At 37.0% G+C, this 72,089-nt stretch overlaps 4 protein-coding genes across 6 annotated transcripts; 1 reads left to right on the forward strand and 3 right to left on the reverse strand.

The window, feature by feature from the left end:
• Nucleotides 1-15,831: 15,831 nt before the first annotated feature.
• LOC126701392 (uncharacterized) lies at nucleotides 15,832-25,573 on the reverse strand. 2 transcript variants are annotated; one of them, XM_050399470.1, is made up of 5 exons: nucleotides 25,237-25,567; nucleotides 22,996-24,794; nucleotides 22,609-22,801; nucleotides 16,268-16,632; nucleotides 15,832-16,174 (listed from the first exon to the last, which is right to left on the reverse strand). In XM_050399470.1, exons 2-4 carry the CDS (start codon nucleotides 24,606-24,608, stop codon nucleotides 16,411-16,413), a joined length of 2,028 nt encoding a protein of 675 aa, XP_050255427.1. In that variant the 5' UTR covers nucleotides 24,609-24,794; nucleotides 25,237-25,567; the 3' UTR covers nucleotides 15,832-16,174; nucleotides 16,268-16,410. The 2 variants fall into 2 exon arrangements, with proteins under 2 accessions (XP_050255427.1, XP_050255428.1); XM_050399471.1 differs by lacking the exons at nucleotides 15,832-16,174; nucleotides 16,268-16,632 and having other exon boundaries at nucleotides 22,678-22,823; nucleotides 25,237-25,573.
• Nucleotides 25,574-28,781: 3,208 nt separating this feature from the next.
• On the reverse strand, nucleotides 28,782-33,324 carry LOC126701715 (pentatricopeptide repeat-containing protein At4g32450, mitochondrial-like). 2 transcript variants are annotated; one of them, XM_050400042.1, is made up of 4 exons: nucleotides 33,164-33,323; nucleotides 32,797-32,869; nucleotides 29,938-32,235; nucleotides 28,782-29,268 (listed from the first exon to the last, which is right to left on the reverse strand). In XM_050400042.1, exons 2-3 carry the CDS (start codon nucleotides 32,802-32,804, stop codon nucleotides 29,955-29,957), a joined length of 2,289 nt encoding a protein of 762 aa, XP_050255999.1. In that variant the 5' UTR covers nucleotides 32,805-32,869; nucleotides 33,164-33,323; the 3' UTR covers nucleotides 28,782-29,268; nucleotides 29,938-29,954. The 2 variants fall into 2 exon arrangements, with proteins under 2 accessions (XP_050255999.1, XP_050256000.1); XM_050400043.1 differs by lacking the exon at nucleotides 32,797-32,869 and having other exon boundaries at nucleotides 33,164-33,324.
• Nucleotides 33,325-36,459: 3,135 nt separating this feature from the next.
• Nucleotides 36,460-43,709, reverse strand: LOC126701768 (proline--tRNA ligase, cytoplasmic-like). Its single transcript, XM_050400126.1, has 12 exons — nucleotides 43,452-43,709; nucleotides 43,177-43,262; nucleotides 42,974-43,066; nucleotides 42,165-42,281; nucleotides 41,501-41,688; nucleotides 40,841-40,907; nucleotides 39,799-39,921; nucleotides 39,556-39,708; nucleotides 39,044-39,328; nucleotides 38,678-38,896; nucleotides 37,580-37,673; nucleotides 36,460-36,867 (listed from the first exon to the last, which is right to left on the reverse strand). Exons 1-12 carry the CDS (start codon nucleotides 43,549-43,551, stop codon nucleotides 36,803-36,805), a joined length of 1,590 nt encoding a protein of 529 aa, XP_050256083.1. The 5' UTR covers nucleotides 43,552-43,709; the 3' UTR covers nucleotides 36,460-36,802.
• Nucleotides 43,710-53,386: 9,677 nt separating this feature from the next.
• On the forward strand, nucleotides 53,387-54,473 carry LOC126704093 (protein CANDIDATE G-PROTEIN COUPLED RECEPTOR 7-like). Its single transcript, XM_050403126.1, has 2 exons — nucleotides 53,387-53,986; nucleotides 54,387-54,473. The coding sequence occupies exons 1-2, from the start codon at nucleotides 53,387-53,389 to the stop codon at nucleotides 54,471-54,473; spliced, it is 687 nt and encodes a 228-aa protein (XP_050259083.1).
• The last annotated feature ends 17,616 nt before the right edge of the window (nucleotides 54,474-72,089 follow it).

A 72,089-nucleotide genomic window follows, 5' to 3' on the forward strand; every position in this document is an offset into this window, starting at 1 on the left:
TTCCCAAGGACGATGTAATTTTCAATATCCAAAAGAGTAAAGACAAACAGAAAATGAGAGTCAAGGACGATGCGATAATAAAGCAGTTACAAATCATGACTACATCTACTTTGTAAAAATATAATTAATTAGGTAGTTTTTATATAATTTTTAAAAAAATATTTTGGTAATTAAATGACAATTCTTCAAGTCCCAAACTAAAGTAGACCATTTAACATACATGGAGCTATGCAATATCATCACAAAGTTAGTTCAAATATTTCATTTCACAAGTATATGCTTGATTTGTATTCCACTTATCATTGTTGTGTACATTTTAAAGTGTCTATTAATAACACAAAGAAACACATTTTGTATCATATGTTCATGGCAAATGCTGCTGGAAAGCAATTAGAATATGGAACAAAATACATTGCTTCGCCATAGCCTGCATAATTTTAATAAGATGACATATTTCATGTTTCTAATGTAGTGAATTATTTTACAATTTTACATATATAAATATTTGAAGTTTTTATATTGATCCATCAACTTCTTCATAATAGCTTTTGGAAATTTTTTCACCTGTAATTTGTAAATAGTTTTATAGTTACAATTTCGTTATGCATTTTCAATTTATGTAAATTTAAAAGATTTCTCAAAGAATCTTTTTTTTCCTCCCCCCAAAGATTAATACTGAATTATAGCATCATCTTTCAATCATTAAAACATTGATTACTGCAAATGTTTAAAAGTAAGATAGAGATAGTGTCATAATTTTTAGGATCTTTCTCTACGTGATTTTTTTTTTTTTAATTAGTTATTTGTACGTGAACTAGTGAATGGATGAAACAATCTAAAATTTTGAATTAAAATAAAAAGTGGTAATACAAAAGAGAAATGTTGTGTCCACAACATTTTCACAACAAATATTAAGTAGTAGGTTGTTATAGGTTGTTATTTGTGGGGCAAAAATATAATTTCAGTGATAAGTTCAAATTATAACCAATAACAATTAACCAACTATGATTAATTGTGAAAGTTTTGAGAATATGTTGTAGACGTAACACTTATTAATTCAAAATGGAGAAGAGAAAGGAAAATGACAAAAGCTTTGAAACATTTAAAAAAAGTGTAAATTACTCTTTTAACATTTTTTTTTTCATTAAAATTATTTAACTAAAAAATAGGGGTATTTTAGAGAGTTTAAGAATTTTTATGAGGATATTATAGTACGCAAAATAATAAAATCCAAACATAATATTCAATGTTTATGTTTATATTTATATTTATGTTAATGTGTATGCTTATGTTATATTTTGCGTGGATTCTAGTTAACTCAAGTGGTAAATCTTTGATGGTTGAATAAGAGATCTAGAATTCAATTCCTGACTACACCAAAAACTGATTGGTATCATGGTCTGATAATAAAGACAATCATCAGGAGTGAATGCTATAAATTGGAACTCTAAAAAAAAATGTTTATATTTTGCAGCCTTGTTAATTATGAAATCCACATCAATATATATATATATATATATATAAGTGGAGATCTCATGCGAGAGTGCATTAGGTCCTGCCAAGTGGTGCTCTAATTTTGCATTTAGCCTTTTTTTTACCTCTTTTTTAAAGTTTTTTTTACTGTTACCCAAAAGTTTACATTAACTTATTTTACTGTTATCTCATTAATATCTCATTTATTGCCTAAACTTACACCACATCTTTCTCTATTCTCCGTGTCTTTTAGCATACCTACTGTTTTAGTATTTATACTAAAACAAAAAACAAAATAAAATAAGTAAGGACTAATAGTAATAACTAGTCAGATAAGGCTCTGAAGAGAGATAGAGAGACACAAAAATGTTGTGGATTGTTAAATAAAACGCATTATTTCACCATATATTACCAAAATAAATTACTTGAGACTAAAAAAACATTTGAAAGAGAGTAAAAGAGAAATTTGAGAGGTCACCACCTCTGTTATATTGGCCTCCCACCACCATCAAGATGGCGAAACCCCTACGGGTAATTTTTTCTTTCTTTTTTCCTTTTAAATTAGGAGCTTAAATATGATTTAGGTTTAGATAATTTGGTTGGATAGTTTTTTTTTTTTTTTTTTTGGTATATAAGTAGAGAGAATATTTGGTGCACAATGTAAAGCCATATTCTACCATGGTTTAATTTTAAATTATCTATAAGACACATACATACACACTTGCCCACATGCACCATGTCTTAATGTCGCATTATTGATGAGTGGAAGACGATCAGGGAGTTGTGCATACTTTTATTTCATGGTATGAAATATGCGATCACGACACAAATTAGTTGATTTTCATGGTCCCGTTACTCTTTTGCATTTATTTTTGGTTTCATGATTTAAAAATAAATAAATAAATAATCTTACTTTAAGAAGGCTACAAATATGCAGTGAAGCTACTAAACTAATTTTTATTATCTTAAAATGTATATGTTTCTTTACTCTAATTTGGTTTACTTTTTCTTTATAATATATGTACAATATTATCCAAAACTATCTTACATAAAATATCACAAATTATCTGTGCATCGCAGGGGCAACTTACTAGTATGTATAATTTGTGGCTGGATATGTTAATTATCCAAACAAAATTTGTTTGTTTTTTTCCTTTACATATTTTGATTATTTGTATTAGAACTTTAAGATTTTTGAAAAAATTTATAAGGTGACTAAAAAAATTATGTTATAAGGTTCAACTTGTATTTATTTATTTGTGCATAAAAATTATAGGAAATTTTCTTTTCTTTCTATACTTTTAATATATTATTTATTAAATACCTTTTTAATTATTTAAATCAGATTATTAAAACTACGTAAAACCTACAAAATCACTCCTTTTTTTTCATATGTTTTTCCAAAAATTTATAAAAAGAAAAAGAAAAATGAACTCCTTACCTCCAAGGAGTCATAAGGCAAAGCACCTAAAAGGTTGAGACTTGCAAAGAAGATGATAAATAATTTTTTTTTTCTATTAGTAATTATAGACATTCCCTATATATTAATTATGTGCATAATCACAACTGTTCCTACAAATGGCAATATAATGTCCATTAAAATTATCTTACATGTCTATTATTACGCATCCTCGCTTAATTTAGCGAGATAGGATATCATGTTTAAGCTAGCAAAATTTTGGGTAATTTGAACGATTATATTCACTCAAAATGCTCTGTTAACTTTAGTTAGTTAGTTTCTCCAAAAAAAAAAAAAAAAACACTTAGTTGTTTAAAATGCAATCCTAACGGTTTCTAAAAAGAGTACATGTGTTATTAATTGATTTAGCTACAACAACAGGTTAATAAAATGTCTCGCAAGGCTCCTACAACTTTCCCCAACTAGCCTAAACTAAAGAAATAAGAAATAAATATATGTACGCTAATTTTATACTTAATATTGCCATAAAATAAAAATCATGAATATAATAATAATAATAATAATTGTGGGGGCCGTTCGATCAATAGGCCCATTAAGGTCAGGATTGTTGGGCTTGTGGCCCATCCGAGGATGCATATCCGTCCAAAGAAGCCAAGTCCAGTCATAAGGTAATTACTGAAGGGGGTGGTAGTCAATATCACGAGGGTGAGGTGCTATATTCGTCCGAGGACGCCATACTCCTTGGCACTGTGCGTCCGAGGACGAACAGGACGCGGTCTTGTGGCAGTCAGGCCTCAGAATTATGTCACCAATGCAGACAGGATCACAGACCAAGGGTAAAAGGGAAAAGATAAACAAATATCTATAGCCACAGCTGCTTTCGCATTAATGACTTCTCAACCAACTCTCTGGCCGCATTAATGTGGAGGTGATACCTGAACAGTAAGGAGGCAGCCTTACAGCTGCCCATAGAAAGGTCCAGGAGGTGCTGGATGGGACAGAAAGAAATACTCCGAACCCAATCTACACGTGTGCGGTGAGGATGGAAGGCAAAGGGTGGTATATAAACTGAAAGAAGAACATACAAGAAGGGGGATCGAAACAGAAAAAGAAAAAAAGAAAGAAAAACACAGACTAAAGAAGAAGAGCAAAAAGAGAGAAAAAGAACTGTACCGATTACCAAAGGGAACGATCGTTGTACCAACTTAAGACTTTCAATATACGTGGGAGTAAATCTTTTCATTATACAAAAGTTAACCTAGTTCTTTACACCCACGCTCTACAAATCATATTATTTGGGCCTTTTTACGTGCGAACCCAACACTGTTACGGGTCGTTACAAATCGCGTCCTTACAATAATAATAATAATAATAATAATAATAATAATAATAATAATAATAATAATAATGCGTGTTTTAGCTTTCAAAAATATCAATCTTTGGTTTTAAACATATATCATAAAAATAAAATAAAAAAGGAAAAACTAAATCAAGATATTGATATGACTCTACTTATATTGACCATCTCCATCATAAGTAAGATATTCTTCAATCCAAATTTGTGCTTCATTACTAGTTTTAGTAACACCATATTTAAGGATGATAATCATAAACAGTTTCTTTTTCTTTTTTCTCCCAAATTTTTGAAAAAGTATTTAAAAAAATAGTAAATCGATTTTGGTTTAAGGCTTTATGCAATTTTAATAATGTTATTTAATATATTCACAAAACGTTATTTGATAAATAGCAAATAAAAATATAGAAAGACAAAGCGTAAAAAAAAATTGAACCTTATAAAAAAAAAATTATAGTCACCTTATAAATTTTTACGAAAGGCTCAAAGTTCCAATACAAAAAATTAAAACCCATAGAAGAGAAAAAAAAAAAAAAATATATATATATATATATATATATAATTATTAACATAGTCATAAAATATATGTATGTTTTGTTTTTGAGAAAAAAAAAATATATGTATGTCAATTTCATAATTAAGAAGGCCACAAATATAAACATGAGTATAAACATAAACATAAATGTAACAAAAATAATTTCATTAAAAAAAAACATAAAAAAATATTTTGATTTTTAACTTTTGGTTTTAAACATATGTAATACAAATAAAACAAAAAGGGGAAAAACTAAATAAAGATATTGATATCACGACCAAATTTGTGGCTCATTACTAGTTTTATTTGCACCATATTTACGGATGATAATCATAGACAGAGCTATCTTTGAAATTGGCTTTAGATTATCATTCGTTTCAATTCAACTATATATATTAAAATGATTGCAAACTAAAATCTGGGGGACATTGAGTAGTATAATTGGAATCGTTTTCACATTAAGGCAATTACTCTTTTATCACTATATTCAAAGTTTTAGTAAGGTCAATATTTTGTTTTTCTTTAATTTAATTCTATTATTCATATACTATTATTTCAATTCAATTTATTTAAACACCACCCTATTAATTCTAAAACAAAACAAGAAAAACTTATTAAAACCGCAATAGAATTGCACCAGCTATTTGTAGGGATAAGTGCTCAAGTAAGATCAGTCACCCTAAACTGAGACACAATTCAATAAAATTTAAAAAACATTGAGGTAAAATCATTAATCCTTGTTATTGTTCTCTTTGCAAGTCTTAGGTGATTAGAGGTGGCCATCTTTGCAAATAAGGAGTTTGTTTGTCATTTTTCTTTCAATGTTTTGGAAAAAAAAAATATTTTAAAAAATTAATAAATGGATTCTGATTTTGTAGGCTTTATGCCAATTTAATAATTTTATTTAATAGATTCTCAAAAAAATGTATATTATTTAATAAATAGTAAATTAAAAATATAGAAAGACAATGTAGTTTTCCTATAATTTTTATGCGCCCAAAAAAAAAAATTGAACCTTATAACATATTTTTATAGTCACCTTATAAATTTTTGTAGAAAGCTTAAAATTCTAGTGCAAACAATTGAAACATGTGATTTTTAGCTTTCTAAAATATCACCTTTTGGTTTTAAACATATGTAATACAAATAAAATAAAAAGGGGAAAACTAAATCAAAGTATTGATATCGGTGTGAATAGATCTACTAATCAACCTGAATAACTTCACCATAGCAACAACTTGATTCTTGTCATTTAACTTTGATGTAGATTCACTTGGAAACCTCTTAAATTGTCAATATGGGGCCAAAGATGACCATTGGCGCACACAAGTCATCACAAAATCTCCTTCTATTCTTTCTAAACTCACATGCTCAATAGGTGGAGGTTTTGTCTTCTCCCTAAAACAAGTTAAAGTTAGGGTTTCTACCTCTACAACCTTATTTAAAGTAGGACTTAGTAGGCCTTTAATTAGTCTCTTTATTCGAGTTACAAAATCGCATACTTACAAGTGTCTTAAAGTATAAAAATTTCAGCCAAAAACAGAATCCATGAGTCTCGATCGATCGAATGATATTGTGAGAGTGCCTTTTTCGTGACACTCAGGCCCAAGGATCCCGGGCCTAAATGAAAAGGAGGATTTGGTGGACCGGGCCTTAACTCACCGCAGCTAACGAGCTGTTTAAGAATCAAGTAGATGCAGAGAATACTCCTGACAATATAAAGAAAATGACAAACAAGGATATCGAAGAGTGCCAAAAATTAACAAGGTAAATTCAGAAGGAAAGAAACAGGATTAGCAAAGCGATAAAAATTAGTGTTGTGGGGATCATGGGAAATATGAAGCAATGTTTCATTAATACATTATCTGTTTGATTACAGAAAGCTCACTAGGACGTGATACAAGGTTCAATCAAGCTCAAAAATTGCAGTTTTGAATGACTATTTCAGCTTTCAAAACTTGCAAAGTTTGATTCTCGTTGAATCCGAGTATGTGCAATAGTGGCTTTTACAGGATACCGGGAAGCAATACTTGTTTTTCCCTTAGTATTTTCCTTTCTGCACAAATTTTCTGATAGTTTTTTCCTGGAGAATTTCTTCTTTCTTGTGTTTCTTTCTTTTTTTTTCGCTGCTCCTTCTTCACAACCCATCCCCTCCTTTTATAATGGAGTTTTTTGGTCTTCCCGGGGAACCGTTGGTTCCCCTGTTTTGCTCTTTTGCAAACAGAGCATATCCTATTCCCATCGTCTCGGTAAGTCCCTTTTCCGTTTTTTCTCATTCTTTCCTTCTTTCAGCTCTGATTCTTTTGAAAGTTCCTGATTGGCCATCTTCTTTGGGACGTGCTGAGGTATGCCCTTCTCGGCATCCCCATTTCTGGCGTCTTCCACTTTTCCCCTTTTTTCCTATTTGGGCGGAATCCTGTTCTGCCATTTTTGAAAGTCGTTTGTTATCATTTTTCTTCCCTGTCCTGGTTCCCCGAGGCCTTTTCTGTCTGTGCCATGAGAGGTCGCTCGCGTTTTTGCTTTTATTTCTTGTTTTCTTCTTCTGTCTTCTTTCTATCGATCTGTCCCATTCTTCCTTTTTCTTTGTGCCTGAAGGGATCCGTGCTTATTGATGGTTCCTGAGGATCCTTGCTTCTTATACTTTGCCGTGGTCCTCTTTTTTTTGGATGCTTCTTTTTTTTTTTCTGGGCTTCAGGATCCTCTGGGCCTTTCTTTTATTCCCTCATGGGTCTCTCGTATCTATTACTTTGGGCTTAGCTTGAATTTTCCTTTTGGGCTTGACTTGTTCTTTTTTTTTTGGGCTTATTTCACTATGACCCTTTTTTAGACCTCAACAGATATCAAGGCAATATCTAGATTTAATGAAGCTCAATTGATTAACCTGCAATCAAGACTTGTGTTGAGGTAGGAAATTTAGAAACTCTTGTGCAAATTTTTAGCAAAATCTTATGTCTTCCAATATCATCTTCAAACACACTCCTAGACACCAAAAACTTACAACTCAAAAATAAAATTAAACAAGATTCTGGATATTGGTTGTTAAGTGTCAACACCTAATAATTTTGGACCTAACAATTACAATGCTTTGTTTTCTTATGTTATGTTATTCATTCTGTTTGCAATTGAAAATTAAACTTATATATATATATATATATATATATATCACCATAGGTTAAATTATCATAATCAATAAAATCATTTTTACCCATTAACTCTTGTTTTACCTTATGAGCAAAGGTAGGAGGCAGACCATCAATAAACTTTTCTTTCCAATAAGTCTTATGACAATCTTTCCGGAGCATCACTCTGGAAGTAAAAACATCTTGATACCATCTGTAATCAGACATAGTAGGACAACTCAAATTATTCAAATAATCAGAAACACGAGATGAAATATTGGATGGAGTACCAACAAAATGTTTGAGAATAGTATAGATCAAGGTATTAACACCATCAGGAATACCACGACCAATACTTTCATCAAAAATAGGCAAACCTTCATCATTTTTTTTAATAGCATGTTTAATAAATTCTCTGGATTCTTCAGTGATGTATGAATCCCACCATCCACGAAGAGTACCAAAAAAATCAGTAACAAGTAGATTAACAATTTCAGGTTAATCAAGATCATGATTATTTTGATAAGCAATACCAACCATAGACATGTGACTCATTTTATTGATGATTTCTTGTTTAGACAAACCATCAATATTCCATTCATAAAGCTTATCAGCAAAAACAGAAAACTGTGTTTGAAAAGATCTCTCTTCAAACTGCATATCAGGAGGAGTGGGTTTTGAATACCAGTTTTTAGTAAAAGACATGGGTTTGGAGTTTCCAACAAATCTTTTAATTTCTGGGAAATCATCATCAAATATTCTTTTTGCAGGAACAGAAGAAACAGTATCAGAATCTGTATTTTCTTCAGAAACAATTTCTTTTTTGGAAATAGTTCGAGCAGCTGAAGTAGAAGTACTCTCAGTTTTAACCTTCAAATCAGAAAGCATTTTTTCAACAATTTCAAGAGTCTTGGACTGAGAAGTTTTAAACATAACTTTTTCTCTTTGACTGGGTAAATCAATCAAAGGTTTCTCAGTTGTAACAGAAACAGATTTTTCATAAACAGGTTTTTCAGAAACAGGTTTTTCAACAATTTTTTCTTCAATACAGTCAAGCTGTTGACCAATAATATGCAAAGATTGATTAGTAAAATTGTTTTGTTCAATAAGACTAACAATGGAAGTTTGATCTTCAGCAATTTTGAAAGGGGAGGCCTTCACTTCCTCTTTCGTCACTTCATCTTTCTTAGTAGTTATCAAAATTGAGTCAAGAGGAGGATGACTAGACCTAATAATGGTTTTATCTATTTTAACAAAATTTGATTTCTTTATCACATTTAAATGTTGTTTTGAAACCTCATCTTTTGAAACATAGTGGTTTTCAAGAAAATCAAAAAACAAAATATGTTTTTTCAATTGATTCATCATTTCCAACCATTTTCTTTTAATGCGGTCTTTTTCAGACTGAGCAAAATTATTTTGGAAATATTTTCTTTTGGTTCTGTTTTTTGCAAGCATAAATTCATCATACAAAGAAACCAAATCAACTTCAAAGTGTTCATCCAAAATAGTCAAAACTCGTAATTGATTTTGGTAAACAGGAGGATTTTCAATAGGAGGAGAATCAAAATAAGATGGAGTAACAGAAACAGAGTCTTCTTCATCATTAACAGTAACATTGTCATAAGGAGAGGAAGATTCAGCTTTGGTAGAATAGAAAGGAGTGCTAACTTGTGAATTACTACTGGAAACTCCTTTTAGTTTTAAATCAGAGGATTTTTCTAAATTTTTTTTCAAAAATTCATTGATCTCTCGATCTCTTTTTGAAATACTTTCAGATCCAGCAAATGAATGTCTTCCTTCATTGATCCTCAAGGGTGGATTGTTTTGAAAACTTATTTTAACAGTACCATCAAGATATTGTTGAATATGGGTGAGATCAAGTTCATCAAAAACAGGTTTAGCAGAAGGGGTTTCTTGTTCCAACAACCAATCATTAGGAAGTTTAACATCTTGCCATTGAATCATTTTTGGAACTTGAATTTTAGTATCAGGAGTTGAACATTGAATTAACATGGTTTTACCTGAAGGTTCTTTAGGAATCTTAGCACAAGGATTCATTTGAGTTTCCATTAGTCTATAATAAATGCGATAAATCAAAGCAAAAGGCTTACTTCCTTCTTCCATGTGATAACCAGATGAAGCAATATTCAATGTCAAAGCTTTAACAATATTAGGATCATCCAAAGCAAGAGTAAGATCAGGATAATAGTTAAAATAAACAGGACCATCATACATAGAAGCAGTAATCATACCAAGAATACTATCCTTAAAAATCTTAAATCTAGCATCTCTTAAACACATGAGAACAGAAGCATTAATACCCTTTCAGGTAAGTGGTTTAATAGCAACTTGAACCATGCCAATATGCAAATAACTGAATTTTTTAGCAGCAAGGAAGTCATTAATATTCCTTTTAGTGAACAAACATCATTTTTCATGAACTCTCGAAATAGAGAAAATTTGTTCAACAGTTCTAGCTTTGTAAGCAGAATGAAAAGTACTTTCAACAAAACTAGTTTTATAAATAGTTTTAGTATCAACTTTAGGAATAGTCCAATTACGAAAATCAGGGATCAACTCATTATCATCAATAGTGTGATCTTCTTCATTTACAATATCAGGAGGACAACTAGTCCTAGAGCTGATAGAGGAGTTGGATCTCCACAACCTATCCATACTATCCTAGGTTCAACACTCAGTTATCATGTTTTTCTCACAACCATTGCATTTCGTAACACATACCCTAACCAACCTTATACCTCTCATGCCCTACACGCCCTCTCTTGGCTCAAACGGGCCTTACAGTTGTGTATATATATATATATATATATATATATATTGTTGATGAGGAGAAGGAGAATTGATCTTTTTGAAAGAAAGAATAGTGATTTAATTGTGACATTCCAATAATGTAAAGTCTGCTCCTCTTTCATTTGCAAATAGGTGAAAATGAAGAAAGGAGTGCACTATTAGTTGATATCCTTTGTCATTAAGAAAGGAAGATTGATGCATGTTATGATCAAAACAAAAAAAGTCTACCACTTCAGGGTGAAACGCCATATGGCCTAAGTGTAGGGCAGATTACCAAGTTTAATCTGTCCTTACAAAGAAAAAGGGATTGTTAAGTTTTGCATTTTAATTAGGATTTTAATCCTACAAAAGCTTCATATAAAATTTTAGGTTAATTATTGATACACTGCACATTGCTGGTTACACACAACCTGTAAAATAGTGTTTTGAATGCGATTTTAGCCTATGTATATGTATACACTGTATATAATTATTACTCAAAACCTTATATTTATTCCATTCATTTTTCTACTGTTAAACATATCTTTTTGAAAAATTAGGAAATGCGGTAGATTTATACCAAATACAAGCCTAATGTTTATGTGATTCATTCATAATGATGGGCTCTTCTACAAAACTCTCGTTATTGATAGTTGCTTTCTTATTTTAACGCTCTGTTTGTTTCAACATTAATGTTTTCTAGAAAATGATTCATTTTCCAAAGAGCATTTTCTAGAAAACTATCTCATTTTCCAGTGTTTGCTAACGATCTTGAAAATGAATTTGAGAATGTTTTCTAGTGTTTGGTATGCAATTTTTTAAAAATATTTCTTGTATAATTTAAAACATGTATATTATATAAATCAACTAATGTAATCATTATAAATAAAAAAACCAAGAATGAATTTGGTTTTCATACTAAAATTTTGACAATAGATACAATCAAAATTAATTAGTTGTCAAATTTATATGATCTCTACCACTCATTTTGCTCATATATATGGACAATAACGTACGTATGCACGTACACACACATATACATCAACCATTTGTCTATAAATATATATATATATATATATATTTTTGACAGGGGAATACATTTTCAACAAGTATAGATAATAATAACTTTTAATTGTCTACTCTTTTTGTTGGTATACTAGTTGTCTATTATGGTCAACCACAAGTCTTCAATATTAATTTAAATTATGTATTTACATAATATACTGCATAATATATCATCATTATATAGTATCTGCATAAAGTATCTTCCAACAAAAAAAGTATTTGCCAACAAATGCAATTCCCCTAAACAATTATCATTCATTATATAACAATATTATTAGTCCAAGGTAAATATTGTCCCATGTAAAAGCAATTTAGAGCAATATAGGTACTATGTTTAAAATTTTCATCTTTTACTTTATTCATTCTTTATTCTTCTTCTTCTTTTTTATTTATTTTTTTTTTTTTTGCACTTTATGTACGAAAAAGAAGTAACTTCTGGCTGGAATCCATCAAACAGAAAATTTCTTAGAGAAAAAAGAAAATCAAGATTGAAGTTCAAGGCAAAGAATTGGGATTTTGGTAGAGAGGAATGAAATAATTACCATTGCAAATTTGTTTTCCTTTGCAAGTCTAAGCTATTGACTGATTAGTGAAGGAAAAAAAAAATATATAAATATATATATATATATATATATAACCAAAGAATTGTGTTACAGAGGGGAAAAGAAACATGGAGAAAAGAGAGAAGAGAGAAAGATTTATGGGAAGAGGAGACAACAAAGTTAGTGATAGTGAGGGTGTGAGGAGAGAAAAAGTAAAGGGAAGAGAGAAAAAGTGAGAAATCTTACCATGAGAGAGGGAAGGCGCCAAAAAATTATGTTTATCATGGCTACAAACAAAGATAATATTTATAGGAGATGCAACGTGTGAGAGAGAGATTGTTTTCCAAAATTTTTTTTTGGAAAACAACCTATAGAAAATAAGCCTTATTTTTATTAGGGTTTTCTGTTGACCAAAGATAGTTTTCCATTGACTATTTTTTTTTTGTGCTACCAAACACTGGAAAATGTGGAAAACTATTTTTACAGAAATTTTTCCACCAAAACAAACAGAGCGTAAAATTGCCTTTATTTTCTTTCAATCTTTCATAATTTGATAATAAAGGCAATTAAAAGTTACTATGATTTTTGAGTGGAATTATGGTATGCCTTTGTGTTAGAACATCTTTCCTTCTCCCTTATACGTGTGTGTTTCTCAAAAAAAAAAAAAAATAATAATAATAATAATAATAATAACTTTACATTTTATTACATTTTTTTTTTCAAAAAAAGTAAAATTTCCTAAAAATAATTTTTAAAATAAAATACTTCAAAATTTTACCTTACCATCTCCAAACTATGCCTAATTGAAAATTTCCCAATATTTCACAAAGTTGAGGATTAAAACCTAGATGTGGCAAACAAGCGGGTTGGTTCGGGTCAGTCAATCAAGTTGCGGGTCAAAACGGGTTATTTTAAGCAAGTTAGGAAACAGGACGGGTCAATCAAGTTGTGGGTTGGGTCGGGTTAGCTCGTATTTTTTTTAATGAAAACAACATATATTTGTCATTTAGAAAGTCATATAGAAAATTACTTGATGTAAAATGCATTACTTTAAATTCACTACTCATATCAAGAACAAGCTCAGTTAAACAAATTAATACTTGTTCAATAATTTTAAAATTATACAAATCCCAGCATTGCTAACCAAAACAAAATAGCACAAAAGATAAGTAAAACAAATACACAAGTTTCATTTCTACACAATATCAACATCCCAAAACATAAAACAAAATTACAAATACCTTATTGGATAACTAATTTGATAAAAAATAAAAACGTATAAGAAATTTACAATCTTGAAAACTAATTTTATAATCTATTATTAATTGTGGTTGGCACTCTATTTCAATTTGAGAATATACATTAAATTTTGATTGTTTACTTATTTATTTTATACATTGTCTCTTTTATGAATATCATGTCATTGTTAAACAACACACAATCCATGAAATATCATAATTTATTTTGAAAAACCGTTTATTTTGGACATGAATTGTTAAAAATAGGCCTAAGCATTCATAACTTGTGCTAATTTCATTGATACTTTGGCTTCACTCTTTTCACACCTATAAATGTTTCTCATACATGTCTATAATTTTAAATATATGTTTTTAACTATACTATAACCAGATTATTTTGGCATATACTTTGTTATTTGATATTTAAAAATCTTTACTCATTGCAAAATCCCTCAACCTTTCATCTTTCAATTCATTTACATGCAGTTATATAAAGATCTCAATTGTTTCCTTAAAGCTCATAGCAACCAATTAAACTAATATTGTCCTAATTTTATTATTATTTTATCAAAAAAAAAAGTTTTAAAAAATGGTTCGGGTCACAGGTCAACCCATTTCTGCTTTTAAAAAATAAATAAATAAACTAAACTAAACTTTCGAGTTCTTAATTACATGTGAGCACAATCAGACCATCCAACAGTTTCGATTGTGATTAACTTTTCTCATTGATTCAATGAGAAAAAAATAATCTTGTTACAGTTGACATTTCAATAGTTTTTATGATGTTTGTGGTTTTAAGAATCTGGCATTGACGTTCATCAATCTAACCCAGTAATTGCAATATCAATAGAGTAATAGTTCAAACCATTGCATCAATTTCCTCATAACAACATTGTGTAATGTGTACCTATTGTTTTCGCTAGTTTGCAATATCAATTCATTTGTTAGTGGAGAAAGAAAGACTTGAGGACATGACGCATGATTTTAGAATAAAACAAACTTATAAGATATTTAAAGATTAAGATTAGAAAAAAGCAAAGAATGTCAGCTTCAGCCATCAATTTTTCTCTTTGGCGGAATTTGAAATTTTTACGGTAGAGATGAGATGAGATGGCTATGTGGTCCTGTTTTGGAACTTGAATCCATTCCTTTATAGGGATGGAATCCTAGTAAAATGAACTAAACAGCCTTTGTCATGCCCCCAACATAATTAGTATGATTTATATAAAATCTTGTACTGATTTAACTTTTTGATTCTTGCATTGAGAAACCCCACCACTAGTCTGATTTTTTTTTTTTTTTTTTTTATTCTTCTAAATTTGTTAATCTGGTTGAATTTCAATGACATGTTATATGTATCAACTGTCTTTGAATCAACGACCTAAATGGCTAAATCATTCGTGATTGGTATTGACGTGTAATCATGCAAAGATCAATTCAAAGAAAATCATCACAACTTAAAGTACACGCAAACCTTGTTTACATATAAAACATGTTCATGATTCGTTGACCCAATGTTTAAAAAAACCAAAACTGGTAGGTGAATTGAATCGAACAATTCAAGAGCTGAAAATGAAAGTTAAATTGAGCAATTGGGTCCAGTTTTAAAGCATTCCTCATAACCTAGTGATACTTCCTTCACCCAATTTAGGGAGAGAGAGCCTAACCATTATGGGTACAGGCCCATGTAAATAGCATAACAGTTTATCAAAGTTCCAAAAAGAAACAGCAGAATAGGGAAGGAATCAGTGGTGGGGTTCTGAAACTTTTAAGAGGATTTCTACTAATTGATTGGGTTCTTGACAAATAGCACTCAAATGAACCAAGTTTCTAAAGTCAGCTCAATTCCCTTCTCTGGTGGTAAACTTGAAGATGCTTCAAGCAAGAATAAATTTGAGAGTCCGTTTGGATACCGCTTATTTTGCTGAAAATTAAAAACTAAAAACAATTTAAAAAAATTTTAAAAAATTACTGTTCATGCGTTTGGTAATGAATAGTGCCAGACGCGCGTCCAAAAAAAAAAAAAAAAAAAAAAAACACGCAATACCCAAACACTACCTGAATAGCCTCCAAAATAAATTATGCGTTTGCCTAACGGACGGAAGTACATATACTTTGGGGTTCCTTTTTAAATTTTCCCTATTACATCTTGGCAAGAAAAGGGTTTTTTTTTTTTCAAGGTAGGAATAAGTGGATCTTCTTGCCAAAATCTTTTGAGGAAAATAATCCAATATTTGTACTAATGCACAACTTGCTTTCTGTCTCTATGTACTCTGTTTGCCTAAACACTACTTGCAAAAAACACTTCATTTTGCAGAAACTGTTTAGTGCTAACAATCGCATTACATAGCTCGATCCTTGATATTCATGAAAGATACGCCCCACCGTATAGATTGAAAACATTTTTGAGATTATAAAAACTACAAGTGAGTGCTCTTCCGTGAGTTACTCTACACGCTTCTAGCCTACAGTTGATCCCACAAATGAAAGCAACATAAATCTTCAACTTCCATTAAAAAGGCAAACACCAATCCCCACAAATTTTGAAATATCGAATTTGTTTGTAGGGTTCCAATTATTTCAAGTGTGCTTGGGGCACAGGTGATTCAGTAGCAGTTTTGAAATTCTTGTTCACCTGTTTGTTCAAAGGATACAAAGTCAAAATAACAGTATTATATTGATAGCATGATTTTAAGGAATTGAGATTTTGTATAGATATCAATCTTACCTCATAATCAGTTGTGCCCTAAGTCAGAGAACTCCCAGTCTGATAACAGAGGAAGCTGAAAAATAATCAACATTTGCTGTCCTTCAGCAAAATGAGAACACCTTCTGTACCATACACAATATGTTTCCTAGCCAGGCTATTTATTATCTGGGCAATGTGGAAGACACAACCCCAACTTGTACTGATGGGTGCCCAGGAAGTTTTGTCGTTTCGGGACTTCCTTGAAGAAGAGATGCTCTTTTTGGGTTTAATAGAAGAAGCTGCTGCATGTCCTTAGGAAGCACATTGAAAACTGCCTGCAGGTCTCCCTTCAGTTTCTGACGAGTTAATACAGACTCTGCACTAGCACTTCCTGATTCCTGCAGCTGAAGATTGCATTTGATGGAAATGTAAATATATTGCCATAGTATCTTCATTATAGAAATATGAATTCATGCAAGTTATATTTCACATAAAACAGTATTGTGCATAAGCACTACATAGTTAAAATTCTATAAAAAAATGTAGTAGTACAAATTTGTCATTTCGGAGACTACAACTCATTTTGATGATTTCTAATGAATAGCCAAATGAAGCATCCAATCACGTTTCGACTAACATCCCAAACCATCACGTGTGTGCGTGTGTGTGTGTGTATATACCCTCATTGGTTTATATAACTAGTCTAACTTGATTCCATTAAGATACATATCTAGCTGTATAATATGTTGTACAATGAAGAAACATCCGAAGTCAGAAGCTCAGAGATCCCATTTTGACAGTATCTAAATATAGAACATACAGCTTCCTATTCATATATTAAGATAGAAATAATACTATCAAATGTAAAAATAAATAATAAATAAAGTAATGGCAGAGATGATGAATATACAATTTACATTTACTTTTGCATTAAATGAAATTTTTTTTATAAAGGCCTAAATGCAAAAACATCCCCTGGGATTTGGGTCAGTTGCAAAAATCCCCCTTTGAGTTTCAATTCTTTCTTATAACGTCTTGAGGTTTTCATATCCGTAAAAATTGACCCCTTAGACTAACTTTTGATAACCTTTATGGGTGGAAAAATCACACGATCAGTGGTCCAAATCAGTTGATAAATCTTCTTACTAAGGTCACATAATGATTACATGATTTTTCCGTCCATTAAAGTTAACAGAAGTTAGTCTCAAGGGTTAATTTGGGCAGATATGGAAACCTCAGGGTGATAAAAGGAAGAACTGAAACTTTTAAGGGTGTGTTTGCAACTGACCCAAACCCCAAGGGGTGTTTTTGCATTTTGGTCAATTTATCCACACATTGGTTTATAAAGCTCATCTGATTGAAGAATATTCAGATAGGGTGTTTTGTAATGTATAGCATCCACAAGTGCAGTAGTACAAGGCCCATAGTTCCCACCATTAATATTGAATAACAGAGATAAAATTGATATTCATATAGACTAAGGACATCCACGCATGATTTACATAGCTGGTCTGGACTCAGAATGCAGTTAGGAAGTGTTGGGAACAAAAATCCATTTCAAACCCTCAAAGCAATTCATATTGGCCAAATCCCTATTAGTGGATACCACAAACTTCTCTCTTTGGTACTCATGAGCAGTCATCCAGTTTAATTCTATTTCTTTTACTTTCTAATATTGTAATTCCTCAGCTTCATCTAGTCATCATTACCATTAAAAGGCTACAAATTCTTGCTATATTTTTACACTTATCATGTGAAGTTTGATGAATCTGATGCTATCACCAGATGTACTTCAGCTTCTAAGCCTAAATAGTATACCTTGGTAATTTAATACTACATTAATTACGATCCAAGCAACTATCATATGCTGATATCTTTCTAAGTAGTCCAAGCATTTACCTCCCTCTAAATGAATCACATCAAGCATAAAAGAATAACATTCCACACATCCAAACATTGATATCTTTTGAAGTAGTCTCTCCATCACATCAAAAGCTCCCTCCCAGATTTAAGCATCAAAGAATTCCCAATAAAGTGAAAACAGACCAAAGCTCCTTAGCAATAGTACAATGCAGAAAAAGGCAATCGCCTCCCCATTTTTTTTGAACATACAACACTAATGAACAATGATGTCCTTGCACTTTTTCAGCTTATCCACAGTTAGATTTTACCTTGTGCCAGTGTCCCAAAAAAAAGGAGCTACCTTTGTTGAAGCCTTTTGCCTTCCAAATGGCTCACATAGAAGATCCGCCACTAAAAACTCCTAACAAATCCCAATAATATTACCTACATCAAACTTAGGAGTCTAGACATTGCTGAACCCATTCTGTCCATTCCACCGATTAACTCTCACCGCATTAAGTACCAATGAAGTACATCATTAACACTCTACATATACCTTGTTATAGTAGCATCTTTATTCATTGCAATGGAAAACAGTTCAAGAAGAGAAGATAAAATGGTACATCTCCACGCCATAAATCATGTCAAATGCGAATGTAACTCCCATCACTAACAAAAAAAAGTTTTAATTTACTTCAAGAACATCTCCCAACCACACCTAATATGCTTCCACAGGCTCACATGATAAGTAGAACTGATGAAATACTCGCAGATCCTAGTCACCAACCACCACACAGATCTGCCAGTGACCACCCATCCCCGCCAGCATATTGCAGATTGTAACTCACTTAACCATTACATATTTGCCACTCGCTGGCATCAATTCTGCTCACTGCCCAAACCTCCATATTGACTAGGTGAACACTCTGTATCCTAACTGGTGCAGACACCAAGATTAGTGCTAATTGAATTTCAAATTTTGAAATTCCACTGATATAATTTTATCCTGATTGAGGATTATGTGGGATTATGCCTTTTGTTTTTGTTTTTGAATTATTTCTCTTATTGATGTACTCTTTGAAAGCGTATTTAAAAAGCTCTAAAAAAACATACAAGACAAACTATTGAGGAATGAAATTTTAAATTGGAATTTTAGAATTGCTGGGTGTTGATTTCTAGCAACTTAGGACAGTGGCGGTTCTAGGAATTTTTTTTAGGGTGGTCACTAAGAAATTTAAATTATACAAAAACTAATAAAGTGATAACTTGAATATTTGCTACAATTGCAAGTCAACTCACCAAGGAGAGCAAAATTGTTGCGATTGCAAAGTCAAAAAGAGTATAACTGTCGTCACCATAAAAATAACTCCCAACCACAATATTTTTCTTAGTACCATTTTTATGAGGAAAAATGAAATTAGAGATTATTTTATTGAATAGGTTGAATGATCTACAAATTTAAATGATTAGCGATTTTTTTCTTTTTATTTTATAATAGGCTTTTTGTTGAACAATTTGTTCACTTGTTGTTGTTTGGTCTTGTCTTGTTTTTGTTTGGTTTATGCTTCTTGTTATTTAAGATTTTTTTTAAAAAAAAAATTATAAAAGGGATTAAGGATGATGTTTGGGGCGCAAAATTAATTTTGTAGTAATACTATATTGTTACGTCCACAACATTTTTACAATAAATCTTATGGAAAAAAAATTGTAATTGATGGGTAAAAAAATAATATCGGTATTTGGGTCAAATTAGAATTAGTAACATTATTCTTATTTTTGTTGAACCCAAATTTTTGTAATTTTCAAGTCAGGGTGTTTAACATTTTATTAGGGTGGTCACAGTAAATTAGTTTAGCATATAATATTTTTTTAACAAGAATATATATATAAATTTTTTTGCAAGTCAAGGTGGTCCTATGACCACCCTGGCTTGCACGTGGAGCCGCCAGTGACTTAGGAGACGATTATATAGCCAAATGAGAACTGGGTTTTTACAGTCTTGCCAATAGTGTAGTTTCAAATACAGAAATTGTTTTCTAATTGTAAAATTATATGCTTCTTCGAGCTTTCCTATTTCCAAATTCCAATCTTGTCCGGCAGTTTTGCATTAGCAATACCAGAACCCCAAGAACCAAAACAGATATTTCAAATTGAGAAACATAACTAGCAATAAGAAAATTACAGTTTCCAATATGGTAATGACTCATATTTCATGTGGATTATACTTCACAATTGACAGAAAAGAATGTCAAAAACAGAACAAGGTTTAAGCTTTGTAAGAATGGAAAGGAAAAATATGTATTAGAGTGTAGTCCTTCTACAATGGATGGATAACCCCAACCCAAAATGTCGGATTTAGAAAGAAGAGAGACAGGAAGCTACATGCGCAAAATCAAAACTTGTGAGAATTGAAAGACAACTGAAAAATCCTCCATGATAAGGAAAAATATGTATTAGAGTGTAGTCCTTCTACAATAGATGGATAACCCCAATCCAAAATGTCGGATTTAGAAAGAAGAGAGACAGGAAGCTACACGCGCAAAATCAAAACTTGTGAGAATTGAAAGACAACTGAAAAATCCTCCATGATAGGAAAATGAAATAAAGTCAAATTCTAGAAAACTGACAACACAATTGGGTTAGTTTATTTACCCTAATTTTTAACACCTATTGATCTCAATAATTAACAAGTTCCTAATTTATCAAATATAGGTCACAATCAACTTCTCTCTCCACATGACATATTAGGAAACACAAGTTTTGCAGGTAATAGAAAGTGGAAGCATGGATGAGAGAGATTGATTACTATGTCAATTTTTGAGTTAGCATTGATTATTGCTTTTAAATTCAGAGAAAAGGTTTTTTTTTTGGATAATACAACAATGGGGGTGGGGGGATTTGAACCTTGGTATAATTCCTCCTCAACCCAGCCATTATTATCTAATCCCACTTGAGTCATACTACCAGGGCGTAATTGCAGCTATCCACCCTAAACTATCCATTTAGGTCATTTGCAATGTCCACCCAAGATTACAAATTTTGCAATTAACGCCCTACTTTGAGATAAATCAGCAATGTCTACCCCCACCAATCAAAATTAGTATACAATTAATAAATGAGAGAGTTGGTTGGATAGTGAGGTGCATAATATGTCAAAATTAACATATTGGTTCTCATATTGCAATTTCCACCCCCAACCAGCCGATTCATTTTTTGCTAATTTTTACATTGATTTCCAATTGTGGAATGGACATTGCGAATTAATCTTAAATTAGGGTGTTGATTGCAAAATTAATAGCTCAGGATGAACACTGCAAATGATCTCATAGTTTAGGGTCAAGGATGCTTGCATCTCTGGGGTTTTGTGGATTCCAGAAGGGGGTACAGTTAGAGTGTGGAATTTAAGATTTTATAGAGCTTTTGAAGATTGGAAGTTAGCTGCATCTTATTCTCTATTTTAGCTTATCCAAACTCGTATTCCTCAGGGTGATAGGAGAGATACCCTTTGCTGGTGGCTAAAAGGTGATGGTAAGTTTAATACCCGGTCTTACTATCATGCAATTCGGGGTGTTTCGAATTCTTTGTTTCCTTGGAAGGGGGTTTGGAAACCAAAGATTCCTAAGCGCGTGGCAGTCTTTTTGTGGACAACTGCTCATGGTTGGATCCTCACTTTGGATAATCTAATGCTTAAGGGTCACCCTTTGACTAATTGGTGTTGTATGTGTTGCCGTGATGGGGAGTCGGTAGACCACCTTCTTCTTCATTGTCCTGTTACTCATTCCCTATGGACTTTTATGCTTCAAGCTTTTGGTATTCATTGGGTTATGCAAGGATTGGTGGTGGGTTTGTTATCTTGTTGGCATCAGTGGCTTGGGAAGCATAATTTGGACATTTGGAATTTGGTTTTAGGGTGCGTAATGTGGATTGTGTGGTTGGAACGAAATCGTCGTTCCTTTGAGGACAAAGAGAAGACGTTGGATGAGTTAAAGGTTTTAAGCCATCGTAGTCTATTGGAGTGGTCTCGTTGTTAGGGTTTTACTGATTGTTCTACTCTCTCTGAGTTTATGTCTTCCCTTAGCCTAGTTTCCTGATTACCCTTTCTTATTGTGCTGTTTGCTCTTTTTTTCTTGTTGTTCATCATCATGAACATCGTGTACTTTCCTCTTATTTTTTTATCATTAATATTAGTTTTCTGATTACCTATCAAAAAAAAAAAAGACAAGTTTAAGAGGTAATCACTATACCAATCATCAGTTAATCACCCTTTGTACATTTTTAAATCTTTGATGTAGTCACACAAAGCACTTGATCCATGTCACCTTATGATCCCTCTCATGAAGAGATCAGTGCTGTCTTACTAGGATTCAGAGCTCACAGTAAGTAATGTTTTGAATACAAGGTGCTCTCTTGAAAGCTGCAAATGCTTCAAAATCAAAAAGGCTCTTATATGTGTTTTATGTTAAATCATATTTTCTTAAAAAATAGCTGAAGATAAAAGCACAGCCAAGAAGAAAATAGGATATAAGGGGGAAAAACACCTGTATTTCTTCAAGAAAATGCCTCTCAATGGCATTGAAGGAATCTACAATTTCCAACTCAGACCTTTTAGAAATAAACTGCTGTATGTCAGTGTTCATCCTTGCCTGCCTCCACAGTTTATGCTGTTCTTGTTCAGCAACAGCACGCCTTCTTTGAAACCATGGCATAAAGTTGGGTCCTCTAAGAAAACGCCTAGGTAGAAAAGGAAGCATCTCTATATCAAAAACATTCATTTGACAGAATAAGTTGACAAAAGGTAACTAACTAAATATGCAGGAAAAATTAAACTTAAGGACGCCATATTTGATAAGAACAATGTAAGAGAAAGATGAGGGGTCATGTAGTAGTGGTAGTAAATGATGTATGTGGTAGTCAGTAATCATCACCTGTACAAGTCCAGCCAGTTAGACTTCATTCTCTTTGATAAGAACTTCCCTGGACCTCTTGCTGACAAACTTGCAAGAAATTCATCAGCATTAAATGAAGGGAGAGGGGGAGGGTCAACAAATGGAGAAGAACTTTCTGAAGGTGTCTTAGTCCTAAAATATGGACCAAATGGAGCCAAAAAATTGGTAGTGAGCTCCAAGAAATGCCGCCGCAATATCTCGTTGTTAACAACTGACATTGACTCCTCAACCCTAGGTGACATCCCAGCATCTATAAGCCTATTTAAGATAGAAGTGTCCGGCTTCATTATTGCACCATAAGTGGTCCAGATGGCTTCCTTATGTTCTGTCATGAGACAAAGAGGACCATCTCTTTTCAACTTCACAGCACTTAACAAGTTTGAAGGAGAAAACTTCTTCAAGGAAAGCTGTTGAAGACCAAATGCTTCTGATCTAGCAGAAAATTTTCCACTAGAAGATCTCGTTGTGAAGGCAAGCCGGTTTGAGTTGGGAGCTGGGCTTCCAACTGAAACAATGTGGGGGATCTTACGGAGAGCTTTAAGGAAAAAAAGGTTTGTCACACCCAAAACAATTGGAGGAAATGTGTCTCCTTCTTGAAGTGAGTTCAAGTGGGCAAACTCAGGGTCATGAATTGTAAAGTAAGGCCTAAAATCAACACTATAAAGTAGTGGTGCAACCAAACTCACAAGACTGGCAACAGCCTCACAACACTGGGGAGGTGTTGGTGCAATTACAAGAATAGGCTCACCTATCAGTAATAATTCCCACAACACCCAGAGCTGCAATAGAAGCCCCCGGAATGTACCAAAAAGATCTGAATCATGGAAAAGACCCTGCGGTACTGACTGATTATTGGGAAGAAAAGGAGCCATAGAGTAAGCAGACTCTTCAAACAACATTCCACTTTCTGACGGCAAGCTATGAGCAGGTGGCAAGTTCACTTTAAGCATTGCATTCCCTATAGGGAGATCCATTAGTTTACCAGGTTTAGGCGCAGGCCACATTGAAACAAAAGCAGCAATATGCTCAAGAGCTTTTTTTCCTATGTCAAAATACAATGGACCCATGATTTGTAACAAAGGTCTAAACACACTGGAATAAGGACTGAGAGACAAAATTACCACAGACTTCTGCTCACCACCTCGCTTTAGCCTCTCATCATGTCTCTGTCTATTAAAAACATAACCATACATGTGTCTTGAATCTTTGTTATTCTTGCGAGTATTGGATCTTGTCAGATTTCTTTTGTCTGTGGACTTTGGAGACAACTCCTTATCAACTTCAGTTATCTCCGAGGAAGAGACAAGGACAGATTGAGAATCATTCTGCCTTCGAAACCGGAAAAAGAAGATACAATCATGAATACTTGAACGGTTCTGGTGCTGGGAAACGGAATCTGGGAACGAACTAAAAGCGATTTCAAGTTCCTCATCTTTTGTAAGACAGCCAGGTGGGTAACACTCTTCAATGAGCTGACCCTGTTCAAGATCAAATCTAATAATACAAAAGGCCACAACCCATTGCCGCAAAGATGCAGGGTCAAGCTTTGGACTAAGTTCTGTCTTCACTGAAAAGGAAGGAGACCTACTCATTTCCTAGAAGTTCAACGCTGGCTTTTATTAATCAAGAGTCAAAACCCATACCCCATCATTTCCAGCAACCAATCATAAAATTACAAAGATTGTCTTCAAAGTTCAAAAAGAACAATGTCAAACTTTCCCACTCAATATTTTTCTGGGTTTTCTCCACTTCAACACTTGCAATCAAGAAATCAAAGCCTAACAAAGAAAAAGCAAAAAATACATTCATATGCACATTGAATGTGACAAGAGAGAGAGAGAGAGAGTGACAAACAACTCAAATAAGTAAAGCCATGTAGGGTAACAATACGATGCTTCATTGAAAAGCTTAAACATATATGTGCAAAAGGGAACACATTAAAATCTTTCAGATTGAATTTTCATCAATTGAGCAACACAACCACTTGCATTACTTCAAGTTGATAAATTTCTTTCCATTTGTTTTTTTCCCAGATAAGTACTTCAGGTTCACAAACTTTCGGTAATTAGAAAACTATGAAGTACAAGAATCAAATCCATTTTCTTTCCTTTCCTCCCAGTTTCCCATCAACCAAACAAAGTATAAAGCCAGAAAGAAACACTGTACAGCAATTACAGTTCAAATTCAGAGAGATCTATAACTGGGTTATCAGCATTTTACCTGAAATTCAAGAACCCAGATACAGTTTTTGCAAGACCCAATCTGGATCGGCAAGAATTGGGCTTCCAATTGCTCAAAAAACAAATGGGTAGCTGTGAAAAAAATAAAATATAGTTCAACCACAGTGGGGTTTGTGTAGGAAGAGAAAGTTCGGGTTTTTCCTCTAACCGTACGAATTGGAAGGTGAACTGCCGAACTGGATTTTGATTTTATGAAATTTCACAGAGAAATATAAATGTATGAAGGTCACTTTCATTTTTTTTTTTTTTTTTTTTTTATAGGATCTTTCAATCTTTTTTGGACCCAAAACCAAAGTCACTTTCAATCTGACTCATCCAAAATGGGAAATAAAAAAAAATGTTCTTTTCTCTCTTTTTTATCTCATAAATACTAGTTGTTTTTTTTAGGGGATACTAGTTATTCTTACACATGGCAAAATTGGATCAGATTCAATAATCTACCCAAACCCAATGGAAAAAAAATATGGGAATGGGTATAGATTTTTGAACTTGTAAAAAAGGGGTCAACTTGAATCCGACCCATTAAAATAATAGATTGAATTGGGTTAACTCATGAGTGATGAATCACATTAATTAATCCGATTTTTATCATATAAAAAATTATTATTGACTAGATTACTTTAATTTGTCAATTTGTATCTAACTTGCTAAAATATGAGTTCAGTCGAGTTACCCCTATTTTTTTAAATGTTTTACGTGTTTTACTCTTTCACTTATTACTTCATTTTTTTTTTCCCATTTTTTTTTTCTTTTCACAAATAGGTAGAGATTCTTTTTCAATGGGGGTCGAAACATGAAGGCTTTAATTTAGTAAATCTTGAACTGAGTATACGTAACAATAAATTACTTAACCAACCTAAGCGACAAAGTTTTGCAAGGCTTTGTGAACAAGCGTGATCAAAATTGAAAGGGTGTAAGGAAAAGTTACTAACCAAAGTGGGGTAAGAAATTTTGATCGAGGCAATAGTTTAAGCTATCCCTACTTACTTGATGAGTTATTTCTTACTCCCAAAAAAACAGTGTTACACATAAGCATGGCTCTCTTATGAGTTGATTTTGGTGAAGTCAACGGAATCAAGAACGTAGAATTTAATGGATTGCCTAGGATAAGCTGTTCACATCAAAGCATCATTAAAGGAATGGGGTTTTGTGTTCTACAAAATTTAATATCTCTCTCCTAACAAAACAAATGTAGTGTCTGATTCTTAAAATTGACTCCCTACTTGACCGAGTAATGTAGTCCAAGTAATTTCCAATATGTTCTTTTTTGCAGGCTGTTGTGAATCAGAATTCTTCTTTTGCATTGAGAAGGCAGGCCGGTCTCTACTTGACAAGGAAATGCAGTGTGAACATTTGGGTTGATTATTGGCTATCCAAGTCTTCAACTTTTAAAGCAACTAGTTCGTGGAATGATCATTAGGCTACAATGGATTTAATGATCGACTTAGCAAGTAATGGAGGGGTGATAATTGATATGATATACCAAGTTTTTCTTCCACTCAAGACTACTAGTATTATTATGTCTTTACCATTGATCACTAGGCTGCCAAGTAACAAACTTATATGGCCTAGGTGCAAATCTGGCTAGTACTAAGTTTGCACTGGGTATCGTTTCTCATATCTGCACATTGCTGCTCGGGTTGGTTCCACATCAAATGTGTCAAGTGAAAGGGTGGTATTTGTTACACACCCATTATTTGAAATGAAATCATGAGTAGAAGACACAAGTTGAAAACACGATTTTGAAATTTGTCTTCAACTCACGATTTCATTTCAAAAAAATTTGTAAAAGTTTTTATCCCAAATTAAATAAGCTTTTGGAATGAAGTTTGGCATATTCCAATAGCAAACAAAATCAAGAATCATGATCTGGCAAGTATGTAAAGGAATTCTTCCAACCAAGGTTAGTTCATTATGTTGTGTTTTGTAAACTCTAAATCAGTTCCTCACGCCTTAGGGCCAGTTTGGATGAAGAGAGAAGAAGAGAAAGTAAAGTAGAGTTGGCTGGAAGTAGAATATGTCCACATGCCCAACTGGGTTGGTCTAAGAGTACTCTTGTCAAATGGTTCTTTGGTTTGCAGTTACTCGAACTATTTGATACAGTACAATGTCAACTTAACGAGACCAAAATGGGGTTATTTTGTTCTATTGCCTCAATGATTTGGACCACCAAGATTCAATGTTGTCTTGATGGTGTCTGGCATGACCACCCTTTTATATACCAGCAAGAGGTTCATCACTACGATGAGCTTGTTTACCGCGCCTATGTATTAAAAGTAACAACAATCCCACAATCCCATTTCTGCTTTAACTTGGCGTCCTCCCCACATGGGTTTTTACAAGGTAATTTTGTATGCTTGTAAACATCCCATTTTGCAATCTATAATTAACTTGGAGGATAAAATGATAGTTTTTCACCTGCAGATAGCAGCTTAATTTTGTTTCTTGGATCCTCAATCATTCATTTTTAAAATGATTTTTGACATCTTGACGATCAAAATGACTAATCATGGACCTCAATCAAATAACTAGATCAAAAGTTATTAATAAAAACAAGTTTTAATGGCTATGCATTCACACTAATGACCCTCATGGTTTTGTCCCACATCAGGAAACTACACCTCCCACCTTTGACTTATAAGCGCTAGGCCTAAGTGAAGGTGTACCATCGTGTGTTGTGGAGGGACGAACCTCTCCCTTAGAAGGTATTATCCACTTTGGGTGAAGACCCTCACGGATTCACTCAATTCCACATCAGGGAGAGACGCCTCCCACCTTCAGCTTATAAGTGTTGGATTTAAGTGAAGGTGTACCACTCATGTGTGGACAATACCTTCTAAGGGAGAGGTTCGTCCCTCCACACGCATTTAATATTTTTTTCTCTTAGAGCACAGTGAATGATGTTCTTTTCTTTTACATTCATGGTAAAATTCATTCATTAAATTCATAGTGAGATCCATCATAAATGTGAGAGGAGAAAGCATCACCTCACCATACTCCGAGAGTACCTAAAATTTTCCATATATCATAGATGATAAGTGATAACATTAATTCAAGAATTTAGAAAAGAAATTAATACAATCAATTTATTGTTGAATGTGAGCTCTAGCACATAATTTATAATTTGCCCCAAAATCAATGAATTCTATCTATTCTCGTAATTTACTAAAATTTTCTTTTCTTTTAAGGAAGCCCTTACAATTTGTGAGCAACTCTAACCATTTTTATAGTTTTAAACTTTTTAAAAAAATTAATTACTGATTTATTTGAGTTGCAACTGTTTTCAAAAGGGTCTTTTTAACACAAATTTGGAATGCGGAAACATTATAAAACTCAGTTTTTGTACACAACTCAATCGCATACATCCTCATGTTGTGAAATTGTGTGTATAATTACGTGTCTCTGAATTATTCATCAAATTTAGATGTAGAATCGAGATTAGCATTAGAAAAGATTACACTGGGAATACACAAGGTAGAAATCTAACTGATCTACTAATGTTGCTCACACATGGATTTGGATCACTTTTGTGCCTCAAAGGGGAATGGATTTATAGCATTTCAAATGTTTATCCGAATAATTCATTAAATACAATAACTGGCAACCAGATAGCATTTGAATACTCTTTATAACAACATTGGGAATATCTTGAACTAGGAATGTTCTTAGCCTAAAAAATAAAATCTTGTACCAAGAATAAATGTTCCAGCTTCCTGGTCAATATGATAGAAAAAATGGGATCAAAATTGCATTAATACCTCTGTGATGCAGAACAATGATAGCTCTGAACCGAGTTGATGCAGCACAAAGTTTTCCGGAAAAACAAAAGAAAAATTAAATAAACCTAGGAATCAAAACCTAAGGTTGCATCACTCTAGCAATGGGTATAGATATATTTGCCTTGATCTGGATCTGTTGAACAGATCTTGTGATTAAATATTCATGATGGTCCAACAAATTATATTTTGGTGTCATGGAGCAACCAGCTAAAAACAGTCTGAGTCAGACATACCTGCAGCAAAAGAAATTGAATCATATACACTAAGTCAAGAAAACACTACTTTTATTATGATCAGTTTATAAGTATTATCTGATATTGCAGATTTAACATTTTTACCAATATGTAGCGCAATCATATTGCCAATCTAGCCCACATGGCAGATAGCAGTTATACTAATCAATACAAAATCTATCCATTTAACCACCAAGCACATTTAGGAAGAAGAAGAAGAAGAAGAAAAACAAGAGCCATTTTAAAGTGTGTCTAGCCATTGTTGTCTGTTGTCTAAGAGGCTTACACGCTGTTGACTGGGAAAGTGAAAATCATTCAAGAAAGAATATAAAGAAGGGAGTAACCACTAGGAAGTAAGAATTTTCTCAAACAAACTAAATTAATAGAAGAAGATAACATAATTATTTGTATATCATAATTCATTGCACTCAGCAGCAAAGCTTGACCAGAATGTGTCAGGTCATCCATTGAATCCAACATATTGCTTCATAAAAATCTTTAGGAACAAATGGCTAACAGTAATATTGTCATTAAGTACTGTTAGATATTAAACAGACTATATGCAGATATATCAAAAAAGTTAAAATAATGACAGAATGGACAACTAATTGAAGCTATGATATGTTTATTCTCAAAAAGCCTTAAAAATTCATGTATGATCAGTACTACCTTAAGTTTCATTCTTTTCACCAATAATCCCGGCAAGAGCATAATCCATCCTTGAAATGGTGGAACCTCTTAGCATCTCGTATGATCAGTTCTCTGCCTACAAGCTTTGAGATGATCTTCAGTGCATTATGGCAATCACCACAAAAACGGAGATTCTTGATTACCCTAATAGGAGCACGAGGAGGGCTGTTAAGGAGACCATAAGCAACAGCAAGTCTCTCACTATGAGAAAGAAGAGCTTCCTCCTTGGCTTCCTGGTCAATGTCATGCAACACAAATCTAGTCTCTGGTACATAACCAGACTCTTTCATTTGTTCCTTCAAACTCCTAAGTTCCGCATAGATCTTATCATTCTCAGGATGAGATCTATCTCCTGCACGGTATTCATGAACCCGGCTCCTTACCTCTAGAAGATTTTGACTTGCTAATTTCTTCTTCTCCTTCTCTTTTGCAATGTCTGAAGCTTTCACAGGTACAAGGCCAGCCTTTGATTGCTCAGTCAAGCGGGAGGGGTCCAGCTGCTCAACAATCTCAGCACAACGATCACCAAGCTCTATGTGTCCATGAACTCTACAAAGATTCATCAAGGTTTCCCATACATCAACGCTAGGTTCCAATGGCATCTTTTCAATGAACTCAAAAGCTTCATCCAGGTACCCAGTACTTCCAAGCATGTCTACTACACTCACATAGTGATCCATGGATGGGACAATACTATAATCCTTCCTCATTGATTCAAAGTGTAACATTCCCTCATCAATGTCTCCCAAAACATTACAAGCAGAAAAAATACTGATGAAAAGTTGACCATCAGGTTTCAATCCTTGTTGTTTAAACTGAGTGAACAGATCAATTGCATCCTCTCCAAGACCATTATTAGCAAGCCATGTTATCATGGTATCCCAAGATGTCAAATTTTGCTTTGGCATCGTGTTAAACACCTCAAAGGCATCATCTATAGAACCACATTCCCAATACATCTTAATAATTCTGTTATAGGTGCTGACCTTAAGTGGAGACAGTGATCTTACGACGTGTTGATGAACATATTTTGCTTCTTGCAGAGATTTAGCCTCACTGCATGCCTGCATTAACTGTAGATATTGGTGCAACTCCACTGGAACACAACGTTTCTCTAATAATGACAAAACTTCTACAGCTTCCTTTACTTTCCCCTCCTTGCTAAAACCATCGAGCTCCTCAATAGTACCACTATATGGGCAACAATCAGATCCCTCACCCAATTCCACCTCAGGTTTTGTATCACTTGATAATTTAGTGTGGGCATTTGAGTTTGGCAAATATTGTCCAGCACTTTGGCTCTGCTGATACACACTTTCTCTTTGCTGATAGGCTCCAACAATGCCCATGTTATGTTCACTTAGGTTTTGCTGAATTTGCCCATGTGTATAGCTTCTAATTTGGCTTCCCTGAGATTCTGAAAGGCCATGGGAAGCAAATTCATTTGTGTTCTGCCTCACTTCTCTGAGACCCTCCTGGTAAGATCCATTTGAATTCTGTAGATATTGATTTTCCCCATAAGATCTGTTCGTATTATGCTGTAAGCCCACTGAATTCTGTGGATTGACTCCAATAGGGTTCTGTGACAACACTCCATTATTCTGCCCATTAAAATTCCTATCTTGCTGAATTGGGATATTCTGTATGCTTTCCCTATAAACCCCAAAATTATTCTGATATGACCCATTTGAACTCTGCTCAAAACTCCTTGAAGTATTTGCATAACTCTCACTTAGGTTCTGCTGAACCTTGTCGTTATGTTGACCACAATAGTACCCACTAAAATTTCCATTTTGCCCAACTGAATTGTTTTGACATGTACTTTTAGGGCTTTCCCCAGATAGTCCAAAAGAATTCTGGTAAAACCCATGTGAATTTTGCTGCAAATCACCATAATTTTGCCCATAAAAGCCACTAACATTTCCATTTTGCCCATCTGGTTTGTTCGCAAAATCATTTCTATGGAGGTTTAAGCTCTGCTGAACCTCCACAGAGTTTCCACCATCAAACCCATTTGAATTCTTCTGCCAATCACTAGGGCTTCGGCTCACTTTTTCATATCCACTAGGGTTTTGGTGACACTCTGATGAATTATCTATGTGATATCCATTAGAATTCAGAAAATCTGACCTTTCTGCAGCAGTGCTGAGATTTTTCAGCAAGGTAAGGGTTTTGATTGAATCTAATGAGTGGCGTGAAGAACATACCTCAGATAGTGCTGTGAGAAAGTTGACTGTGAGAATTGTAGCTCTCTTTGAGGACATATATGGCCTAAACCTGTATTGATTTAAACACTTTAGGATGAGTGAAGGAGTTTTAGAAACAGATTGAATTTACAAAGAGAAAAAGGGAGAGACAAAGCTTACTGCTTATCTAAAAGTTAAAAAATTTATCTGCTAGCCAAAACAAGAATTATAATTTTAACCACACAAAAAATCTCTAGAAAAATCTTAAACCTAAAATTTTTCTTCTCTTTTTTTCCCACTTACTCCATTTGTTACAAGTGACAAAGGCAAGAATTGTCTAAACTTGATACCACAAATGTCAAGATCCAAATCTGAACCAGGATTCAAGATCAGACCAGCATGCTAATACCAAGCCTATGCCCGATATTAACACGAACCCTCTAACTTGGATATAAAATTTTTATTGTTCATTTAAACCTTAAAACAGTTCTATCTAACAATATGGAAGAATCTAAGTTAAAAATAAAGATGGAAGTTAACAATAGCTAGTAACAATGTGAATGAAGTTGTGGCTTTAGAAAGCCTCAAGTGGACTCTTCCAAGCATATATGTAAAACAAACAGTGTTTAGATGCATAGGAGATCACTCTAACCTTTTCATTTTGTCCAAAAGAACAAACTTTCAACACCCACCAAGAATCCATCACCAGCCCATTTCAAGAAATACTGATTCATGCATAAAAAAAATAACTCAACCTTTAAAGTTTTGCTCAAAAGCACAAATATTTTGTATTCAATCCCACTATTATTTAGCAGAGATATATTGGTATTTGACAAATGTTTTTGCCACACATAGTTGTAAGTTCTAATGGGTCCTGGTTTAACACAACAGATTCTCACTACAAACGTAACTCAAACTAAGAAATTCATTCAATTTTAAGTTTTAAACCCCCACAAAATATCTAAGACACCCAATAGTTTTATGAGGAAAGAAAAAACGAATAGGATGAAAAAGATTACCTCTTGGGTATGAAAAATAGCAGTGAAACGAGGCTGAGATGAGAGCCGAAAAGAGAGGTTGGTGGCAGTGGCTGTGGCTGTGGGTGGAGTCAGTCTCTCAGGTCAGGTGGTGTCAGCGTCTATAACTCAAAATCGAAGACAAGCTACCAGAGAGAGAAACACCCACACTGAAGAACATATATGGGATGGGCCATAAGTCCAATGGGCTTGAAATGGACCGAACTATATATATATATAAGGAAAAAGTTAACAAGATCTGATTGGTTTAAAAAATATTTTAAAAACTTTGTATTAAGAAAAAAAAAATTAATGGATTTTTATATTTCCTACAAAAATGATATCAAAACTTTCTTAAAATAGTTTATTAACAGATACTCTAAAGATACCTATAAACCAGACCTATATACAGGGACGGAGCCACCATTGTACTAAGGGGGTAATGCCCCCCAATTTTTTTTTTTTTTTTTAATATTATTATATATGTGTACTAGTTTTAGAAATTTTTGTTCTATAAAATTACATTTTTGTTTCCCTTAAACAATATCATTGATTCTTTTAAGAGTAATGTTATACTCATAAATTTTTTACAACATTTTTACGAACTATTTTGATAGCAAATTCTTATTGTTGTCTATGGGTTTACCACTCACGTCATTTTTTTACTTACTAGTAACCACTTATCACATCAGTAATTTAAATAAATAATAAATAAAAACTTATAGCTCTAGCATTTTCATCATTTTAGTGACTATAAAAAAAATATATATGTAGATCTAAAATCTAAAACAAAATATACAAGCCCAAAAAAAATAAAAAGCTCAACGACAAAAAGTAAACTTAATTAACCAACTTTATCCAAAATAAAAAACCCTGTCCTTTAAAAAATTCTAAACAAAAATAATTTTTTTCTTATGCACACCCAAAAAAAAAAAAAAAAACCATAGTAGCAAAATCAGAGGTTGAAACTGTCCACACAACCAACAGTAAAGCTGCTCCCCTAATTCAAAGTTCTGGCTTCATCTCTGCCTAAATATATTTGATAAACAATACTAAGACCACAACTATTTACACAACTTTTGTCACAACTTGCTATATGACGAGTTGTAAGTGATGGAGATGTAAACTCATACGGTCCTAGTATTTTTCATATTTGATAGATATAAAAAATTTCCTTGGATTTAACTAAGGGGGTAACGGAATTCGCGTTTTTGCTCATTTCCAAATCATAATTAGAGTACATTGCTTGATTCCAAAGATTAAGGGAATAGTGTGAATTGTGAACTAACATAAATGGGAAATTTTTTTTTTTTTTTTTTGTCTTTTCCTTTATTGGACGTTGCCCTTTTTTTTTTCTTTTTTTCTTTTTTGATTTCCTAAGCTGTGGGTGTGATAGTTTTTTTTTTATTTTTTTTTTTTTAACTAGACATGATTTTTATTTTTTAATAAATTAGGTGATTGCTTTTATTTTTTGGTTGTATGTTGCTTTTTTATTTTAATTGGCCATCATTTTTTAACAAAGATACATGAGTAAATTTATACAAACTCACTTTTTTCATCCCTCCACTTTTCCACCCCAACCAAACAAAAACGAAAAAAATTAAAATCTTTTTTATTTCTTTCACTTTTCCATCCTCCTACCAAACGAACCCCTTAATGTTTCAATGACTTTAAAGTAAAAAAAAATTTAACAAAATATTTTGCAACTGTCAATGTGACAATTTGTAAATGGTAGATAATAGAATGATATTAGTGGTAAATCCAGACAAGAACCAATAAAAATCTATCAACTCGATTATTGTAAAAATTGTTATGTCAATAGCATTCTTTTAACGTGAAAGTCTATACACAAAAAATTTGACAAAAAGTTTCACACCTATGATAGCTTGTTTGTAGTAAATAAAAAAGTAATATCAATAGTAGACTTAAATAAAAACTAGTAAAAACTTGTTAAATCAACTATTTAAATACATGGTAAAATGTTTTGTATATGAAGCATCACTTGTTTGTTTGGACATTTGGTGAGCTCGATGTGTTTCACTTTGTATTAATGGAAAGTGAAACATGTGGAACTCACCAAATGTCCAAACAAACGAGTTTTCCATTCCTCTGCTTTTCTACCCTCCCGGCCAAACGCATATGAAAGAAATTTAATCTTTTATGCTCCCACTTTTCTATCGCTTTTTCATTTTCTATCCTCCAACTTTTCCACTCTTCCAATCAAATGGCCCTTAATTAATTAGATTCAATGTCCAGTATTTATTCTAAATGAATGGAATAAATACTAAATGAATGGATTCCATTAATCGATACTTAATTACCATATAGGAATAGAAGTGAGGAAAATATTAAAGTGAAAGGAATAGAATTATAATCTCTCCTCTCTTTTTTCCTTTTCTTTTTTTTTTTTTTTTTTTTAATAGGTAATAGATTTTACTTACCATATAGGAAAATAAGTGAGGAAAATATTAAAGTGAAAGGAATAAAAATACAATCTCTTTTTTTACTTTAAGAAAAAAATAAAGTAATAGAATTTTATTGCAAATGAAAAGGATTACTCTATGTTCACGATGATGAGCATAGAGCACTTTGAAGAATTACATGCAAATCAAATAAAAGATCTAAGAGAGCTGAAAATAGAAAAAATGGAAGTACAATTGGTAAAACATCATGCTCGAGACCAATTAAACATAGTACAAAACAACAAAGACTTCACTTGCTCAATAGGTCTCACACTCTCCTAAAAAATACGGCTACCACACTTTTTCCACACTAACCACATCATATATGCCGGCACCAAGTTCCGTACATTAGAAGAATGTTTTCCTAACAAATCGCGCCAACCGAAAAGGAGGGATGCTACCTTATCCAGCAACAACACCCATTGAATCCCAAACATCATAAACATATCACTCCATAAAGCATAAGCATTCTCACAATGAATCAAAAGATGATCCAACGTTTTCCTACTACAATGGCAAATAAAAACACCAATTGACTAGTAATAAGAGGTTATCAATTGTGAGATTCTTATCCCACGCAGCTGACCACAAAAAGAAAGAGACCCTCTTAGGGACCTTAGCACACCAGATACTCTTTCATGGTAATAAATGAGCATCTGCTCCACGGATGGCATTATAAAAAGAAGGCCCATCAAAAATACCACTCCCATTCAAAACATTACACATTTACACCTGCACTGGCTATTTCATTTGCCAATGCCTATATGCCCATTAGATTAATGAAAATGACTTTCAAGCACTAGCATTAGCATTATAGTTTCTCTTTACCCATAAATATCATTCAGCAAACGGGTTACCGCTTAATATCACTAACTTGTAACTCAAAAGAGAGAATTCAGTCTAAATAAACATATCACATATCTAAGACATTAAAAACCAACAATATAAAAACAGGGTAGCCTTTTGCTTGTAGCAAAGCAAATTATTTCACCTTTTCACATAAGATCCACACATCAGATTGACAATTAAATTCATTCTCAAAAAAGAAAAGAAAAAAAAGATTGACTATTAATTTTTTTTTTTTTTTTGGAAAAAAGAAAAAGGTGTCGTATTTTTTTTTGTAGAAAATACTATTACTTGATAATTCCTAAGAATCGCTGATTCCATTGCATGTCATGATCTAGTAACTCCTTCCCCAGTACGTCCATTTTTTTGCAGGCTTTCCAGAAGCAAAGCATTTAGTACCTATGAGATATTGAACATTTAGTAACAGAAAATAATATAAAGAACTTCACACAGCAATATTGAATGAAAGATATGATCAAATTGCAATTTATCATAAATCCAATAAATCATTAAGCACAAATTGATGTCCTGGGAAGCTTATTCATTCAACTGCACAATGAGTATCGTTCTGCAGTGCCAGCGACATAAATAGTAACTTACATAGGGAAATGTCATCATCATAAATGCAGCCAAAATTACACTTAATTATGGCGTTAGCTCCAGCATTTATTGGTACATTCAAATACCATATGACATGATAAAGCCACTTGCATTAACATGCAATTTCTAGAAAATAAAATGCAAGAACAATTAGATCACACCATATCAATCTTTGATGATGAAATTATTTTTCACCCTACCATGAAAAACTTAACACACAATTGCAGGAGTCTTAGACCCCCTTCAAAAATGGTAACCGAAATTTACAATATTGCAACTGTCAGAAGGAGATTACACTAGAAAGTGTACTATTGGAGGACATGGAAATCAACATATTCTTCTAGAGGCAACAACCGGTAGGCTTGTAGCAATATCAATTTGAGTAACCACCCACGCCAGGCAGCAGGGAAAAGGAGTGGGGGTGTAGTTTATAGGATAAACAGTCAAGGTTTGAAAGTAGTAATAGAAATACAATAAATGAAATAACCCTGACATGAAACATAAAGACTACCTTCAGGGAGCTCTGGCTGGTCAAATGGGGAACAAAGGCTCTTACATGCTCCCATCTCACCTTTCGTCCTTGCTTTTACATCTACCTCCACCTCCTAAAAGAGTTGCACAATAGATTTATGAAATCTATAAGGACCAAAAACCAAAAAAGGAGGAAGGCTAAAGTAACATTTTTCTGCCTCATGAGCTAGAACGTTTGCTCTAGTTGCATGACAAACATAATTGACAATGCAAATTTGCATAATTTTGGCATAGAGAAAAATGAAACAGAAAATCTAAAAAAAAAAAAAAAATTACATTTTGAGTCTCATGTAAGAGCAAATCTCCATTGAACAAGTTAAAATCTTTTCTGGTAAGTAATATAGTGCTCATTTCGTATAGCTTATTTTTTTAGCTCTTTGAAAATGGGATTTATTGAAGAAACTGTACCTAGAGAAAGGAAAAGTTTAAAAAAATTTATTTTGAAAAGGAGCAGTTTGGAAACGTGTTACCCATAAAGCACATAATCTTATTAAAAAGAGGTGATAAGTCAAATACACAATATGTGCATTGGCCGCCTACTCCTAAGGACCCATTGAACATATTAAACTTAGGACAAAACTTATGTACATGCCTTAAGTACTGTTTCTTAAGTTCCCTCCCCTCTTAAGATTCTGCTACGTAGCTACTTAACTTAAAAAATACACTTGCATCCATAAGAAAAAGGCCACATGGCAGGATCTTAAAAGAGGAACCTAAGGAACAGCACCTAAGTACTATACCTAAGTCTTGCTCTTAAACTTATACATACTAGTCCAAAACACAACAATAATGGAGCATTCATAAGACGAAAAAAGTAAAGGGGAAAAGCCCAACGCAATAAATTTTAAGTAGAAAATGATTTCGCACGATCAACGACCCAAAACAATACGCCATCTCATAATATCAATATTTTAGTAAATGAAACAACAATGAACTTGAACCCCCCCCAAAAAAAAACCCTAAAAACCACAAAAGTGTACAAATAATCAAATTCAAATCAACAAGAAACCTTTTGATACTGCACAGAAAATAAAACTATATAGGCAAATGCATAAACAGAGAAAAATTGATATCAGACCTCCTCATCACACCAAGGTGCGAAGATCATTTTTCTTTGGCTGAGTGCTTCCACAAATTCATCCCAAGTTTTAACAGTCTGAATGCAAGCATCTCGTTTTTGTTTGGCAGCATCAAACAGGCTTTGTTGGATATTATCCAGCATTTCTTTTACTTGCTCAACCAGCTTGTCCCTAGGGATGTCTGTTTTTGCTGAATTATCACGGCGAACGGCACGTACCTGTGAATAAAACCAGCAATGTAACAATCCTCCCGGTTGGTCAACTATAGGAAAAAAAGACAGCTGACAGTAATGCTGGAAAAACAGAAACAAATTAAACCAATGGAAGTAAAAATAACTGCAGAAAATCAAGAAAGACTAGCTGACCTGACTATTTGCCAAGTCTTTTGGACCAATTTCAATCCTTAGAGGAACACCTTTCAATTCCCAATGTGAGTACTTCCAACCAGGAGAGTAATTATCTCTAAAGTCTGCCTTAGCACGAATACCTGCCTCAGTCAAGGAGGCCACAGTGGCAGAACAGGCATCATAAATTCCCTGAGTATCAGCATCTTTATAAGGCACAGGAATTACAATAACCTGGACAGATGCTACTTTTGGTGGCAGCACTAAGCCTTTGTTATCCCCATGAACCATCACCATAACACCAATCTGAACACAAATGATAAACATTACAAAAGTGACAATCTGTAGGCACACACATCTATCAATAAATACTTCCTAACACACAAATACACCACACCAACCTACCCACCTCCAAGTGCTATAAACCAGGCAAGTTATAACTTTAAAAAGATTTCCTTTTACCACAAGGAAATGTACAAGCAGATAAATTATATCTGTCAAACTCAAACAGATAATTAATGAATTAAGATTACCGTCCGAGTGCTATAGGCCCATGAGTTCTGCCAGGCCATACCCTTCTCTCCCTTCTCATTTTCAAAGTTTATCTCAAACATTTTAGCAAAATTTTGACCCAGACAATGTGAAGTTGCACCTTGTATGCCACGACCAGTGTTTGGAACAAATGCCTGACATGAGACATAATACAGAGACATTGTTCAAACTGTTAAATATAACAGAGAATGGATTATATATGCGCACATTTAATTCTCACGTACCTCAACACTAGTTGTGTAAAGTCCACCAGCAAACTTCTCCAGTTCGCTCTTCTTTCCCTTTATGACAGGAATAGCCAAGTACTCTTCATATATGCGTCTATAGAGTTCCAAAATATCCAGCACCTAAAATAGAGCAAACTTTAAAAAGGGCACATTTGTAAACAAAGGCCAATAAGCTTTAGCTCAAATAGCATCCCCCTTTGTATGATCAAGGCAGATAGAAGGTGAGATTGTAGGTTTAGGACCCACTGGGTGCATGTGTAATTACCAATCAAAAAAGAGGGGGAAAACACGAAGGTGCCTATGTTCCAATGTAGATATGAAAGATCAAAATCAATGTTTTAATGGGGAAAAAAAGAAAAAGGATGCTGACACTGGAATGTGGAAACATATAATACAGCCCAAACTAGGCAGTTATCTTTTTTTGTTGATAATATAAATATGTTAGAAGTATGTCAACACTTGTTAATTAGGCACATCTGCACTAACCAAAAGATAGCATACATCTGCATTCTAACATTTTATGCTTAAAAGATAACTAAATAAGTGTTTAACACTGAAACCAATGTATAAAAAATATAAATAAAAACTTTAACAAGTTTAGGCTATCTCTCACTATCGGGGGTTGGGTTACAACAGTATCCAAGCCGTATCACGGCCATATCTTGGATGTATTGGCACTTAAAAAAACTGGGTACGTATCTTAGAGCTATCCGGTGTGATACCAGTATGATACATATCAGACATGGGCACATGAGAAAAACTGGAGTATCCTTGCATCCTAGGTTATGACATTTCTGATAATAATCCAATGACCATGGGTTTGGATTTTTCATATGAAAATAGAGGTCAGGAATGGAGCAGAATACCTTGTGATGAAAGAACATGCCAAGTTTCTAAAATGCTTAGTTCAATACTCAATTCAAGAAAAAAGAAAAAGAAACCAACAAATCTCCGGCTTGTCTGCCACCATTAATTTATATGTATAGACCTCCATGAATTAAAAGTAAATATATCAAAATTTAAGTCCCAAGTTTTATACCTCTTCATCTGCCTCTGCTTTTGTTGCGAAAGCAGTATGGCCTTCCTGCCAAAGAAACTCGCGACTCCTACAATCAGAAATCATGTCAATGTATTAACAAACTGTCATGAAATTTGTAAGATGGTTATTAGACATTTCAGTAAACATGTTGATGCCTAACAAAAAATAGTGAATCTTATTTTACACTCATTTGTAAATTAACTGTAACAACTTTTTTGATAATTCAATAGTTGGAGGAGGGGGGATTTGAACCCTGAATATCTTCGTTGAAAACGCTAGGAGGTGCTAGTTGGGAGGTGCAACACAAATACACAATAAAATCATAGAAAGCCTATCACAACTAATATGAAATGCTTCACTAAGTGACAGATCAAGGAAAAGAATGGCTTCAATAGAAACAAGTCTCTGCATATGAAAAATCCCATGCCAAGAAATAAAACATAAATCAGAACCACAGAAGATGAACAGTAAACAATCATGCCAGCATGAAGTCAAGTTTCATATTACCAAACCAAACTCTGATTGGCTGGTGTATTACACTCAAAAATTCAATCTGCCGACTAAAATTTCATGCCATCTAATCAGCAAGCCAGTGGATGCCATCAACAAGGTTAAAGAATTCCTAGATGTGTGAAACTGAACAAATTTAGAAAGAACTACCTGATAAATGGCGTAGGATGGCTGAATTCCCATCGAACAACATTGCACCACTGATTGAGTTTCAAAGGCAAGTCACGGTGTCCCCTTATCCATTTAGAATAGTAAGGATACATGACAGTTTCACTCGTTGGACGAATTGCAATGGGCACTTCCAACTCAGATTCCCCAGATTTTGTCACCCATGCAACCTACAGAAGCCCAAGATACAATGTGATTAGCACCCCCTCTCTTCTAATAAATTGAATGAATAAATTCCCTCTCATTAAAATAGAAGCACTTACAAAAATACAAGAGAATAAAAGATTACCATCAACCAAGAATCATCCAAAGGACCAAAACATTTTACGGCATCACCTTAGTTAAAAACAAGTGTATAACAGATCAATTTTGTACAGAGGACAAACCCTATAGTAAGAACCAGTTCCACCAAAAAGAATCAAGGAGAACCAGGTTGTGCTGTACTCTAGATTAACCATAATACCTCCAATGTCAGGTAAGGAACACAGGAAAATTTTTAACAGTGCAAATTTCAGTTTCCAATTTACTCTAGCACCATTACAACAATTCCAGCCCAAAGCATGAAATGATTTTGCCAGAATAACTGAACATTTCATAAAATTAAAAGAGCAAAATATGCTTGGAGAAGATTTCAAGTTTAACTCACCTCCGGAGCAAAACCCTCAACGTGATCCTTCTCCTTCTGCAATACACCAGGAGAAACAAAAAGTGGGAAGTAGCAGTTCTGGATGTCCATTTTCTTTATTTCAGCATCAAAAAATTTCTGCACAATGACATCAATGTAATACATTAATTATGCACGTCAAACTAGAAAACTGGGAAGAAGGAAAAAGGAAACAAGGAGAGGATTTAAAAGAAACATCTAAAATTTTCATTACAAGGGGGAAAAGAAGTCCATTTCTTCACAAATCTATAGACATAACCAGGACGGCCTCAGATTTATATCACGGAAAGCACCGCATACACCATCTATGTTCAACTTAAGGAACAACCAAAATTTGAAAAATGTAAAGGGAAAAATCATTGTGGATAAATGTTGTACGTGTAAGTATTGACACAGTCGACCATCTCCTTTTACATTGCATTGTGACAAGAGAATTGTGGTAAATAGATTCATCTTTATTTGTTGTGCAATGTTGATGTCTCGGACTATGTTAGAAATGTTTGCAAACTGGAAAGGGATAGACACCATCTTTGCTTGTGTGGACAGTTTGGCAGTAAAGAAACCTTTCAACACTCAGCTAATGTGACTATTAAAACCATTTTTTTTTTTTAAGTTCATTGTTAGACTAGTTGATTGCTTTGGGCAGTGTACATTGCGATTCTTTCTTGTATTTCCGATCCTAATTTGCTCAGATACCACTTTTATCCTTCAATAACATTCTAATTAGCAACTACTTATGAAAAGAAACTAAAGAACAACAACCCCGGATTCAAGAAGGGATTCAAACTCACTTGCATTTCCTCCCAGATCGCCATTGTCCATGGCCTCAGAATATAACAGCCCGAAATATCATAATATTCAATCAATTCTGCATTCACAACAACCTACACAATCCCAAAATAAAGATGAAATCAATAACAAATGCACGCAGTTTTTCAAATCTACAAACATCATACATTGTAGTTGTCAAAGATTTTACAACTAAAAAACAAACCTCAGAATACCATTCCCCAAAATTCTCATCCTTGCGATTTACTAGTCCCAAACCAGTCTCCTTCTTCACCTCCTTCTTTTTTCCTCCTACAAAGTCAAAAAATCACACAGCATAAGAAGCAAACACAACAATAATATTCCATAACATTTGTAAAACTGGCTAAACCCTAAGAAGCAAACACAACATACAGACCAATGCATTTCAAAACATTCGCACACGCATAGCATCAGCAAAACTAGCACAACCACAATGGGAATGAAGTCACAAACACTCACCGCCGCTGGCATTAGGCTTTTTCGCACCGCCGCCGCCGGCATTAGGCTTTTTCGCATCGCCGCCGCCGGCTTTAGACTTTTTCTCATCGCCGCCAGCCATGTCCTCAGCTTATTCCTGAGTTTTAGCTTGCACCGGTTGTAACGAAATCCGCCGCCACCGAATCCGGCGAGACAGCGAAGTGATCGAGGATGTGACAAGGAGATGGAGAGGAGGATGCAGAGAATGAGATGCCGCGTGAGAATGAGATAATAGGGTGAAAGAGTAAATACACATACGTTAAAAATATAATAAAAAATAAAAAGTGAAATCTGAAAATATATCATTTTGGTATTCAAACTTACAATTAATTTGACTCTACCTTTTGATAACAGTCAATTCCGTCAAGACCAAATTGGTTTAGCATAGAGACCAAATTAATAATACTATTTTTGCCTAATATAGTTAGTCAGTGACTCGGGTCAAATTAGGCACGCTAAATCTACTAATCTAAAAATAAATCTTTCAAAGCTTCAAAAAAAAAAAAAAAAAATCCCTCAACTTATCCCAATAAAAAAAAATTAAGAGGAAATTTGGCATTTAGCATTATTTAGTTAGTTGTCAAATTTGCAAAACTATTTTGCAAACTAACATCTCGCGGATTTGAAACTCGAGTTCAATAAAGGAACTCAAGTCTTTAAGGTTGAGTTTGGTTCAGCTATTTGAAATAGAGTTTTTTGAAAAAGTGGGGTTTTCAAAAAGTGTGATATGAAATTAGGCTTTTTGAAAAAATTGGGTGTTTGTTAAAAACTGTTAAAAAGTGTTATTTTTAAGAATTGGGTGTTTGACTTGCACTTATAAAAGTGGTGGTTTGAGTGGTAAATTACAAAAAATGACAACCCAACCCAACCCATTTCCCTTTTCTTTTTCTTTTTCTTTTTTTTTTTTTCCTTATGTTTTTCCCCAACTCAATTCAAGAGTAAAGAGAAAGAAAAGGGGAGGGGGGGGGGGGGGGTTAGATATTTTAAGGAGCCACACGTGTGACCCACCTACCCAACTCCCCTCAACCACACATCTCACAAGTATCCTCACCATCTTGGCCGGCCACTTATTTGCTTCTTTCCTTTTTTTTTTTTTTCTTTTTCTTTTTCTTTTTCTTTTTCTCTCCATACAACAAACACTTCTCTCTTTCACTCTCTCATCCCCTTCCACGGTACCCACTCCATAGCACCACCTCCACCATCATCTTCCGACAAGGATCACTAGAAAACTCCATAGAAAAAAGGTAAGGCTCACTCATTTCTAAAGGAGCTTATTTCAAATGTGAGGATGGCATGAGTGAGCTTCAGAGAGGGCAGAGGGCAGAGCAAAGAGATAAGAGTGGCGTGAGTGTTATCTTTTGATTTATCAAAGGGTAAAATTAGATTTTCAATCAAATGTGAAGGGTTTGGTAACTGAACACAGAGTCTAATGGTAGGATTTATGAACGCACACGAGTTTTTGGAAAATGCTCTGATTAGCTACTTTTGCACATGGGCAACCTTCACATTTTCAAAACGCAACTTTTTCTAAAAAGCTGCGTTTTAGACTTCACTAAACGCATATTTTTTTTTTTTTATGGATTCAAAAAGTGCTTTTTGGGTTGGGAAAGTGCAAACAAACGGGCACTAAACCTCGAGTTCAAAGTTATGGTTATCTGATGTGGAAGAAAAAATGCATGTGGATCTCGAGTCTATAAGACTTGAGCTCCTATGTTGGGTTCGTGGGTCTCATTCTTCTTTCTTCTTCTTCTTCAGATCTTCTTCTTTCTTCTTCTTATCCTTTCTTCTTTCTTCTTCGTTCTTCTTTAAGATCTGTAAAAGCAGAACTCGAATCTTTAAGACTCGAGTTCTACATGTATAAATGTTTTCACATCAGCCTTCCAGAGCATCAAAATTGAGTGTGTTAGACTTGATTTCCCACGGCAAATTTAAGTCTAATAGACTCAAGATGCTAGTTTTCTAAATAGTTTTGAAAACATGCTAACTAACAAAATTGTTAGCAAAATGGTGTTAAATTGAGACCAAAAAAAAAAAAAAAAAAAAGCTTCAAATTCATGCACAGTCCTTATTTTCCAATGTAGAGCCTGTAGGCCTTTGGGCTTTGGCCCAATGTTGTTGTTTTTTCTTTTTTCTTTTTTCTTTTTTTTTTTTTTTCTTTCTCTAGGTTCCTCTCTTGAAAAATTAAGTTCTCTTTTATTTTCTTCCTCTATCCATGGATTCTCCCATCCTCCATTGGCAATTCACTTTGAGAATTATGTTACTCTTCCGATAGTGAAAGATCAAGACTTGCTTCAAGATCAACTCATCTCAAATTTTTTCAACATATTACAATTGACTAATATTTGAAAATTTCCATTCGAATTTACAAATGACTGAATTAAAATCAACAGCTTTAAGCAAATGTGTGGACTATGGAGTATGACAATGACACCAAAATTAACTGGTGGCATTCTTGTGTTGTACCACAATCGATCTCCCTACAAATTGAGTTATGTAGATTGTGAGCATGAAGAAATTCATCTTCCAAGTTCACATTCATCTCTCATCACTTAACCATTACCAAATTTTCCTCACAAGTTAACTAACACTCTATAGCATTCACCGTATTGGGTTAGGTTGTAAGCATGGAGGCAAACAACCATGGATGAACTACCTTGTTAACAGATCAAGGGGGCCATGACAAACCACTCCCAATTTTTATATTTTTACATGTGTGTGTGTTAAAAATTGATTTTGCAAAACTTATACTTGACCCTCTTTTTCTTTTTTCTTTTTTTTTTCACTTGATTCATGAATTTCAATCACAATAATAAAATTTTACAAGTAAAAAAAAATGGAGCGACCATGTGTTTGGATCAAGGAAGTTAATACCGTAATAGAAGCCGTTTCAGTTTGGTTAAGGAAACGAAATATTTCAATATCGGTTAATACTGGTGTACCATTTTAGGATTACTGCTAATTATATATATATATATATATATTACTAGTTAAAATCTTTAAAATTATAAATTTTCATCTCACATATTTTTATTTTTATTTTTTAGAAAACATATGTCACCCATCAGATCAGTCTATCAATCAATCAATAATAATGGTAATCTATGATTTCAAAAAAAAAAAAAAACCAATAACATATATGTACATTGATTTGACAACAAAATAGTGGGAGCCATTTACGATGACTAGAGTCACTAGAGTGAAAGCTTGCCTCAAGGCCATCTATCCAAAGCTTTAACCCATATGATCGTATACTTGTCTTTTCATTTGGTCACATGACCATGTGGGGGTAAAGGGTGAAGATAAAGACAAGTCCTTTCACTTCCCATCTTATTTTAAATTTTCATAAGATATTCACGTGGGGTGAAAACCAAAAGGTGAAATAAGAAAATAAGAAGGAAAAAAGAGAAGAGGCATGGCAGATTTGGGGATGAGAGCAAGACCAAGAAGAAGAAGTAAAAGTAACAGCAAATAAGGCTTTGGTGTTCTGCAACAACAACGACTGCTAATTTTATATATATTACTGGTTAAATTCTTTAAAGTGATAAATTTACATCTCACATATTTTTATTTTTATTTTTTAGAAAACACATGTCACCCATTAAATTAATCTATCAATCAATAATAATAATGGTAATCTATGATTTCAAAAAAAGAAAACCAATAATATGAGTACATTGATTTGACAACAAAATAGTGGGAGCCATTTATGAGGACTAGAGTCACTAGAGTGAAAACTTTGCCTCAAGGCCATCTGTCCAAAGCTTTGACCCATATGATCATATACTTGTCTTTTCACTTGGTCACATGACCATGTGGGGGTAAAGGGTGAAGATAAAGACAAGTCCTTTCACTTCCCATCTCATTTTAAATTTTCATCATATATTCACGTGGGGTGAAAACCAAAAGGTGAAATAGGAAAATAAGAAGGAAAAAAGAGAAGAGGTATGGCAAATTTGGGGGTGAGAGCAAGACCGAGAAGAAGAAGTAAAAGTAACAACAAATAAGGCTTTGGTGTTCTGCAGTAACAATGACTACCTTAAATCTTGTTTTACAAATCCTTCTTCTTCCTCTACTTCTCAACCCTCTTGTTTCCAAAAAAAATTGCAAAAAAAAAACCAAAACTCTTGTTTCACTCCGACCAAAACCCAGTATATATCTCAGTATGGCCGAAACGGGTCCAATATGGCCGGTATTCAAACCAGCACAAAACATCAGTGTTTCTGTATTGGTTTATGTTCAGGTACAATAAATTCTGGCCATATCAGCCAGTACAGTACAAAATCAACTCCCTTGATTTGGATGCCATGTCTTACAATATGGACTAATAAGTATAGGATTAGTGTGTAGAAAAATGAAAGTTGTGAATGATTTTGTGGAATTTATGATGACTTCATATGTGTGAGAGGTTGTGACCAGTGCTCAAGCCATAAAATTTCCTCAAGGGGGCCAAGCTAAATATATGAATAAAAATTAAATCCAAAGAATAACCTACACACAAACAAAATATGTTTGTATAACATGATTTAATAAATGCTATTTTCCCTCCCTTGAGATTTGGGGAAATTGCACTCCATCCCAAATTTGAAAGGAAAAAACAATTTCTTCTCTTAACATCTAATTGACAAAACTTTGTTAAATTAATATTAAAAATGTTATGTACTAACATGTCCTTTGTTTAGGGAAAGTTTCAAGAATTATCCTACATTTCAAAATTTTAATTGAAGTGTATTTTAAAATATTAAGTATGATTTTTTTTTTCTTTTTTCAACAAGTTGGAAAGAGATTAGCCATTGCAGGTGTTTTGGTACTTGATAAATTTTGCACTTTTATTCTAAATTTATTGGTTTTTTTTTACTAACCATGGTTAAATTGTAAAGAGATTCGTATAGAAATTTAGAATATTTCGTTAATAATATAAACAAAAGGGGAGGGGGGGGGGGGGAGTGTTAATCTCAAGGGAGGGGAATGTTTTTTCCATTCAGGTTTGAGGTTGAGCTTCACTCCCTCAAATCTCAAGGGAGGAGAGTACAATTGCCCCAATATATATATATATATATATATATATAAACATTTGTTGTTTCTTCTAAAAGGGAAAAAAAAAAAAAAAAACCATATCTCTAATTCTTTGAAATGAAATTTTTTTAAAAAAATATATAGATTTTTTTATTTATTTATCATGGTATAAGAGTAATTAGAGGAAAGAAACAATAAAAGTTTTAAATTTTTTATGAAATACATTAATGCAATTTAAATAAATGAGTTATTTATTGTATAAGAGTAATTAGAGGAAATAAAAATGATAAATTAGACTAAATAGTCATCTAATAAATGTGTTACATGTTTTTGGTAAAAATTAGGGGGACTATTATTTAAATTTACATTTTTTTTTACCAAAAATATAAAAGAGAGGAGGGATTTTTGAAATTTCAAGGGGGGTCATGGCCTTGGCTTCATGCCATGGGGACAATGTCATATACTTTGCATTTGAAGGTCAAGTATCCCACACGGGGACAAGTTGGAGAGTTGGTTGGAAGTCAGGCAGTGGTTAGACAATGTTTGGTGGCTGCTATTAGGCAACATTCACTGGATAAAGCTCTAGTTGGGGACTGCTCTCTAAAGAATTGGAGAGAGTCATGATCGGTTCATATGAGGAGAAGTATTTTCAGTTTGGGGCTCGACTGCCCCCATTGGAGAAAGGAGAGCTATTGGATTTTTGAAGAGTAACGTGGATGTCTTTGCATGGAGTGCCTATGAGGCACCAAGGATTAACCCTAAGTTTATCTGTCATCTACTGAATGTAAACTTTAGTGTTGTACCAAGAAGGCAACCACACAGGCGCTCCTCGAAGGAGTATGCTGAGGTAGTAAAGGAAGAGGTCAACAAACTTAAGCAAGCTGGAGCAATCAAAGAAGCTTTTTATCCTGATTGGTTGGCTAATACTGTGGTGGTAAAGAAGAAGAACGGGAAATGGCGCACGTGTGTTAATTTCATGGATTTGAACAAAACGTGCTCGAAGGATCCTTTCCCCGTTCTTCAAATTAATCAGTTGGTGGATGCTACAGTTGGACATCCTTGAATGAGTTTCTTGGATGCTTTTCAAGGATACCATCAAATACCTCTGGCACTGTCTAACCAAGAGAAGATAGCCTTTTGAACTCCCACTGGGAATTACCATTATCGGGTGATGCCTTTTGGCCTAAAGAATGCTGGGTCTACGTATCAGAGAATGGTGACTTGGATGTTTGAGTCACAAATTGGGAGGACTGTTAGGGCATACATTGATGATATGGTGGTGAAAAGGAAGTAGGTCTTGGAGCATTTGAAGGACCTAGAAGATGTATTTTTAGTGCTTAGGAAACATAAATTGCGTCTCAACGCATCTAAGTGCTCTTTCGGCGTCAACTCAGGAAAATTTTTAGAGCACATGATTACACATCAGGAAATAGAGGTTAATCCTGACCATATCATGGCTATTAAAGATTTACATCCTCCTCAAAACCCCAAGAAAGTACAAAAGCTAACGGGGATGACAACAGCTTTGAATAGGTTTATTTCTCGGTCAGTAGATCGATGTCGGCCATTTTTTAGCTTTTTCACAAGTGGAAAAACTTTGAATGGACTGAGGAGTGTGTACCAACCTTTGAAGAGTTGAAGCGATACTTGTCACATCCTTTTGTTCTATCCCAACCCGAGAAGGAGGAAGTGTTATATGCTTACATAACAATCACAGATCATGCAGTAAGTTTGGTTTTGGTTAGAACAAAGAATGGAGTGCAAGGGCATGTCTATTATGTTAGCAAATCCTTGCAAGAGGCAGAGACTCGATATTTACCCTTGGAAAAAGCAGTTTTGGCCATCACACATGCTACGAGGAAGCTTCCTCATTATTTCCAGGCGCATATTGTTGTGGTGCTCGCGTAACTCCCTTTGCAAGCACCACTATGGAAGTCTAACTATATAGGAACGATTTCTAAATGGGGGACCATGCGCCGGGCCTTCAATATTATATACTTGCCCTGTACTGCTATAAAGGGGCAAGTTCTGGCAGATTTAGTTGCAGAGTTTACTAAAGATGTTGTGGGGGAAGAGGGGGTTGGACCAAGTGTCTTGGTGGTTTCAGCCTCTTCTCCTGCAACCTAGGAGGTGTATACTGATGGAGTAACAAACCAAAAGGGCTTCGGAGTAGGATTGTTCTAGTATCCCCCAAGAAGCTAGTTGTAGAAAAGCCCTTACGATTGGGCTTCCTGACCACAAACAATGAAGCTGAGTATGAAGTTTTATTAGCTAGGATGGCAATGGTTGGTAGGCTTGGAGGGGAAGTTGTAGAAGTCTATTCGGACTCATGGTTGGTGGTCGAGCAAGTCAATGGAGAATTTAAGGCTAGGGATCAACAAATGCAAGGGTATCTGATCAAAGTTAGACATGCCCAATCATGTTTTAAAAGTTTCTCCCTAGAGCAAATCCCGAGAGGGCAAAACTCCCATGCAAATTCGTTGGCTATATTGACCACCTCTTTGGGACCAAGCTTGCCACGAGTCATAATTGTAGAAGATATGGTAACTCCCAGCCATGATGATCAACTACCAGTTAGAGTGCATAGCATACAAGTCGGGCCAAGTTGGATGGACCCTTTAGTTTCATTCTTAAAGGGAGGATTGTTACCCGAGGATAAACTGAAGCTAAGAAGATATGTAGAAAGGCCCCACGATATTGGCTTTCCAAGGAGCAGAAATTGGAGAAACGCTTCCACTCGGGACTGTATCTGCTATGTGTTCATCCAGAAGCTGTAGAACCCTTGTTGGAGGAGCTACATGAAGGGATTTGTGAGAGTCACACTAGGGGAAGGTCTTTATTGCATAGAGTTATCACCCAAGAATATTGGTGGCTAAGTATGCAAAAAGTAGCCCAAGATTACGTTAAGAAGTGTAATCAGTGTCAAAGGTACACCCTAAATATTCATCAGCCTGGAGGGGTCTTGAATCCACTCTCTAGTCCTTGGTGATTTACCTAGTGGGGCTTGGACATAGTGGGGCAATTCCCAAGGGTTGCTGGTAATCGAAGATGGCTCTTCATCAGAACTGATTACTTCACGAAATGGGTGGAAGCTGAACCCCTTTCTAACATTAGGGACATGGATGCGAAAAGGTTCATTTAAAGGAACATTGTTATCAGATTCAGGATTCCTCATACACTGATCTCGGATAATGGACTCCAATTTGATAGTAAGGCCTTTAGAAGGTATTGTGGGGAGCTAGGTGTCAAAAATAGGTATTCTACTTCGGCCTATCCATAGGAAAATGGGCAGGCAAAAGCGGTTAATAAGGCCATAGTATCTAAATTGAAGAAAAGGCTAGATGACATGAAAGGAAAATGGGTGAATGAGTTACCCCATGTACTGAGGACATATCGCACTACACCCCGAAAATTAACAGGGGAGACCCCATTCTCAATGACCTATGGGTCCAAAGCAATCATACTCCTTGAGATAGGATTCCCGACCTTGAAAACTGATCAATTTAATGCAGAAGAGAATGATCATTTGCTTTCGGCAAATTTGGAGTTAATTGATGAAAGAAGAGAAGTAGCCATGATCAAAATGACACATTATTAGCAAAAACTCAGGCAAAGGTACGACAAAAGAGTAAAGATAAGCCCATTGGCACCTGGAGATTTAGTCTTAAGGAAAGTAGTGGGAACGTAGAAGAATCCATCATGGGGAAAATAGGTCCTAATTAGGAAGGCTCCTACAGGATAACTTCGGTAGTGAGAATTGGGGCTTATACTTGGAAGATTTAGATAAAAATGTAATTCCGCATCCATGGAATGTAAATAATCTACGTAGATATTATTATTAAAAATACAAAAGATTCTATTCTGTTCTCATATATTCGTTGATTGATGTTTTGTTTACAGGTTGTTTTTCATTGAATTTAACCTAGATGCTAAGTGTTAAACAGAATCTTGGCTTTGTTCGACTCCTTGGGTCACAAGCCTTGGGTAAATTCGCCTTTATGTGAAATCGTCTAAGTGTTAAACAAAACCTCGGTCTTGTTCGACTCCTCAGGTCACAGACCTTGGGTAAATTAACTCTTAGGAGGAAGTTACTAAGTGTTAAACAGAACCTTAGCTTTGTTCGACTCCTCGAGTCATAAGCCTTGGGTAAATTAACCCTTATATGAAATTGTTTAAGTGTTAGACAGAACCCTGGCTTTTTTCGACCCCTCGAATCACGAGCCTTAGGTAAATTAGTCCTTACATAACAGTATTTAAGTGTTTGGCAAAGTCTTGATACATCGTGTTCAAGTCAAAAGTGCGATTATGATTCTGTCCGAACTCATGGATCATATTGTTAGGGTTAAGTTAAGTTTAATATACATCCAGTTATATGCTATAGTCAATGGAACATGTGCTATGACGGGCATAGTTTAATATACATCCAGTTATATGCTATAGTCAATGGAACATGTGCTATAACGAGCAAAATAAAGAATTTGGAGTTCGTGCAAAACAGGAATGGAAATAAAGTTGCTTATATTCATTCAAAGGTTGGATTACAAGTAGGGATGGTAATTTTAGCCCGACCCGCAGGTACCCGATCCGACCCGACCCTAATGGGCCGGGTTTTACCCGGTCCGATTAAGAATAGGGTCGAATATGGGTTTTAAAAAAAAAAACCCGAAGCGAGTCCGGGTCGGGTCCAGGTTTTATCAAAAAACCCGAGACCCAACCTGAGACCTGGCCAAGTTAAAAACCCAGTACCCTAAAATTACAAAAATACCCTATATATATATATATATATATTCCTATATTCTGGATCCCTCATTTCTTCACTTTTCAGCAGCAATGCACGCCGACACTCACACTCCCTCAGTCCTCACTCCTTACCTCAGTCCCAGCAACTCAAAGACAGAGAAGTCATGTGCGCTCTCCTCTTCGATTTGGTCAAGCCGGTTTTCACTTTCTCAAACCTGAATAAAAAGGGCGACAGCTTCAGTATAGTTTTTATCGAGACCAACGCCGATCAGTTCACACTGGTTTTCGCCAACTGTTTCGGGAACCAGCTCAAGGTTTTGATGGATGTGAGATCGGCGATGTACAATCTCGACGGGAAGAGTCAACGGCGTGACTATCTCTCCGCTGGAAAAACAATTTTGCCTAGGGTTTACTTCTCGTTATCCTTGGGCTATTTCTTCCTCGCCGAGCTTTGGATTTCCGTTTTGTACAAGAAGCAATTGACTGTGTTCTGCATCCATTTCTTCATGCTCACAGTTCTAATTCTCAAAGCTCTGAATCTCCTCTGTGAAGCCGAAGACAAATCGTACATCAAGTGCACCGGTAGCGCTCACGATTGGGATGTGTTGTTCTATATCTTCAGTTTCTTGAAAGGAATCACGCTCTTCACGCTGATCGTTTTGATCGGAACTGGATGGTCGTTTTTGAAGCCGTATTTGCAAGATAAGGAGAAGAAGGTTTTGATGATTGTGATTCCTTTACAGGTTGTGGCGAATATAGCTAAGGTCGTAAATAAATTTGGGCTTAATTTTTTTTTTGTTGGGCCACGAATTGGGCCCAATCCCTAAACGGGGCCCAGTTGGGGAGGGTCCGGGCCCCGGGAAAAAACTCGGTATCCTAAACGGGCCAGGTCCGAGCCACGGGTCTTGCCCCGCGGGTTGGGTCCAAGTATAAAAAAACCCGGCTCGAACCCGACCCATTGCCATTCCTAATTACAAGGGAACTGAAGAATGAAGAAAGAAACAGAAAGGGGCATTATCTAAACCTGGCCCATTACAAAATCATCCTAAGTGCTCAGCTGCTTAACTTCTAACACTTCTTCTGGCCCTAACTCTATCACCGGGGATGGAGTTTGTTGTTCTTTTTCTTTCTTGGCAAAAGTTGTAGAAGTTGGGGCTGTTGTAGGTTTTGGTGCCGAGGAAGAAAAGCTTGGAGCAATGCGAAGAGCTGGAGGGTAGTAAACTTCATCGGTTCCCCTTAGAGCAGTATTAGGGCTAACTCTAGCGACGTTGAGGGCTTCGCCCCAGACTTCAAGGCAAAAAACTCAAGCTACGTGTCTGAGTTGGGCAGTTAGATTTTGGGCGGTCTTAGTCATGTCAGCGTCTTATGTCGTTTGCTCTGCCTTCGCCTTTTCAGCATCTTTGCTTTTGAGCTGCTTTTGTTGGTGTTTAACTTGCTCGTTGGCCCAGGCCAGTTGCGTTTCACTCTTCTTTAGAGAAGCCCACAGCTCATCAGCTTGTTTTTAAACCCTGACAGGGTAGCCTCGACGTTCTTATGCCCTTTCTCGGCCTCAGCCAAATGAAAAAGTGTGTCCTTGTACCTTTTCTCAAAGTCAGCTAAGGCCTTGTCTGACTGAGCTAGTTTACCCTCTGCCTCTCGGGATTTGGATAAAGCGTGGTTGACCCATTCCTCGGCTACAAAGGCTGCTTGTACAATTTTTCCGCAGAGAAATTAAATACACAAGTTATAAATCTTGTTAAGTAATATAAGAGAATTGTAGAAAAGCATGGTTGTCAGAGCTAACCTTTGCAAGATTCCTCTTTGGTGAGAGGAACACTTCACGTTTCTTCAACCGTTTCAGCTCTTGCATGTCATCAGGAAGAAGCAGCACTTTCTCCAAGCATTCAAATGCTAGTTCGGATCTGCCCTTTTGAGGGTCCCTAAGGGAAGCCTCAGAAATGACGGGGTCCCCCAAACTAGATCAAGGCCTTGGAATGCTGCTCCACTTCAGTGCTCTTGCCACCCGCAGTAGAAGAGCCCTTCTTTTGTTGTGTCTTAGTTGTTTTGGGCTTTTTGGCAGGTGGCTGTTATGTGACTTGGGATATTTCTCCTTCTTCATAGCCCTTAGTCTACTTCCCCCTTTTTCTTTTCTTCTCAAAGGCATTTGTGGCGAGAGTATGGGCTGGAGCAAGAGTGGGTGGTTAAGGTACAATGGGTACCACCGGAGCGTCACCCCCAAAATGGGCCAACCTGTCGTGCGTTTTTTCCTTAAGTACAATGGCTTCAGGAATGTCGTATGCTTTCTAGATGGTACTAACTTGCGCCACAACGAGATAATGGTGGGTGGGTGCTGGAGAGTCTTCGGGATCTTCCTGATAAAAGACTTCAAAGTCTTTATCTAGTACCTCTTGTGTAGGTTCAGTCTTTGGCTCCTCCTGTTCGTCGTCGGAGGGAAGAGGCTGCTTCTGGGAGTAGAGGTGCTTGGCTGCAAGTGGAGTAGGCAACTGAGCGTCCTGAGTACCAAAGGGGGGAGGCTTGGTTAGAAACCCAGGGACAACTACGTCAATTAGGGCAAGCCTTGGGTCCTTTGCTTTGATTACGAGTTTGGGATTCTGGAAACGGTTAGAGATGGGCTTAAATCTGAGAATTACGTGTACTACCTGAAGTTGTCCATCTTGGTGGAGGAAGATCTCAGATTGAAGAATCCAGTTGAGATTCACAAAGTTCACTAGGCTTTTGTTCGATGTAGTATGAAATTCGTCTGTAAAGAAGTAAAGGAGTTTGTTAGTGACAAAATTTTCTTTTGTAAGCAAAAATAACAAAATGAGGAAAGAGGGTACTTTAAATTATTCTAAGGGCTTTAGGAACCCCACTTGGTTCCCCATCTTGGATGGGGCAGTGCAAACCATCGTGCCATTCACCCGAGACGATGAGGAAATCTTTGGCCATACCCTTATTCAACTTTGGTATACAAGAAATCAGCCTAACGGAAGGGACTCTAAACTTAAAAGTAATAACCTATTTCTTTTCCCTTTTGGCAATTATATACCTAGTTCACATCGTGACACGTAAGGTTGGTTCCCATTTTCCAGTTCATCATGTCTACACTACCGAGGACTCCAAAAAGGTTTGGAGAGCTTTGTGTCAAGGATAACCTATGGGAATTTCCATTCCACCTTTTATGAAGGCGATCATAGGAATGACCATTACCTCGGGTGGTTTGTTCATAACCAGTCACTCTCATAATTTGCAATGTTGAAACTCAACGTTGTCGGGAATCCTATATTTAGTCCTAAAGGCAGCCATACCTTCGGGGGTGTTAACTAGTCTAGAGAATCAACTCATGTGTTCCTATGAGGTAAAAATTAAACAGGGAGATAGAATAAAAAAAATCTCTCTATATAGTATGTGATGAAGGGCCAAAGTCACTTACAAGTGTTGGAAGAAGGTTTCCTTGAGCTGCTACTCGATGAAAAATTATAGAGAACAATTAAATGGAAAAAAAAAAATCACCTTCATCCCCTCCTTATATAGAAGTTGAAAATGAGCAGTAAATTTCTCGCTCATAAATTATAGAAAATGCGGACCATAGGATCATCATCGCAACGTAGAATGTGGGGGGACAAGCAGCCACTTGATGCAATAATTGCAAAGTCGTGGATACTGAAGCATCAGGAAAGTGCAGAAGACAGGTGAAACAACGTTTTCACATGGGAACGCACCTAGCACGTATCAACCTTTCAGTTGTTGCTAAAACCTTACTCTTAAAGTAATTCTTAGTAGCAAGGTTTTAGGGGGCTAATGTGGGAGGTCCGAGGACCGAAGAGGATTAGAACACGGAATATCTCGTGTAATCCCACCCAAAGAAGTATATCAACTTCAAGGACTTCGCTGACCCAAGGATAGGAGTAGAGACAAGATAGTTAGTGTCTCATGAAAGCCCAGGGGGAAGAGAAAGGACCATAAGGGGGGCAAAGATGGTGGGAGGAAGCTTCTTTGAAAGGTATGTCTCACTTCTCCGCATTGAATGCCCTGCAACCACCTTATCAGCGGCATTGATGAGGAAACGACACCTGAACAATGACTTCACAGCTAACAACCCTTTCTACCACCTTCAATTGAACTTTAATGGGACAAGTGTCTTGAAAAAATCCTTGAAGTGTACAGGTGGAGGGTTAGGATGCAAGGAGGAAGGATATATAAGGGAGGGGAACCTCCCAAATATGGGGGGTTGAACATTTTTTTTTCCTCGAAGAAGTAGTGTAGTGAACAGTGTGAGATATTGTGTAAAATCTAGTATATTTGTGTGTAAGAAACCAATCCTCAGACAAACTCGAGGATGGCACTATTCTTGGCAACCGCTTGAATTACATATCTCTATTACATTGAGTTCTTCAACCTTAGACTTGAGCTTAATTTTGAATTGCACTTGAATTGTTTTCCCACTCTGTATAGAAATTCTATTGTTTGGGTTTGGTCTAAAGGACAAGGCATCACTGTTCTTAGTGGGCTTGGGCCTTCATTTTCTAAGTACTTACAAGGGCAAAATCTTGTTTTTATTTGTTTTAATTATTTTTCACTTGTAATTTGATTCTGTTTGACTCCGTTTTAGGTTAATTAAATATGTTTGATTATTTTCCACGTTTGTATTAGTATTTTTTGCCATGTTTAGTTTATTTAATATCTTTTCCTTGTGTGTTTATATTTAATTGGCAACTTGCCATGTTTATTTTATTTTATTTGTTTCCTTTTATATTGTGATCTTTAACATGTTGTGTGTGTTATTTCCTTAAGTGCGTGATGTATGTTTAGGTTAAGGATTATAGCTCTCTTAATAAACTTATTAATTAAATATGACCTAGCAACACATAATGGAGGCCGGCTCACAAGCCGGACGATCTTAGGTGCTTAACACCTTCCTAAACCGTAACTCCGGACCCATAATCTGGTATGTGAACCCATGTATGTAAGTGATTGGCCCAAAAGGCCCAATATGGTTCCTAGACTTAATCTTGGTGGTGACTTCACTTTTCTCCTCCGCAGTCCACTCTACCAAGGCATACTCTCCTTTGCACCCACAACTCTCTCCTCTCGACTCCAGCCCATGTGAAATCGGATTGTGGGCATCGTCGTTGAGGTAAGATTGGATTCGTGGGCATCGGCGTGGAGATCGGATTCGTGGGCATCAGAGGTGAAATTGGATTCGTGGGTTTGGGTTGCCGGTTTTGTGATTTGTGAGGTGAGATCAGATTCCTGGTTTTGTGATTTGTGGCTTGCTAGGTTTTGGTATGGTGGGTGGGTTTTTGTTGGTTGTGATATGAGTTTAAACTTTGTGGTGGTCGGATTCGTGGGTTTGGTCATGCTCAATGGTGTCGCCATCAATGTGCTACGTTGGTGTTCTGGGTTGGTGTTATAGGTTCATGGGTCCAATGGTGGGTTAAGCTATGCTCGATGGTATGGCTAAGGGTCTTAAGTGAAATCAGATTTTCTCTCCTCTCACTCTCATGGGTTTATGGTTGGGTTGATTTTGGAATGGGTCACAGAGGGTTTATGGTGGTTAAAGTTTTGAGGGTTGTTTTTCCTTCAGTGGTGGTGGCTAGGAGTGGCTAGTTTCTGTTTGCTGGGATTGGTGGCAAAGACTCATCTTCGCTGGGTTTGGCTGTAGGTTGCTCGGGTTGGTTGTTGTTTGTATCCACTAGATGTGGCTTTTTTTTTTTTTTTTTTTGGTGGTTCTGATTTGCAGGGATGTGGTTTTGGGTGGTTCTGATTGGTAGGGATGTCCATTTTGGGTGGTTCCAATTTGTAGGGATATATTATTTAATTGTATTGTTTATATTATTTTAATGTGATGAATGTTAAAATAGAACTCTTGATGTTGGGTGTATTGTAAAGTGGGTTGTTAAAATAGATAAAATAACTTTGAGTTGCTAAAAGCTAAATTTTTTAGATGTTTTGCTATGAATACTCCTAGTTAACAATATGCTATCTTCTCTTTTTGGTAATGCGTATGCTATCTTCTTCTTCTTTTCTTTTTTTTGGGTTAAAAATATGCTATTTTCTCTACCAAACAGAAATCAGATCTGAGATTCTAAATATCCAAATCGTAGCCAAATGATAATATCACTAAACAACATTATGTGATCCTAAAATATGCAATAAGAAACTTTTAATATTGAATACAAGATAACTCTTTTTTTTCCCCAAAAATTTTGTTTTTTGCAAAATATATAAATATATATATATTGTAGGGCCCGGCCCAAAAATAATGGGCTATTCCAAATTCAAGCCCGTCCGAGGAGCGTCCTGTCCGAAGAGAAACCACATATGAAGCATTACTCAATCCCAATAACGCCAAGGAAACCTGTCCGAGGAGTAACTCCTCCTCAGACATCACGAATTCCAGACAAGGAACTCTCTCCAGCCATTTCAATTCATCCTCCCAACATATAAAATGAATAAAATCCGAAATATCTCATGGAAAGTTACCACCACATTAATTGCGCCCCAACCACCCTCCTGGCCGCATTAATGAGGAAAAGACCCCTGAACAGTACCACCTTGGCCTCTGCAACTCACAAAGGGGGTGATGAGGGCGGCTGATGTGACAGGTGCTCAAGTAGATGCTTAGATGATCAACAGGTGTAAGGTTGAGATGAGAGGAGGGGAACTATATAATGTAGTGGAGTCCCTCAAAGAGGAGAGGGGAAAAAACTGTATAAGGAACTAAAGAAATAGAATCAAAGCAGAAAGATCCATTCTTGTATTTTTATTCCTTTTTGCAAACAATACTGTTCATGCATTAGACCGAATAGGTTCACTGAGGCTAAGTTCTTTGACCCATCCTCTACAAATATTTATTGTGGGTTGCGCTTTGGGCCAAGGCCTGATCAACAGAAGTTGGGCCGGGAAAATCGTGCAACTACAATTGGCGCCGTCTGTGGGAAGAACTAAGGTATCAGCTAGTACAACGGTCGAGCATGGCAGAGCTAGGCCCGCACCAGGAGGATCCTCACCAAGCTGACTCCCAATGAACACAACCCGCCGAGTCCCAGAGGCAAAATAACCCAACCAACCCAGGCGGCATGGGGAATCGTGAGGGAAGTGTGCATACTATCCGGACGAGCCAGAGTCACACTCAGACAGGAAGTCACGTGTCTCAGAGGCGAAATAGTCACCAGGCCATGCAGCGAGAGATAGATGACCTAAAAAGGAAGTTACGATGTGTACAGCGAAGACGATCTCCCTCTGACTCAGGCGAGTCTTCTAATGCGAAGGACGTGAGTTACAGACAAAGGTCAAGGACCCCCCCAAGTGAAACCTTTTCTTACGAAAAGGAACCACGCCCAGTACGGAAGTATGAGAGCCCATCCAGCAAAGGTTCGGAGAACGACGCCATGAAGAAGGCGCTGGATCAGGTCTCGAGGTCACCCTTCACGAATAGAATCGAAGGGGCTAAGCTGCCAAGACGCTTCAACCAACCGGTGTTCGCCATCTATAGCGGCAGAACAGACCCGGTAGAGCACGTGAGTTAGTTTAACCAAAAAATGGCGATTTATTCGCAAAAGGAAGCCCTAATGTGCAAGATCTTCCCATCCAGCTTGGGATCGATGGCAATGAGGTGGTTCAACAGCCAGAAGACAAACTCCGTAGGCTCCTACAAGCAGCTCACTCAAGCTTTTTGCTCCCGTTTTATTACAAACACCAGAGTCCCTCAACCTCTCAGTTCGCTACTATCCTTATCCATGCACGAAGGAGAAACCCTGAAAGCATACTCGGATAGGTATTGGGAGGTGTATAATGATTTAGATGACAACCATGACAATGTTGCTATCAGCACGTTCAAAAGCGGTCTCCCCACCGAGCATGGCTTAAGGAAATCCCTCACCGGAAAACTAGTTACTGACGTCCAACAGTTAATGGATAGGATCGACAAGTACAAAAGAGTAGAGGAAGATCAGCTGCAAGGGAGGGGAAAAGAGAAGGTTATCCACCCCAAAGCAAATGATGTCAGGTCGGAACGTCACAATTCTGGTCAGCCGAGGAGAGACTTTCCGCGACAGGCTGGGCAGAGCAACCCGCAAACAGTGAATGCCGTGTTCAGAGAGCCAGTACAACAGGTACTGGAGAAAGTAAGGGATGAACCCTATTTCAGGTGGCCGGGAAAGATGGCTGGAGATCCTTCCAAACGTAACCAGAACCTGTACTGCCACTATCATCAGGACCATGGGCATACTACTGAGGACTGCAGGAATCTGTGGAATCACCTAGATCAATTGGTCTGAGAAGGAAAGCTACGTCACCTGTTGCACCCATCGAGTGGCCATCCCGGCCAAGCAGCACAAGAGCCTCGAAGGGACGTGTCTTTAAGACCCCCCACCGGGACGATACATGTCATCCTCGCTGCACCAGGAAGAACCGGGCCACCCATCCTCAGGGTACTAGCTGTTGATCGGCTCCCCTCCGAGGGCAGGCAAAGGGAGCCCAAAAGGCCAAAAAAGGGAAGCTCCTTGATACTGGGATTCTCGGATGAGGATAAGAGAGGAACTATTCAACCTCACGATGATGCCTTGGTGGTCACATTGCGGATTGGGGGCTTCGATGTGAAAAGGGTGTTAGTAGACTCGGGAAGTGCGGTGGAGATAATGTACCCTGACCTATACAAGGGGCTGAACTTGAAGCCGGAAGATTTGACAGCTTATGACTCCCCCCTTCTCAGCTTCGAGGGAAGGATTGTTACGCCAAAGGGGCAAATCCGACTGCCCGTACAGACTGGGGCGGAAGTGGTGGAGGCGAATTTTATCGTGGTCGACGCTTATTCACCCTACACCGCGATAGTTGCAAGGCCATGGATCCACTCCCTAGGGGCCGTGACCTCCACACTTCACCAAAAAGTAAAATACCCATCCAGAGGACAAGTGGAAGAGATCCGAGGAGATCAGGCCGTGGCCAGGAAGTGTATGGTGGCCGCCATTTTACATCGGCCCTTAGTCGAGTCCTCGGTCCCAGAGAGCTTATAGCAACCAGCCTCCTCGGCAAGACAAGACGATGGGCCGGCCGAGGAGATAAGGTGTGAAGGTCTAGATAAGATTGCTGTCAAAGATGACCCTGAGAAATTCTTTCAGGTCGGCTCTGAATTGCCCTCTCAAGAAAATGAGGAATTGGTCAGATTTCTCAGAGAAAATGTCGACGTATTCGCATGGGACGCCTACGATGCCCTGGGAGTTGATCCTAGCCTCATTTGTCACCACCTGAATGTCAACCCCTCTTCCACTCCGAGGAAGCAGCCACCCCGACGCCCTTCAAAGGAACACGCTAGTGCCGTAAGGGACGAAATGGCAAAATTGAAAAGAGCAGGGGCTATCAAAGAGGTCTTTTATCCCGAATGGTTGGCGAACACAGTGGTGGTAAAGAAGAAGACGGGGAAGTGGAGGGTTTGCGTGGACTTCACGGACCTGAACAAGGCGTGCCCCAAGGACCCATTCCCCCTACCCAAAATCGATTGATTGGTAGATGCAACCGTGGGGCACCCTCGAATGAGCTTCCTGGACGCCTTCCAGGGCTATCATCAGATACCCCTTGCGCTAGAGGACCAAGAGAAAACGGCTTTCATGACGCCCATCGGAAATTATCATTATAAGGTGATGCCGTTCGGGCTAAAGAACGCGGGCTCAACCTACCAAAGGATGATGACTCGGATGTTCGAGGCACAGCTGGGCAAGATCATTGAGGTTTATATAGACGATATGGTTGTGAAGAGTAAAAAGGTGTCCGAGCACGTGAAAGACCTCGGAACAGTCTTCGCTATCTTAAGGGAGCACCGGTTGCGGTTGAATGCCTCCAAATGTTCATTCGGGGTCGGGTCTGGGAAATTCCTAGGGTACATGGTCACCCACAGGGGAATAGAAGTAAGTCCCGACCAAATCAAAGCCATTAACAGCCTACAGACTCCTAGGAACCCGAAGGAGGTGCAGAAGCTCACTGGCATGATTGCAGCATTAAACCGGTTCATATCGCGATCGGCGGATCGATGTCGGCCTTTTTACCTCCTGATAAACAAGTGGAAAGAGTTCGAATGGTCGGAGGATTGCGTTCAGGCTTTCCAGCAGCTTAAGGACTACCTGTCCCGACCACCCATCATGTCCAGTCCTGAGGCAGATGAGGTGCCGTTTGCCTACATCGTCGTAGCTCCCCACGCTGTAAGCCTGGTACTAATACGGGATGATAATGGGGTGCAGCGACCAGTGTACTATGTGAGCAAATCACTACATGAGGCCGAGGTGCGATACCTACCTTTAGAAAAGGCAATTCTGGCGATAGTGCATGCAACCCGGAAGCTTCCTCATTACTTTCAGGCGCATACGGTCATCGTTCTAACTCAGCTTCCCTTTCGAGCCGTTCTTCGAAGCGCTGACTACACAGGAAGGATCGCCATGTGGAGTGCCCTTTTAGGGGCCTTTGATATTAAATATATGCCCAGACCCTCCGTCAAAGGACAGGTCCTCGCAGATTTGGTAGCAGAGTTTGCTGAGCCCTCTATAGAAACAATGACCGAGAAGAAAGACCTGGTTGGCGCCATTTCAGCAGGGGGGACCATGCGTTGGAAGGTTTACGTGGATGGCGCGGCCAACCAGAGAGGATCAGGAGTGGGGATAGTTTTAATATCGCCGGACAGCGCTGCCATTGAAAAATCGTTAAGACTCGGATTCTCGGCTACGAACAATGAAGCCGAGTACGAAGCCTTGCTTCAAGGGATGGCGATGGTTCAAAGATTGGGTGGAAGAATAATAGAAGCATTCTCGGACTCCAGATTAGTGGTCGGACAAGTGATGGGCGAGCTTGAAGCTCGAGATACTAGGATGCAAGAGTACCTGGGACAAGTCAAACGGCTACAGACGAGTTTTGAATCCTTCAATCTGACGCACATTTCCAGGAGCGTAAACACCCATGCAGACTCGTTGGCCACTCTCGCCACGTCCTCGGTGCATAATCTGCCACGAATGATCCTTGTTGAGGATCTATCACAGGCAAGTCTCATCTGCAGAAACCCGACTCAAGTCCATCAGATCAGAAAAAGTCCCAGCTGGATGGATCCCATAAAGAGCTTCCTCCAAAACGACATCTTACCGAAGGAAAAACTGGAAGCCGAAAAGATACGCAGGAATGCTCCTCGGTTCTGGCTATCAGAGGACCACAAACTATATCGACGCTCTTACTCTGGGCCGTACCTACTCTGCATACATCCAGAAGAGTCTGAGTCTTTACTTGAGGAGTTGCACGAGGGGATTTGCGGAAGCCACACCGGAGGAAGATCGCTGGCACACAGGGCACTCACCCAAGGATACTGGTGGCCGAACATGCAAAGAGAGGCCCAAGAATACGCTAAGAAGTGCGACCAGTGCCAAAGATTCGCCCCGAATATCCACCAACCCGGAGGGATTCTCAACCCCCTGTCTAGCCCATGGCCGTTCGCACAATGGGGCCTTGATATAGTCGGACCTTTCCCCAAAGCTGTGGGGAACAAGCGATACATAATAGTCGGAACTGATTACTTCACTAAATGGGTGGAAGCTGAACCCTTGGCCAACATTAGGGACGTGGACGCCCAAAAATTCATCTGGAAGAACATCATCACCCACTTCGAGACTCCGCGTACACTCATTTCCGACAATGGTCTACAGTTCGACAGTAAGAACTTTAGGGAGTATTGCCGCGAGTTTGGAATCATTAACCGATATTCCACCCCCGCCTACCCTCAAGGAAATGGGCAGGTCGAGGCCGTGAACAAGGTCATAGTGAACGGACTGAAGAAGAGACCGGACGAGGCAAAGGGGAGATGGGTAGAAGAACTCCCCCACGTCTTATGGACTTATCGGACGACGCCACGACGATCGACCGGTGAGACCCCCTTCTCGATGACTTATGGGGCTGAGGCCGTGCTCCCGATCGAGAACAACTTTCCCACGCTAAGGTCTAAATTGTTTACCCCAAACGATAACGACGAGTTATTGGAACGGAGTCTGGACCTGGCTGAAGAAAGAAGGGAAAAAGCGATGATTCATATGGCCTATTATCACCAGAAGCTGAGACAGGGGTATGATGCTAATGTCAAACTGCGGCCTCTGGGTCCAGGTGATCTCGTGATGAGAAAGATTCTTGGCAGCGCAAAGAACCCCTCTTGGGGCAAGTTGGGGCCCAATTGGGAGGGACCATACCGTGTCACATCCGTGGCCAAAATAGGCGCCTACTACCTAGAAGATTTGGATGAAAAAGCTATACCTCGACCATGGAATGTAAATAATCTCAGAAGATATTGTTATTAATGAGAATGGCTTAGCATATGTTTTCTTTCATAACTATCCGCTGCTTGCTGGTCCACTGACAAATATTTATAAGTTTTAAACAGAACCTAAGTCCTGCATGGCTCCTCGGACCACAGACTTAGGGGAAATTAATACTTAAGGCAACCAACCATGAGTTTTGGACAGAACCAAGGCCTTGCATGGTCCTCGGACTCAAGCCTATGGGGAAACCAAATACACGAAAGACCAACCAACCATGAGTTTTGGACAGAACCAAGGCCTTGCATGGTCCTCGGACTCAAGCCTATGGGGAAACCAAATACACGAAAGACCAACCAACCATGAGTTTTAGACAGAACCAAGGCCTTGCATGGTCCTCGGACTCAAGCCTATGGGGAAACCAAATACACGAAAGAAAAACCATGAGTTTTGGACAGAACCAAGGCCTTGCATGGTCCTCGGACTCAAGCCTATGGGGAAACCAAATAGACGAAAGAAAAACCATAAGTTTTGGACAGAACCAAGGCCTTGCATGGTCCTCGGACTCAAGCCTATGGGGAAACCAAGTACACAAGAAAAATCATAAGTTTTAAACAGAACCTAAGTCCTGCATGGCTCCTCGGACCACAGACTTAGGGGAAATTAATACTTAAGGCAACTAACCATAAGTTTTGGACAGAACCAAGGCCTTGCATGATCCTCGGACTCAAGCCTATGGGGAAACCAAGTACACAAGAAAAACCATAAGTTTTAAACAGAACCTAAGCCCTGCATGGCTCCTCGGACCACAGACTTGGGGGAAATTAATACTTAAGGCAACTATTCATAAGTCTTAAACAGAACCTAAGTCCTGCATGGTCCCTCGGACCACAGACTTAAGGGAAATTATTACTTATGATAGATTGGGAGATTATTACTTAAAGGAAATCATTTTAATGCATGCGCACAGTCTAGCACCATCGCAACCCTCAAATGCGCAGCCCAAAAACCCATTTTTATTTTTGACCATTTACCTGTATCTACATCGTTGCAAATGTTTAAAAAAGAGCGCTACTGACATACATCCATAGTAAGCAAAATGAACATCTTATATCAATAGTCCGAGTACATTAGAAAGAGACGTCCTTACAAAAGAATAGAAAAATAAGACGACTCTCATTCAAAAAAAAAAAAAAAAGGGTACAAGGATCAAAAGCCTAAAAGGCTAAGCCTTAGCGGGAGGATCTTCTTTCTGCTCGGGCTGAGGAGGAGGAACCTCAATGGTAGAGTCTGTGGCGGGATCTTTCGCCATATCAGGCACAAGGACGGCATCAGGCACCGCCGGGTCTTGCTCTGAAGCGACCTGGGCGTCATCAGGATTATCTCGGATCTCCTGAGGGTAGAAGATGCTCTCGGGCAGTCTTAGTGCCGAATCCGCAGGAACTCCTGCAGCATCGAGAGCATGAGCCCATGAAATACTGCAGTAATCCCTGCACACCTCGGGGATCTCCTCGGATAGCCTGGCTTCCGTCTCTTCAGCCCCGAGCTGGCGAGCAGCATTCTTCTCGGCCTCAGTAGCCTCTCGGATCAGCTGGGCCTCCTCTTTGGCCTGCCTCAGCTCATCCTCAACTTTTTGCAGGGCAGTCTTGAGATCCTGCACTGCCTGCCTCTCAGTGGCGAGATTAATCTGTGTCGAGTACAGCTCTTTGCGCTGGTCCTCCGCCTGGATCTCGGCACTCTTTAAACCAGCCTCTGCACTTTTGCGCCGGTTCTCCGACACCTTGAACTCGTCAGTGAGTTTAAGGTGATTGTTTTTTAGGGACCCCAAGGCCTTCTCCATCTCCGTCCGAGCCTGGGTCTCAGCCTCAGCCCGACTACGGCTATCACGGCAAAACTCCTCAGCCACGAACACCTGCTGAGTAATCTACGAACGAAACAAGATTGTTTTTAAAAAAAAAAAAAAAAAAAATCTAACAGGGGTAAGTAAATCAACAAAACAGTAAAAGGATTACTTACCAGCGCGAGATCCCTTTTAAGGGATAGGAAGATCTCGGGCTGAGAGAACCGCCTATAGGCCTCCATGTCCCGAGGAAGGAGTAGGGGTTGCTCTAAGGCATCCGCCACGTACCCTGCCCGGCCTCGGTTATACTCTCGGACCGAAGCATTGAAAGGGATGGCAACCCCATCCAGCTCCAACTTGGGGTTCCATGCACGGATGGTGGCACGCACTTCAGCAAGGTTCTCCTCATCCCGGCTCTCCGAGGAGTTACCCTTTCTGTTCCTTGGCGCCCGTGTGGTTTTTTGCTGCTTGGTCGGCTGGGCAATCACCTCGCCTTCCTCAGGAGTGTTAGCCGGCCACTTCTTCTTTAGGTCCGGATTAACCTTAAGGCCAGGGTCCGAGACGTCCTAAGGGACCACAGGGGGAAGGGTTTTGACCTGTGATGGAGTTAGTCCCTTCGATGACTGACCCTTCGATGACTGACCTTTCCCTCGGGAGGACATCAGCTCCTTTAGAGACTTCCCCTTTCCTGCCATGGGCTCTACCTCCTCTTCTGAAGTATCGTCCGAGCAGATAACGATTGAGGGAACACCAACTGCGGAATGTTGGTCCTGCTCTGCTTCGGGATTAGAAAGCTCCACCAAGGGGTTTTGCTGAATTTCCTCCTCGAAGTAAAACTTATCTATCTCTTCCTCAAGGGAAAGACGAGATGATTCAGTCTCTTCTTCAACCAATACAGCAGCACCAGGCTCGTTTACCGGAGGTAGCTGCTCTGCTAAATAGGGATTTCTGACACCAGGCAACACAACTGGTGGCAGATCGTGGTCAGCTAGGAACCCGTCCCTGGACACGTCAATTCTAGCCAGCCTCGGACTGCCAGCCCTTATAGCGTGACCGATTGCTTGGAAAGCGCTGCTCAGAGGTTGATAGCCCAGAACCAGATGGGCCGCACGCAACTGTCCGTCCTCGGCGATGTAAATCTCCGACCTAAGAAGATAGTTCAACGCTGGCACGTTCACAAAGTTTATCCGAGGAACAACGTGAACTTTGTCTGCAAACAAACCAAGAAAAGTGACGTTAGACCATGAAGTTTTCCAATTACAAAGAAAGCAAGAAAAATAACCCCTCAACACTAAATCCTTTCCCAAAAAGGACCAATCCTAAAAGCGCCGCACCTGGGTTTCCCGCCCGAGTTGGATAATGAATACCGTCGAACCACTCCCCAGAAGCAATGAGGAAGTCATTCTTCACAGTCTTATTGGATACTGGGAGACAAGAGATCAACCTAACGTCCTCGTTCCGGGATTTAAGATAATACCCATCATCCCCGAGGCGGTGATATTCGTACAGATAAGCCACATCGTGCCAAGTAAGGCCTAGATTCATCCGCTCGTCTAAGACATCTACACAGCCTAGTATCTTGAACATATTCGGGGCACACTGATACGGCGTCAACCTATGGTTGAACAGGTATTCCCTTGTGATCCTACGCATGGGAAGTGTCATCCCTCCCTCTATGAAAGCAATCATGGGGATAACGACTTCTCCCTCAACTCTATCTGTCAATACTCCTTCCAAAGGACAGTACCGCAGCCCAACCCCAGGGGGAATGTGGTATTTAGCCCTAAAGGCCTCCATAGCAGCTGGAGTTTTTACTAATTTTTCGAATCTACCCATCTGAACTGAAATGGGGAAATGAAAGCAAAGACCAAGAAGAAAAGTAGAGTCCGAGGAGGGAATTGAAACGGCGAAAGGAACGAAATGTACTGGTACCTACACAAAGCGGTCAATGGGACGCCTGGAAATCTCTCTTGGACGAAACGCTTCACGAAGAACGACTCCGGTGGCGCAACGGACGCAAGTGTTCGTATATCTCTGGGATTCGATGGAGTTCTCTGGAGTCCTTTGAGGTTTATAAAATACAGATAAAAAGAAGGAACTGAACCCCTCTGACGTCTTATATAGCCGGGAGGAGAGAGAAAAGATCGCTCCTGCCTAAAAATACGAAAAAAAACGATGGCCGTTCGATCCGCGCCACACCATTGGATAAAGGGAACATAACGCCTCCAGAAGTTAATGGCCGCGCCTCGTAAATTGTAGCGTGTCAAAAGTAACCGTCCGCACGCGCGCCACACGATCTCCTTATTTCCATCCTCTCACAAACATCAAAACCCCGCTTTTCTCCTCGGAAGGAGATAAAAACCGGAGTTTTTAGGGGCTATTGTGGGGCCCGGCCCAAAAATAATGGGCTATTCCAAATTCAAGCTCGTCCGAGGAGCGTCCTGTCCGAAGAGAAACCACATATGAAGCATTACTCAATCCCAATAACGCCAAGGAAACCTGTCCGAGGAGTAACTCCTCCTCGGACATCACGAATTCCAGACGAGGAACTCTCTCCAGCCATTTCAATTCATCCTCCCAACATATAAAATGAATAAAATCCGAAATATCTCATGGAAAGCTACCACCACATTAATTGCGCCCCAATCACCCTCCTGGTCGCATTAATGAGGAAAAGACCCCTGAACAGTACCACCTTAGCCTCTGCAACTCACAAAGGGTGTGATGAGGGCGGCTGATGTGACAGGTGCTCAAGTAGATGCTTAGATGATCAACAGGTGTAAGGTTGAGATGAGAGGAGGGGAACTATATAATGTAGTGGAGTCCCTCAAAGAGGAGAGGGGAAAAAACTGTATAAGGAACTAAAGAAATAGAATCAGAGCAGAAAGATCCATTCTTGTGTTTTTATTCCTTTTTGCAAACAATACTGTCCATGCATTAGACCGAATAGGTTCACTGAGGCTAAGTTCTTTGACCCATCCTCTACAAATATTTATTGTGGGTTGCGCTTTGGGCCAAGGCCTGATCAACAGAAGTTGGGCCAGGAAAATCGTGCAACTACATATATATATATATATATATATATTACTTTAAACCTTTATCTAAAATTATTTAGTTATGTAGCTCATTTTGGAAATCGAATTTAGCAAACTCAAATTCCATTTGAGTAAACTTTTTTTTTAGGGAACTCAAGTTCCACTTCAAAAATTGCAGAGAGAGGAGAGATTGAGGTTTTTATTTTGAACTAAATGTTTGATGGAACTCGAGTTTATTAAATTCGAGTTCCACATGTGATATTTTATTTTAAAATATCACATTAGACGATCCACATGAATGCCTATCTACTTGAAACTCGAGTTTGTAAAGTCAATTTTAACAAAATGGACTAGATAACTAAAAAACTTTGGACAAAGACTTTTTTAGTAATATTTTTCGCAAAAACAAAATATTTGGCAAAAAAATGCCAAATACAAGATACAAAATTATCTCTCTATTAACCTTTTGGTCTTTAAAGTATTAAAATGTGCAATTAATACCCTCGATTATAAAGGCATTGTCAATGTGACCCTTCGGTTAAAATTTATCAATTATGAGCTCTTAAAAAAGGTAAAGGTAGTAAGGTACTTGGTTATTTGAAGGAAAAAAAATAAATAAATAAATAAATATCTAAGACAAAAAAAATGACGTTTTTCTCTCTCTCTCGGGGATGAAGAGGTTGCGACATTCCTAAAGCTTGAACTCATTGTTACTTCTTAGGCATGGATTTAGTTGGTGACTTGGTGGGATATAATTTTTGTATGGCAGGTCTGGTGTAGGTGGTGAACTTGGAGAAGGTGTGGGGACTTGATATTAAGATTGATAGAGATTCCCATATAAAAAAATTAATAATAATAATAAACAACGACTTGATATTAAATTGATGGAGATTCCCATAAAAAAATTAATAATAATAAAATGATGGAGATTGAAAGACCTCTTTTTAATTAGGAATCGGGTTTACCGGGACCTGAAATAGATTCCCATGTTATTGTTTGTCGAAAGTCAAACTCAAAAGGTTCTATAACTGTAGGAGATACACAATGACCAACAATTATGTCTCTGTCTTTGGTCAAAAATTTAAGCAACTTCTTAGTCAAATTAGAAACCCTTTCCAACATTCAATTAAAAAATAAATTAAAAAAACTTTTGTTTTCCAATATTTGGGAGAGAATAATTATATTCCAGACGTCTCCATTTGAAAACACAAAAAATTGGCTAGTTGATTAGTTACTATATATTTTAGGAATATTTTTATATGTTAATTATAAAGTCGATCTATCGTTTGGTCCTTAAATTATATATAAAATAGTGGATTCCAGTTAGTTCAACTAGTAAATTCTCTAATGGTTGTATAAGAGATCTAGGGTTCAATCCCCGCCTACACCAAAAACTGATTAGTGTTTTGATCTGATGATAAAGAATTATTATCAAAAGCGGAGCTGAAATTCTCAAAAAAAAAAAAAAAAGCCTATATATAAAACAAAAAAATGAAGTCTATCATGCTACATTACACGTGGTATACTGGTATCATAATCTTGACTAACTTGGTGTGATAATGAATGGCAGAGTTAATAGCTTCCAATTACTGAAGGGGTGTAAATTGTGATGTAAGCTAGGCCATCTAGGCTAGGGTGGGGTTATAACTTGTAATCCCTAGAAGAACAATGAGTCGACAACGAATTCATTTCAAATGAGCAGAGCGGCACATAAATTCAAAGACATCAATGATAA

Source organism: Quercus robur, chromosome 10, assembly GCF_932294415.1.
Source record: "Quercus robur chromosome 10, dhQueRobu3.1, whole genome shotgun sequence".
NCBI classification, from domain to species: Eukaryota; Viridiplantae; Streptophyta; class Magnoliopsida; order Fagales; family Fagaceae; genus Quercus; species Quercus robur.

Excerpts from the sequence above, each read along its gene's own strand:
- LOC126701392 (XM_050399470.1), bottom strand. The coding sequence starts at position 24,608 with ATGAGTAGGTCTCCTTCCTTTTCAGTGAAGACAGAACTTAGTCCAAAG. Across the intron at positions 22,802-22,995 it reads AACTGGCTGGACTTGTACAG|GCGTTTTCTTAGAGGACCCA; the intron begins GTGATGATTACT and ends TTTTCTACCTAG. Across the intron at positions 16,633-22,608 it reads ATTTTCTTGAAGAAATACAG|CTGCAGGAATCAGGAAGTGC; the intron begins GTGTTTTTCCCC and ends TGCAATCTTCAG.
- LOC126704093 (XM_050403126.1), top strand. The coding sequence starts at position 53,387 with ATGTGCGCTCTCCTCTTCGATTTGGTCAAGCCGGTTTTCACTTTCTCA. Across the intron at positions 53,987-54,386 it reads TTGTGGCGAATATAGCTAAG|GTTTTGGTGCCGAGGAAGAA; the intron begins GTCGTAAATAAA and ends GGGCTGTTGTAG.
- LOC126701768 (XM_050400126.1), bottom strand. The coding sequence starts at position 43,551 with ATGGCTGGCGGCGATGAGAAAAAGTCTAAAGCCGGCGGCGGCGATGCG. Across the intron at positions 43,263-43,451 it reads AAAGCCTAATGCCAGCGGCG|GAGGAAAAAAGAAGGAGGTG; the intron begins GTGAGTGTTTGT and ends TTGACTTTGTAG. Across the intron at positions 39,922-40,840 it reads AAGCAGAGGCAGATGAAGAG|GTGCTGGATATTTTGGAACT; the intron begins GTATAAAACTTG and ends GCTCTATTTTAG.